Raw genomic sequence first — 72,089 nt, 5'->3', positions numbered from 1 at the left:
GCCAAACAAGTTATAAGAGCTTCTAAAGCACAGGCAGAAGAGAAATTAGCTCAGTCAGGGAAAAAAGGCGATAAGGCATTCTTCAGATACATAAATGAAAAAAGGAAACTAAAACAAGGAATTACCAAATTAAAAAGTAAAGAAGGAAGGTATATGGAAGAAGATAAAGAACTAGCTGACTGCCTCAATGAATACTTCTGTTCAGTTTTTACAAAGGAAAATGAAGGAGAAGGACCTCAGTTGGGAAAGAAGACTAATGAATCTTTTGACGCATGTGTCTTTACAGAGGAAGAGGTTCTAAGTCAACTGTCTAAAATTAATACAAATAAGTCACAGGGGCCTGATGGGATACACCCAAAGCTATTAAAAGAGCTCAGCGGTGAACTAGCAAAACCATTAACAGATTTATTTAACCAATCACTGGCAACAGGAGTCGTCCCAGAAGATTGGAAATTAGCAAATGTTGTGCCCATTCACAAGAAAGGTAGTAGGGAGGAATCGGGCAACTATAGGCCAGTAAGCCTAACATCAATAGTGGGGAAATTAATGGAAACCATACTTAAGGAGAGGATTGTGGACCATCTAAAATCCCATGGATTGAAAGATGAAAAACAGCATGGGTTTACTTCAGGGACATCATGTCAAACTAATCTTATTGATTTTTTTGACTGGGTGACTAAAATAATAGACGGTGGAGGTGCAGTAGACATCGCTTATCTAGACTTTAGTAAGGCTTTTGATACTGTCCCACAGGCTTATCAATAAAGTGCAGTCATTGGGCTTGGACTCCCATATTGTTGAATGGATTAGGCAGTGGCTGAGGGACAGGCAACAGAGGGTTGTAGTCAATGGAGTATATTCAGACCATGGTCTTGTTACCAGTGGGGTACCTCAGGGATCTGTTCTGGGACCCATATTGTTTAATATCTTTATCAGCGAAATTGCAGAAGGCCTCAATGGTAAGGTGTGTCTTTTTGCTGATGAAACAAAGATTTGTAACAGGGTTGATGTTCCTGGAGGAATACACCAAATGGAAAAGGACTTAGGAAAACTAGAGGAATGGTCAAAAATCTGGCAGTTAAAATTTAATGTTGATAAGTGCAAGATAATGCACCTGGGACGTAAAAACCCAAGAGCAGAATATAAAATCAGTGATACAGTCCTAACCTCAGTATCTGAGGAAAGGGATTTAGGGGTCATTATTTCAGAAGACTTAAAGGTAGGCAGACAATGTCACAGAGCAGCAGGAAATGCTAGCAGAATGCTTGGGTGTATAGCAAGAGGAATTACCAGTAGAAAGAGGGAGGCGCTCATGCCGCTCTACAGAGCACTAGTGAGACCTCATTTGGAGTATTGTGCTCAGTACTGGAGACCATATCTCCAGAAGGATATTGATTCTTTGGAGAGAGTTCAGAGAAGAGCTACTAAACTGGTACATGGATTGCAGGATAAAACTTACCAGGAAAGATTAAAGGACCTTAACATGTATAGCTTGGAAGAAAGACGAGACAGAGGGGATATGATAGAAACTTTTAAATACATAAAGGGAATCAACAAGGTAAAAGAGGAGAGAATATTTAAAAGAAGAAAAACTGCTACAAGAGGACATAGTTTTAAATTAGAGGGGCAAAGGTTTAAAAGTAATATCAGGAAGTATTACTTTACTGAGAGAGTAGTGGATGCCTGGAATAGCCTTCCTGCAGAAGTGGTAGCTGCAAATACAGTGAAGGGGTTTAAGCATGCATGGGATAGGCATAAGGCCATCCTTCATATAAGATAGGGCCAGGGGCTATTCATAGTATTTAGTATATTGGGCAGACTAAATGGGCCAAATGGTTCTTATCTGCCGACACATTCTATGTTTAGAGCTTACAATCTACAAGGGAAGGAGAAGGACACAGTAGGTGAGGGTAAAGCTGCTCATCTGGCTGTGTGGAGGCAGCGTGCTCATTGTAGGTGGTAGGCCTTTCTAAAGAGGTGGTTTTCAGGTTGCTTTTAAAGATTTGGATGTTTGGGGGGTGGGGGGGGGTGGTCTGATGTACTGGGGTTTTGAGTTCCAGAGTATGGAGGATGCAGGTGAGAAATCTTGTAGACGATTGTGTGAAGAACAGACAAGAGGAGAAAAAAGAAGGCGGTCTTGTGAGGATCGGGGATTATGTGTGAAGGTTGCATAAAACAATCCAGCACTGCCGTTTTTCAAACCAGACACTTTATATTGCGATACACAGGCAGATAAAAACACAAGTGTATTGTGAAATGAAGTATCCGATTTGAGGAGCGGCAGTGCTGGACGTTTTATACTATATTGAAAAAGTTCCAACTCACCATGACACACCGCTCTAAAGAAACGTTGATTTCACTCTGGACTGTTGGAGCTGGTAAGGGGGGAGTACCCCTATTCATTTTGTCTTCACATGTGGAGATGTATTAGCAAAGCAGGTGAGAGATGTAAGGAGGGGACCGATTGTTCACGGCCTTATATGTAGTGGTTAGTATTATAAACTGAATTTGCTGGACAATGTGGTAAACCTCATTTTCCACTTCTCTGCCCAAGCCTCCAATCTAGCCAGATCCATCTGAGGCAGTATAAGTGAGCTGGATACAGTACCTACAGAATTCAGCATCTGACTCCATTCATGTTCTGCAGGTAATAAAGATGGAGGGAGGATACATATGAAACACATATATGAGCATCACTTGGTCACTGAAGTCATGTTGGCATTATTCAGGGGTTAATTGTGACATCACAAGCGATTTCCACCACTGCTATATCACTCAGCAACAGTATCTAGATAGGTTTACCATTAAACTGCAGGAATGTACATATGGGGTTAATTATCACAGATCACATGGTCAGATAAATCAGTGATGTAGTCATCATGCCACCAATATCACTGTCTCCGCACAGGAGGGTTAGTCTGTAGGAGCAATGAAGGTCACAGCGCTAGGAGAAAGTATAATATGAGCCTAGAAAGACAACGTCTGTCAGTGACAAGGGTGACGCTGTCGTGGAGCAAATAGAAAAGTTTATTATTGGCTTTTAAGCTGGAGATGCACGGTGACATCAGATGATATTGTCCATCCCTCTAATCTCTCCTTCTAAATCCTGGTAGGTCTTGTCTGAACTATTAAGGTCTCTTTCCCTGCTGGATTTATTGAGTATGTGTTTACATTGACTATTTCACCCCTGTATCTGGTCCTCCTTGATTAGGCCAAATGTACCCCCTCCCCTCTTGGTCACACCTGATTGAACACTGAGTGGTATAAGTCTAAGGTCCTAGGTCTTTTGAGACCTTGGTCTTTCCAAATGTAACTCTTAACTGCACAGACTGAATTATACCAGAATTGGACCAGAAAAGGACCACAGGTAATTACAGACATAGTTAATGCAAACAATGTTTCAATTTTTCATCTTACTGTAACCACTTGTCAACAACCTCCTGAAATACCCCCACGTTCATTCACCCAGCAAGGAACTATTCATCTCTCCCTCCATCTTACCTTCTCATCTGACCGCTTGCACAAACCTGCTTGGCAACATAAAACACTTCCTTCCCAAACACACACAGATACCTCCTGTTCTCACCTATTAACACTTTCTCTGCTTCTCCTTACAGCTGGTGATATCTCTCCAAATCCAGGCCCCCCTCAGCAAATCCCCACTATCACCTCTACATCCCAATACAAATCTCCTACAAATTTCTGCAACTCCTTAAACCTAATAACCATTCCTGTGACCCCTGCTCCTTTGGTTCCGCTTGCAGGAGCATTATGGAACGCACGCTCTGTCTGTAACAAACTGTCGTACATTCATGAACTTTTCATCTCTCAAAACCTTTCCTTTCTGGGTCTCACAGAAACATGGCTGACATCCTCTGACACCTCCTCCCCTGCTGCACTCTCATATAGTGGATTTCAATTCACTCACACCCCCCGCCCCGGCTGCAAACATGGTGGAGGAGTTGGTTTTCTCCTATCAGACACCTGCTCCTACAGCCCAACTCCACTGCCACCCTCCATTACGCTCACCTCATTTGAAGTACACTCTGTTTGCATCTACTCTCCCTCCAACCTCCAAGTAGCCGTCATTTACCGCCCCCCAGGCCCAGCCACCATCTTTCTTGACCACTTTAACACCTGGCTACTACACTTTCTTTCTGCCGACATCCCCACTATCATCATGGGTGACTTCAACATCCCTATTGACACCTGCCACTCAGCCGCCTCTAAACTCCTATCGCTCTCTTCCTCCTTCGACCTATCACAGTGGTCTTCAGTTCCCACCCACAGGGATGGTCACACTTTGGATCTTATCTTTACCCGCCTCTGCTCCCTATCTAACCTTTCTAATTCGCCTCTCCCCTTATCCGACCACAACCTACTCACCTTCTCTTCATTGGTCTCTTCTGCTGCTCCCCCGGTCCACACACTAGCACACCCCCACAGGAACCTTAAACATCTAGACTTTCGCTTGCTTTCTGACTCTCTTCTCCCACTCTCTACCATCTGTTCCCTCCAAGACCCAGATGCTGCTACCACCCTATATAACACCACAATAAGTACAGCTCTGGACACTGTTGCCCCCCTCACACACAACAAAACCAGAAAAATTAACAGACAACCCTGGCACACCAACCTGACCAAAAAACGTAGACAAGCTTCCAGGGCTGCTGAGCGGCGATGGAAGAAATCCCATTCAAAAGATCATTTCACCGCATACAAGCAATCCCTCCTCATATTCAAATCCTCACTCGCTGATGCAAAACAGGCCTACTTCTCATCTCTCATATCTTCCCTGGCCCAAAGCCCTAAACAACTTTTTAGCACTTTTAACTCCCTTCTCCACCCCCCCAGCGCCCCCACCCTCTCCTCTCTTCTCAGCTTAGGACTTTGCCAAATATTTAAAACAAAAGATAGTCAACATCAGAGAAAGCTTCACTACACAATCCCCACAGACCCTCTACACAACTGCTCGGTCCTCTTCTCCCAAAACCCGCTTCTCCACCATTACAGAAGAAAAACTCTCCACTCTATTCTCCAGATCACATCTCACCACCTGTGCACTTGACCCAATCCCATCCCACCTCATCCCTAACATCACCACAGTATTTATCCCAGCCCTATCTCATCTCTTCAACCTATCACTAACCTCTGGTGTCTTCCCCTCTGCTTTTAAACATGCTACCATTACACCCATCCTCAAAAAGCCTTCACTTGACCCATCTTCTTTGTCCAGTTATCGCCCCATATCACTGCTTCCGTATGCCTCAAAGCTACTTGAACAACATGTCCATTCTGAACTGTCCTCTCACCTTTCCTCCTGCTCCCTCTTTGACCGCCTACAATCTGGCTTCCGACCCAGCCATTCGACTGAGACTGCCCTCACCAAACTCACCAATGACCTACTGACAGCCAAAACCAAGAAACAATACTCTGTCCTCCTTCTCCTTGACCTGTCCTCTGCCTTCAACACTGTTGACCACTCCCTTCTGTTGCAAACTCTCTCATCTCTTGGCATCACTGACCTGGCCCTCTCCTGGATCACATCATACCTCACAGACCAGACGTTTAGCATCTCCCACCACCTTCTCGTCTCATTCCCTCTCTGTTGGTGTCCCGCAAGGCTCTGTCCTAGGACCCCTGCTCTTCTCTATCTACACTTTTGGCCTGGGACAGCTCATAGAGTCCCATGGCTTTCAGTATCACTCCTACGCTGACGACACACAAATCTACCTCTCTGGTCCAGACATCACCACCTTACTATCCAGAATCCCACAATGTCTATCTTCTATATCATCCTTCTTCTCCTCTCGCTTTCTAAAACTTAACATGGATAAAACAGAATTCATCCTCTTTCCCCCATCTTGCTCAACCCCCTTAACAGACCTATCTATCACGATCAATGGCTGCACACTCTCCCCGGTCAACCAAGTCCGCTGCCTTGGAGTGACCTTGGATTCTGCCCTCTCCTTCAGACCGCACATCCACGCACTTTCCACCACCTGCCGCCTCCAACTCAAAAACATCTCCCGCATCCGTGCTTTCCTTAACTTTGAATCAGCGAAAATGCTTGTACATGCCCTCATCATCTCCCGCCTAGACTACTGCAACACTCTCCTCTGTGGTCTTCCATATAGCACTCTCGCACCCCTCCAATCTATCCTCAACTCTGCTGCCCGACTAATCCACCTCTCACCCTATTACTCCTCTGCCTCTCCCCTCTGCCAATCCCTTCACTGGCTCCCCATTGCCCAGCGAATTCACTTCAAAGTACTAACAAATACATACAAGGCCGTCCATAACCTGTCCCCTCCCTATGTAACAGTCCTACAGGCTCACCTGAGTCAGAGGACCGCTGGCTGGAGGTAGGAGTGGAGCCCAGTGGCAAGGACCGCAGGCAGGTAGTAAGCGTGGTCAGACAATCCGGATGGCAACGGTGGTAGCAGTTCAGTAGGTAGGGATAAGGCAGAAGAGTAGTCGGTAGGCAGGCGGTGAGTCAGGGCAGGCGGCAGTAAGCGTGGTCAGACAATCCGGATGGCAACGGTGGTAGCAGTTCAGTAGGTAGGGATAAGGCAGAAGAGTAGTCGGTAGGCAATTCCTGGTCAGCAGTGGACTTCCAGCAGTAGCAGGAGCAACAGATGAGGAGAAGCTTGATCAAGGCTCAGGAGCTCAATAATCAGCAAACTGGAGTGCAAGGGGCTGGACTATATAGGGAAGTACCAGGTGTGGGGAATCAAGGGTAATGAGCAAGGCTAGGCAAGACTGAGGTTAACTAATAGACTTCAGGGAGGAATGTCCAGAGAGGATGGTAGCCTAGTAAGCAGGGCTACTGCCTGGGATGTGGCTGGTCACGGGTTCGAATCCCGACAGTACTCCCCCCCTTCCAAGGTGACCTCCGGGCACCGCAGGGGCAGGCTTACCGGGGTGCTGTTGGTGGAACTCTTTTACCAGTCTGGGGGCGTGGACATTTTCTTCTCGCTCCCAGGAGTTATCCTCGGGAGGGTAACCCTCCCACCCAATTAGGTATTGTAGTCTTCCTCCGTGGATCCTGGAGTCGAGAATCTTTGCGACAACGTATTCTTCTTCACCCTGTACCCTCACAGGTGGTGGAGGGGGCGAGTGGCGGCCTGTGAAGGTGTTCTCCACGTATGGCTTGAGGAGAGAGCAATGGAAGACAGGGTGCACCCTAATGGAGTCCGGGAGGTCGAGCCGGAACGTGACCTCGTTGATTTGTGCGGTGATCCGGAACGGACCCATGTATCTTTGGGCAAATTTTTTGGAGGGGACCTTCAATCTGAGGTTCCTGGTGGACAGCCACACCTTGTCTCCCACATGGAAGCCCGGGGTGGGTTTGCGACGTCTGTCTGCTCCCTGTTTAAAGCGCCTCTGGGCAAGCTGGAGGTTGTCTATAATGTTCTCTTGTGCCTCCGGTAGGGTTGTTAGGCGTTCGGCCACTGCTGGGAGGGTGGAGGCAACGGGTAGGTGGGGAATGAACACCGGGTGCGAGCCTGTGTTAGCAAAGAAGGGGCTGTGCTTGGTTGAGCTGTGCTCAGCATTGTTGTAGGCGAACTCGGCCGTGGGGAGATGATCAAGCCAGTCATCCTGCAGGTGGGAGCTGAAACAGCGTAGGTATTGCTCTAGGGTCTGATTAGTTCTCTCCGTCTGCCCGTTTGACTGAGGGTGGAAAGCAGAGGACAGGTTCACTTTAACCCCGAGCGCCAGGCAGAAGTTCTTCCAGAACTTTGAGGCAAATTGTACGCCTCGGTCGGAGACCACGTCGTCCGGGATCCCATGCAGCCTGAAGACCTCTCTGAGAATAAGATCGGCCGTCTGTTTGGCTGTGGGTAGGCCTTTGTAGGGGATGAAATGGGCCATCTTGGTGAGACGGTCGACCACGACCAGGATGGCGTTCATCCCTTTTGAAGGAGGAAGGTCTACCACAAAGTCCATGGAGATCGAGCCCCAGGGGCGGGAGGGAATCGGGAGGGGTTGTAACAGACCCACTGGAGAGGAACGAGGAGTCTTATTGCGGGCACAGACCGTGCACGAGGAGATGTACCTCTTGATGTCCTCCTTGTATGTTGGCCACCAGAAGGAGCGGGAGAGAAGCTCCTGAGTCTTTCTTGTGCCAAAATGGCCGGCCACCTTGGAGTCATGGTTGAGTTTGAGCACTTCGAGCCGTGCGATTTCTGGTACATATAGTTGTAGGTCCTGATGAAACCAATGACCGTTCTTAAACGTAAGGCTGACATTGCCTGTGGGGTGGGAGAGGAAGGGGTCATTTTCATATCCTTCTTTGATTGTGCCCATGAGTTCTTTAGAGTAGGTGGCCCCTACGACCCTTCTCTCGGGTAAGATGTTATTTTGGCCCTTGTTACTCTGTGAGGGCTCGGAAAACATTCTGGAGAGGGCGTCAGCCTTGCCGTTTTTTGATCCAGGGCGATAGGTGATGAGATAGTTGAAGCGGGAAAAGAATAGGCGTCTCTTAGCGCTGCGGATGAACTCGAGGTTCTTGTGGTCAGTTAGTACGATTATGGGGTTGGTGGCTCCCTCCAGCAGGTGTCTCCACTCGGAGAAGGCATCCTTGATCGCCAGTAGTTCTTTGTTCCCGATGTCATAGTTCTTCTCGGAGGGGGACATCTGGCGGGAGAAATATGCGCACGGGTGTAATAGCATCCTCTCCCCTGTCCGTTGTGACAAAACTGCCCCCACCGCAGAGTCTGATGCATCCACTTCGACTGTAAATGGGAGCTCAGGGTTCGGGTGGATTAGGATTGGGGCAGAAGTGAAGAGGAGTTTCAACTTGGTGAAGGCCTCCTGGGCCTCGGGTGTCCAGGAGAAGGGGACTGCCTTCTTGGTGAGTTGGGTGATTGGTGCTATGACCTTGGAGAAGTTCCGGATAAACTTCCGATAGAAGTTGGCGAAGCCAATGAATCTTTGTATCTCCTTCTCGTTTTTCGGAACGGGCCAGTTCATCACAGCTTGGACCTTCCCCGGGTCCATACTTAGGCCCGCTGGGGAGATGATGTATCCGAGGAACTGAGTGGTGGTTCGCTCAAACTCGCATTTCTCTAGCTTAATATAGAGAGAGTTCTGTCTGAGCCTCTGCAGTACCCTGCGGACGTGTTCGCGGTGCTGCTCGAGGTCTTCAGAGAAGATCAAGATGTCGTCCAGGTAAACGACTACAAACAGATCCAGCATGTCCCTGAGGACGTCGTTAATGAAGTGCTGGAAGGTGGCGGGAGCATTGCAGAGTCCGAAAGGCATGACCAGGTACTCGAAATGACCATAACGTGTCCGGAAGGCGGTCTTCCATTCGTCCCCAGGGCGGATTCGGACGAGGTTGTAGGCCCCTCGAAGGTCGAGTTTGGTGAAGATCTTCGCTTCCCGGAGTCTCTCAAGGAGTTCGGAAATCAGTGGGAGCGGGTACCGGTTTTTTACGGTTATGTCATTAAGCTTTCTGTAGTCTATGCAGGGACGCAGGGAGGAGTCTTTTTTCTCTACGAAGAAAAAGGGGGCTCCCGCGGGGGAGGTGGAGGGCCGGATGAACCCCTTCCTCAGGTCCTCGTCCAGGTACTCTTTCAGAGCCTTGAGTTCAGGCTCTGAGAGGGAGTAGATACTGCCAAAGGGTATTTCGGCCCCGGGCAACAGTTCTATAGGGCAGTCGTAGGGTCGGTGTGGTGGCAGCTTGTCTGCGTTTTTCTTGTCGCAGACATCCTGGAACTCGCTGTATTGAGGGGGTAGCAGATCCTTGACGGATAGCTTTGAGATGGTGGTGTCTTCGGGTGGAAGGATGGGTCTGTGGGAGCAATTTAGCGAGCAGAACTCGGACGGGAATCGTATGCAGCGGGTTTCCCAGTCTACCGAGGGGTTATGGGTGGCCAACCAAGGGATGCCCAAGATCACCGGGAACTTCGGGGAAGCGATCAGCGAGAAGTGGATCTTTTCGCGGTGATCGGGTTCTATGAGGAGTTGTAGTTCGGTGGTCTCGTGAGTGGCCGGCCCCGAGGAGAGTGGGGATCCGTCGACGGTTTCCAGGTCAACGGGGGCTGCCTTGATTGTCAGTGGAATGTTCTTTTCGCGGGCGAAGGTTAAGTCCATGAAGTTGCCTCCCGCCCCGGAGTCTAACATCGCTGAACAGGGGAGTTGTCGCCCCTCAATGTCGATGAGGATGGGAATGATGAAATGGGATCCAGGAGCCGCCGTATTGTTATTTTCCGGGGCTGCTGACGGGGTTGGAGTCTGTGGTTGCTCCTTTAGTTCCGTGACGGCAATAGTCTTTCGGATCTTATGAGGACATTTGATGGCAAAATGACCCGGCTCCCCACAGTAGAGGCAGAGGTTTTCGGCCAGCCGTCTCTCCTTCTCAGCTGTAGATAGAGACCTACGTAGAGCGTCGACCTGCATAGGTTCAGTTGCTGATTGGGGGTCGCGCTGGGCGTTGGAAGAGAAGGAGTAAGTGGGTCTGTGGTCCGAGGACCAGAGTCTTTCTCTCTTCCTCTCGGAGAGTCTTTGATCTATCCGGATGCATAACTGAATGAAGTCATCCAGATCGTCCGGGGCCTCAACTCTGGTGAGTTCGTCCTTTATTAATTCTGACAGGCCTCGCCGGAATTGGCTCCTCTGTGCCGCTGGGTTCCAGGTGGTGTCCGTGACCCAACGGCGAAACTCGGCAGTGTATTCGGCGACGGAGCGTCTCCCTTGCCGCAGACCATGTAGTCGCGCCTCAGCTGTCGCACAGTGGTTGGGGTCGTCGAAGACTTGGCTCATGGCGGTGATGAAGTTGTTTAGGTCGTCCAGGAGCTGACTGTTAGTCTCCACGTAAGGTGATGCCCATGCTAATGCTTCTTCCGTCAGGAGATTGACCATGAATAGCACCTTCTTTTTCTCGGTGGTGAAGGGGGCCGGGTACATCTGAAAATAGATGCGGCATTGGTTTAGAAACCCCCGATACTGGCGTCTGTCACCGCCGAATCTTGATGGGAGTGGCATGCGGGTGTCTGCGGCCGCGCCGCGGACGTCCAGGTGTTGCCTCTGTAGTTCAATAATCTCCCTTTGCTGGCTTTGGACTACGCCTTGGAGCTGGGCAAATTTCTCCTGATATGTAGTACCAAATTCTTGAAGTTCGGAGACCTGCTTACGCAGAGTGGCCATTGCGGACTCCATAGTGTGGCTGATTATTCTGTAACAGTCCTACAGGCTCACCTGAGTCAGAGGACCGCTGGCTGGAGGTAGGAGTGGAGCCCAGTGGCAAGGACCGCAGGCAGGTAGTAAGCGTGGTCAGACAATCCGGATGGCAACGGTGGTAGCAGTTCAGTAGGTAGGGATAAGGCAGAAGAGTAGTCGGTAGGCAGGCGGTGAGTCAGGGCAGGCGGCAGTAAGCGTGGTCAGACAATCCGGATGGCAACGGTGGTAGCAGTTCAGTAGGTAGGGATAAGGCAGAAGAGTAGTCGGTAGGCAATTCCTGGTCAGCAGTGGACTTCCAGCAGTAGCAGGAGCAACAGATGAGGAGAAGCTTGATCAAGGCTCAGGAGCTCAATAATCAGCAAACTGGAGTGCAAGGGGCTGGACTATATAGGGAAGTACCAGGTGTGGGGAATCAAGGGTAATGAGCAAGGCTAGGCAAGACTGAGGTTAACTAATAGGCTTCAGGGAGGAATGTCCAGAGAGGACGGTAGCCTAGTAAGCAGGGCTACCGCCTGGGATGTGGCTGGTCACGGGTTCGAATCCCGACACCCTACATCTCTGAGCTACTTTCCCGATACACCCCTACACGCACTCTCCGATCCTCACAAGACCTCCTTCTCTCCTCTTCCCACAATCGCCTCCAAGATTTCTCCTGTGCATCCCCCATACTCTGGAACTCGCTACCACAACATATCAGACTCTCACCTACAGTGGAATCCTTCAAAAGAAACCTGAAAACCCACCTCTTCAGACAAGCCTACAACCAGTGACCCTGCTGCCTCCATACCGCCATGACCAACTTCACCCACACCTACTGTGTCCTTCTCCCATACCATGTAGATTGTAAGCCCTCACGGGCAGGGCCCTCTCTCCTTCTGTACCAGTTTGTAACTCGTCTTGTTTATGATTAGTGCAATTGTCTGTATTATGTATGTATACCTTTTCTCATATGTACAGCGCTATGGAATGAATGGTGCTTTAATAATAAATAATAATAATATGTTGAATTGTGACACTACATATAATGACTGTCATTCTGAACATTGATACGGCTTCTCTCCTGTGTGACTTCTCTCATGTGTTACAAGACTGGATTTATCTGCAAAACATTTCCCACACTCTGAACACTACATATAATGACTGTCAATGGGTTCACAACACGGCATGCTATACGTCATGACAGTCGAATAAAATCCAACACTTTTGGTCGCAGGTCATATGTGACTTTCCCATGATAGAACCCAATTCAAGTGTCACAACATCCAGTGTCAGAGGTTAGAAGATCTGAGAGACTTGCTGCTTGTGAGGCTAACTGAGTCTCTCGATTCTCAGTATTGTTGTTTGGTAACGACCACACCTCTTGTCAGGTGTAGCTTGTGGTCATTGCTGCATTCCCTATTTAGTTTGATCTCACACTTCTTACCATGCGGTTGATATTTTCTGCTTGGATTTGGAAGAGTTGGTGTGTGGACCTTTCCTGTGTTCCTGCTCATCCATTTTCTATAAGATAAGTTGTACTGCTCTTTATATTTGGTTGTTCCCTTGTGCTTGTTGTTACTAGGCCTCAGGGAGATGCTGGTTCATTCACCTGGGAAGGAACCAGTTGTCTCATTCCCTGTCAGTATCTTTAGGGCTCCTAGGGTTTAGGTTCTGGCGTATGTATTTTCCCACCTTCAGGGTCTATACATGCTGATAGGAAACCCCTAAATCTGGCCCTGACTCCTAGGAGGTGACCGTTCCCCTCTCCCTAGCCTTGAGGCCTAGTTCTTTGTGTTTCCCCTTCTGTTGTTATTCTGGCGTCCCTCCCCTCCCCATTATTCGTGACAGCAAATCATGGTCAACTACGACTTCTGCAGTTTGGCAGATATTTTTTGCCGCCAAATCTCAGCTCTAAAATACCTACAAGACATAAGTTACAGACAAGTTGTGAGACTGTTCTGAGACTTGCAGTAATGTGACACATGGTGCCCAAAATTTAATGTCTGTGAATAAGATTTGTTTAAAATAATTTTTTGCTCCTATCACATTTCCCATATCTATGTGTGAATTATCTGATGTCTAACAAGAGATGATTTATGTGTAAAACATTTCCCACATTCTGAACATGAATATGGCTTCTCTTTTGTATGAATTCTCTCATGCATAACCAGATTTGATTTATGTGTAAAACATTTCCCACATTCTGAACATGAATATGGCTTCTCTTTTGTATGAATTCTCTCATGCATAACCAGATTTGATTTTTGTGTAAAACATTTCCCACATTCTGAACATGAATACGGCTTCGCTCCTGTGTGAATTATCCTATGTTTAGCAAGATATGAATATTCTGTAAAACATTTCCCACATTCTGAACATGAATATGGCTTCTCTCCTGTGTGACTTCTCTCATGTGTTACAAGACTTGATTTCTGTGTAAAACAGTTCCCACATTCTGAACATGAATATGGCTTCTCTCCTGTGTGAATTCTCTCATGTTTAGCAAGATCCGATTTCTGTCTAAAGCATTTCCCACATTCTGTACATGAATATGGCTTCTCTCCTGTGTGACTTCTCTCATGTTTTACAAGACTTGATTTCTGTGTAAAACAGTTCCCACATTCTGAACATGAATATGGCTTCTCTCCTGTGTGAATTCTCTCATGTTTAGCAAGATCCGATTTCTGTCTAAAGCATTTCCCACATTCTGAACATGAATATGGCTTCTCTCCTGTATGAATTCTTTCATGTCTAATAAGAGAGATTTTTTCTATAAAACATTTCCCACACCGTGAACATGAATATGGCTTCTCTCCTGTGTGAATTGTCTTATGTTTAGCAAGATCTGTTTTACTTGTAAAGCATTTCCCACATTCCTGCTCTGCTGTCTGAATTATTCTGTGTGTAGAAAGTCTTGATTGATCTGTACACTCTTTACCACCTTGAAACCTTTTATCCCCTTTCTGACCTGTATTTGTGGTAACAATCTGTAATTTGTCAGGAGAAGGTTCCTCATGATGAGGGGGATTATATAATAGATCTGTACTGTGAAATCCTGGGTGTACATTAAGTGTAATAAGATTTTCTTCTGAGGAGAGCTGCAGGAGATCTTTATCTTCTTCTTTATAATTTAGTGATAATATAGCTTTGCTCTTAATATTTTTACTGGAACTCTCTGTGAAAATAAAAATTGGAATTTGTGATTATTTTTCAAACTACGGCGAGGACAAACCTATAACATTCCTATTAGGCCTCATGCACACGACCGTTGTTTTGGTCCGCATCCGAGCTGCAGTTTTTGCGGCTTGGATGCGGACCCATTCACTTCAATGGGGCCGCAAAAGATGCAGACAGCACTCCGTGTGCGGTCCGCATCCGTTGATCCGTTCCGTGGTCACCAAAAAAAAATATAACCTCTCCTATTCTTGTCTGTTTTGCGGACAAGAATAGGCAGTTATATCAATGGCTGTCCGTGCCGTTCCGCAAATTTCGGAACGCACACGACGCCATCCGTGTTTTGTGGATCCGCAATTTGCGGACTGCAAAACACACAATGGTCGTGTGCATGAGGCCTTAGGCTGTAAATGGATATATGGTATAAACCAGCTCTGCCTCTAATGCCACCAGATGTAAGGTAGCTATCGTATAAGTCAGTGTCCGACCTTTTAAACTGGTCTCGAGACATGACTTGGATAATGATTAAGTTATTACCTGCTGCTGGAAAACTCACACTGGTCAGTACATGATGAGAGATCTCCTTCCTCCAGCAGCAGGTTCAGTGTGTAATTACAGCTTCTAATTCCTTCTGCTGTTATTTTACTGCAGCCTGGACTAAGCTTGTGTGAGACAGCAGCAGCGGGGGAGGAGGTACACTGAGAGGAGCACGTCACTTAGGCCCCTTTCACACGAGTTAGTATTCCGCGCGGGTGCAATGCGTGATGCGAACGCATTGCACCCGCACGGAATCCGGACCCATTCATTTCAATGAGGCTGTGTACATGTGCGTTGGTTTTCACGCATCACTTGAGTGTTGTGTGAAAATCGTAGCATGTTCTATATTCTGCGTTTTTCACGCAACGCTGGCCCCATAGAAGTGATTGGAGCTGCGTGAAAATCGCATCGCATCCGCAAGCAAGTGTTGCTTGTATACATTCAGTTTCTTATCACGCGCATGAAAAACGCATCAAAAAACGCAATAAAAACTGAACAATTGAACGCGATCGCAGGCAAAACTGAAATCGTGCAGTTTTCACTGAATGCAATCGCAATACATCCGGACCTAATCCGGACACGCTCGTCGGCTGTTTCACACGAGTGGATCCCGCGCGTGTCATCCGCAGCGTGAAAGACAGCCAAGCAGCGCTGCAGACTGCAGAGACACGGAGCAGTAACATGATTGATGATGCTCCGTGCCTCTCTGTGACCTTTTTACTACAAAATCACAATGAGATAAAGTTGTCACCGTGATTTTGTAGTAAAAAGATCACAGAGAGGCACGGAGCATCATCAGTCATGTTACTACTCCGTGTCTCTGCAGTCCACAACGCGGCTAGGTAGTCTTTCACGCTGCGGATGACACACGTGGGATCCGCTCGTGTGAAACAGCCCTTAAGGAACAGATGTACACTGGGAAGGCACTGAGTGAGAAACGAAAATGGAAAATCACTTTGACCTCAAAGGGTTAAGACTCTGAAGTCTGTATAGCCGCCTAAGGGCCGCACAGTCCCCAGATCTCAGGTTTATAGACATCTGTAGGATGCAGTGGAATAGACAGAGTGAGGTCATCAATCAGAACCTGTAATAAAGGTCTCCAGCACCTTGTTGGGTCCATTACACTAAGAATTCAGGATGTTCTAAGGCTACTTTCACACTCGCATTTTGGCTTTCCGTTTCTGAGATCCGTCATGGGCTCTCACCAGAGGTCCAAAACGGATCAGTTTTGCCCTAATGCATTCTGAATAGAAAAGGATCCGCTCATAATGCATCAGTTTGCCCTCCGATCAATCTCCATTCAGCTCTGGAGGCGGACACCAAAATGTTGCCTGCAGCTTTTTTCTCTCCGCTTGACGAAACTGAGCCAATCAGTAACATAGCCAAGACGGGTCCGTCATGAACTCCATTGAAAGTCAATTGGAGACGGATCCGTTTTCTATTGTGCCAGATAAAACGGATCCGTCCCCATTGACTTGCATTGTGTGCCAGGACGGATCCGTTTTCTCTGACACAATTTGGCCCAATAGAAAACGGATCCGTCTCCCATTGACTTTCAATGGAGTTCATGACGGATCCGTCTTGGCTATGTTACAGATAATACAAACGGATTCGTTCATGACGGATGCATGCGGTTGTATTATGGTAACGAATCAGTTTTTGAAGATCCATGACGGATCCGCCTAAAAAGGAGTGTGAAAGTAGCCCAAGGCTGTGATGGCGAACCTCCGGCACACCGGCTGTGGTAAAACTACAAGTCCCAAGATGCACACTTGCTTGGCTGTTCTCAGAGCTCCATAGAAAATAATGGAGCATGCTGGGAGTTGTAGTTTCACCACAGCTGGAGTACCGGAGGTTAGCCACAACTGTTCTAAGGGGAACGAGGGTCCTATCAAGAATTAAGAAGGTGGAGCTAATGACGTGTCCTGTGAGTGCAGGTGACCATCACTGAGACGTCTGTGTCTGTACAAAAATCACATGTGACATCAGAGCTTCCTGATCATCATGGAGCGGAGGACAGGAGTGCACCGAAAGGAAGGAAAAAACACAACAACCAAACAGCTTTAACCCCTTAATGACTAGGCTAGTTGTCATTTAACGACCAATTTTTTCTTTCTTGCAATGGAACCATTTACATGTAATTTATGGTTTAGCTTTTATAAGCCCCAGCAATTGTATTGTGTTTTGCTGTTCTCTTTGGCGTTCTGTCATAAAGGGAGTTTAAAGAAATGCCGAGCACTAAGATCTACCTGAAAATTTAGGTCAGAAGCAGATAGTAAAACAGCTGGCTTTTGTTCCAGGAGATGAGCTAGCATGTGAAGCTGAGTTCCATCTACAGTCGTGGCCAAAAGTTTTAAGAATTACATAAATATTGGAAATTGGAAAAGTTGCTGCTTAAGTTTTTATAATAGCAATTTGCATATACTCCAGAATGTTATGAAGAGTGATCAGATGAATTGCATAGTCCTTCTTTGCCATGAAAATTAACTTAATCCCAAAAAAACCTTTCCACTGCATTTCATTGCTGTCATTAAAGGACCTGCTGAGATCATTTCAGTAATCGTCTTGTTAACTCAGGTGAGAATGTTGACGAGCACAAGGCTGGAGATCATTATGTCAGGCTGATTGGGTTAAAATGGCAGACTTGACATGTTAAAAGGAGGGTGATGCTTGAAATCATTGTTCTTCCATTGTTAACCATGGTGACCTGCAAAGAAACGCGTGCAGCCATCATTGCGTTGCATAAAAATGGCTTCACAGGCAAGGATATTGTGGCTACTAAGATTGCACCTCAATCAACAATTTATAGGATCATCAAGAACATCAAGGAAAGAGGTTCAATTCTTGTTAAGAAGGCTTCAGGGCGTCCAAGAAAGTCCAGCAAGCGCCAGGATCGTCTCCTAAAGAGGATTCAGCTGCGGGATCGGAGTGCCACCAGTGCAGAGCTTGCTCAGGAATGGCAGCAGGCAGGTGTGAGCGCATCTGCACGCACAGTGAGGCGAAGACTTTTGGAAGATGGCCTGGTGTCAAGAAGGGCAGCAAAGAAGCCACTTCTCTCCAAAAAAACATCAGGGACAGATTGATCTTCTGCAGAAAGTTTGGTGAATGGACTGCTGAGGACTGGGGCAAAGTCATATTCTCCGATGAAGCCTCTTTCCGATTGTTTGGGACATCTGGAAAAAGGCTTGTCCGGAGAAGAAAAGGTGAGCGCTACCATCAGTCCTGTGTCATGCCAACAGTAAAGCATCCTGAGACCATTCATGTATGGGGTTGCTTCTCATCCAAGGGAGTGGGCTCACTCACAATTTTGCCCAAAAACACAGCCATGAATAAAGAATGGTACCAAAACACCCTCCAACAGCAACTTCTTCCAACAATCCAACAACAGTTTGGTGAAGAACAATGCATTTTCCAGCACGATGGAGCACCGTGCCATAATGCAAAAGTGATAACTAAGTGGCTCGGGGACCAATACGTTGACATTTTGGGTCCATGGCCTGGAAACTCCCAAGATCTTAATCCCATTGAGAACTTGTGGTCAATCCTCAAGAGGCGGGTGGACAAACAAAAACCCACTAATTCTGACAAACTCCAAGAAGTGATTATGAAAGAATGGGTTGCTATCAGTCAGGAATTGGCCCAGAAGTTGATTGAGAGCATGCCCAGTCGGATTGCAGAGGTCCTGAAAAAGAAGGGCCAACACTGCAAATACTGACTCTTTGCATAAATGTCATGTAATTGTCAATAAAAGCCTTTGAAACGTATGAAGTGCGTGTAATTATATTTCACTACATCACAGAAACAACTGAAACAAATATCTAAAAGCAGTTTAGCAGCAAACTTTGTGAAAACTAATATTTGTGTCATTCTCAAAACTTTTGGCCACGACTGTATACACTGCACATGACGGCTCTTACCCTGTGATATAAGAGGCTGGTGTTCCTCCATTACATGTCACTGCACACACGTGTATACACTGCACATGACGGCTCTTACCTTGTGATATAAGAGGCTGGTGCTCCTCCATCATGGCCTCCTTGTACAGATCCTTGTGTCCTTCTATATACTCCCACTCCTCCATGGAGAAATAGACAGTGACGTCCTGACACCTTATAGGAACCTGACAACACAATGACACCGTCATCACCCAGACCCCTCCAGTGCTGTTACTGGAGAATTTCCCAGCATTCCCAGCAGTGTCACCTCTCCAGTCAGCAGCTCCATCATCTTGTGGGTGAGCTCTAGGATCTTCTGCTCATGTATCAGGGGGTGAGGGGGAGGCTCTATGATGGGGGGAGGGGTCCTGCTCCACCCTCCTGACTCCTGGAGATGGATGATGGGAGTCACACAGTCCCCCGATGTCTTCTTCAGTATTGTGTACTCCTGTGGATGGAGAGACACTTAGGGAATAAACCCTTCAGGGGCCATGTGCTCTCCTCCGGCCCTCTCCTCCTGGTACACCGTGCCTACTTACCTTCTCATGGGTCCTACAACATGACTATTGGTCACTGGTCACATGACACATCACTCACCATACTGGGGGCTGATCTTCAGGTTCTCCGTCACTTGGAAGGTCTGGAGGCCATTCTCCAGGACCCTGGACTCTTCCTATCACTTCCTATGATGGATTCTCCTTCCCGATGTCTGACTTGTTACAGAATACAATACAGAGGAGAGAAATCTAGAAAAGTTTACCTCTCCGCTCAGCAGGGAGATAATCTCCAAGGTGAGGTCTAATATTCTTCTGCTGATCTCCTTCCTGTCCATCCTTGGTGGTCATTCAGGAGAAGAGGAGAGAACTGGAGGAGCTGGAGGCTTCTAGTACTGCAGGCGCCTTTATGAGAAGAGGAGAGGAAATCATCCAGGGGACAAGACCAGATGTCACCTCCAGAACCGCACTTCCTGAGCCTGGAGGGGCCCCGCTTCTCAGAGCCCCCACCACATGGATTCCAGGGCCCCCAACATGGAGATTTCTGGTGGCTCCACAGGAGATAAATGTCTGATAGATGCAGGTGCTCAGCTGTGTCCACAACTCCTAGAGAAGAGACTGGAGAGAGCTGAGCTCAGGCCGGGCCCCGCTCCATTCATTCTCCTCCTGGTGGCAGGGGCCCCTCACCAGGACAGTCAGGGGCCAGAGAATGATGACAACCCCCACTATGCCCACTACTCCTCCCCCCATCATACTAAGCTGAGGAACGGAGAAGGATTCCTTGTGTGTAATGGAGGAGAATCTCCAGAGGTGACATGTCTGAGCTCTCCACCACACTGTCTCCTCACAGCTCATCTTACCTGCAGGCTGGAGGAATGGCTGATACCAGAGAGAACAAGAGCCCTGACTACCGACCAGGACCTGCCCAGTATCTGCTGCACTGCAAGAGCTGAAGGACCTGGGGTGACGTCATCGTCATGTGATCAGTGCAGGGGGCGGAGCTCAGGAAAGGAGGTTGTGAAGGACCTGGGGTGACGTCACCGTCATGTGATCAGTGCAGTGGGCGGGGCTAATCAGTGGTGAGGAGAAGTAGTGGTGAAGGACCTGGGGTGATGTCACCATCATGTGATCCGTGTAGGGGGCGTGGCTCTGCAGTTGTGAGTATAACAGGTGGTGAAGGACCTGCCCAGTATCTGCTGCGGTAGATGCTAGAGTGGAGTTGTTAGAAGGAGGTCTGTGACGTCACTGGTCACATGCTCCTTCATGGTCACATGACAAACCGGCAGCAGCTTGTGGAAGGAGGAGGGGCTGTGTGTAAGGAGCCCAGTGAGGGGGGATGTGCTGCAGTCCTGGAGGACACAGAGCTTCATGAGGGGCGGCATATGGAGCTCATATATGAGGGGCAGGTGGAGGAGCACTCAGGGGCCGTGGGGTTAATGGAGTGGAACCTGGTGCCATTACGGGGTTTATAGTACAGATCCGGGTGTATTCTGGGGACATGAGGGTGCAGAACCGAGGCCGGGGACCTTTATGGGGTGTAAATCTGTGAGGGGGGGGGGGATGTGGTGTATTCTGGGGATATGAAGGTGCAGATCTTTGGTGAGGGTCTTCATTGGAAGTAAGGTGTGATGTCAGTGGTCATGTGACTTTGCTGCTACTTATGTTGGGGAGAGCTATGGGTAGCGGGCACAGATGGCGATCTGTGTGCTGGAGGGGGGGGTGGCAGAGATGGCCACCTGTGTGCTGGGGGGGGCGGGCAGAGATGGCCACCTGTGTGCTGGGGGGGGCGGGCAGAGATGGCCACCTGTGTGCTGGGGGGGGGCGGGCAGAGATGGCCACCTGTGTGCTGGGGGGGGGCGGGCAGAGATGGCCACCTGTGTGCTGGGGGGGGCGGGCAGAGATGGCCACCTGTGTGCTGGGGGGGGCGGGCAGAGATGGCCACCTGTGTGCTGGGGGGGGGCGGGCAGAGATGGCCACCTGTGTGCTGGGGGGGGGCGGGCAGAGATGGCCACCTGTGTGCTGGGGGGCAGTGATGATGACCTGTTCGGGGGGGCAGTACTGTCTGTACCTTGGGAACAGTTCGCCGGAGAGGCCTGAGCAGCGGTCGGTGGGTGTGGGGTGCAGACAATGGTGTATATCTTATGTCAGGTCTGTGTGAGAGAAGGGGCACATGGTGAGGATTGTGTGTTTTGTAGGACACCTGATCAGACAGTAGGACTTGGGGGAGCCGTGTAGCTAGATGGGGTGACCTGGGGGTGCAGTACCTGGTCTCGGGGCATATGGGGTCAGCGGGGAGTATTGTGTGGGAGCAATTAAGATCAGACGAGGAGATCAGGAGTCACGAGTGCGGTGACACGTGGGGAGTCCAGGCTCTGTGGGGGCAGTGTGTTTGTGTGGGAAGAAAAAAGTCAGTGGGGACTGTGAGGGATGTGACTCCATCTTTGTGTCTGCAGCGGCCATTTTACATTGTACGACCTTTTTTGAAATTAATAGATCAGTGACTTTTTGCATGTTAATTTCTGCAGATGCTGGAAGGAGTAACTTAGCCCCCACTTTTGCTATTCTTGAGAAAAGTAAACTGCTTGGTGTGACATATATCTACTTCCTGTATTCTGAAAGGTATGTCTCTGCGGTTAACTGACACTTACATCTTCTGTTTCATAAGCATTTTTATATATGTCTAGATGTTTTGTGATAAGTGTGGGGGTGTATAACCGAAACTGGCCCTAATGATGAGTATTTGCCTTCCATAAAAATAAAATAAACAGAGACTTGTTTGAATACAGCCTTGATGATTGTATTATTTAATTCCTCTGAGTACTCTACCTATTTGCCATAATAATTTGAAACTCGGCATAAATCAGAGTAGGGGTCTTTGCCCTGACAATTCTTTGGCGCCTAACATGGGGCTTGACCAGTGGACTCTTGACCCTGCAATTCCGGCCACGACGGGAGGAGAACTGGACTCACAGATAAAATATACAGCGCTGTAAGGTAAGAACTTTATTCTTACACAATATATCTGTGTTTCCCGTATCTTCAACCGGGTCCGAGGCAGCAGGTCTATTGAAGTCTTACTGACGGTGAAGCCTATTATGGTAAGAACCTATTTATGCTGAGATATGGAATTTGATTGGTTTTGGTCTTGGGAAACATATGGATTGGTCATTGGTGGTGTTATGTGTATTGGTTGGATTTTGTATCGTATCACAGAAAATGCCCGTAGAGGAAATGGTTAACCGTGGAGTCCTCTATATTGTCTTAACACTTTCTCAGAGATTTCCTATCTGTAATATAGTTGATACACTAACAGGAGATTAGTGAGGATGTCGCTATAAGGAAGCAGATAGATGGTTGTTGAAATTTCAACTAAATATTTCAGATGTCTGGTAGAGAAATTCTTAACACATAGACATGGGCAATACACAGAGTATACCGGAGGGGTACAAATTAGCCAAACACATAGTCGAAGATGTAGAAGGAAAACAAGACAAGAAAAAGACAGAGAAGGTGTTACAGAGGACGGCTATGAAACATGGTCATTTAGGTTCTGAAGTTTGGGAAAGATTCAAAAGAACACATAGTGGTTGGATGAAGGATCAGGAATGTGTGGAATGTTGGTGTCGGGCAGCAGAGAAAGTTGGTGTCGGGCAGCATTTGGAGGAAATATGTATTATGACACCAATGTGAAAAAGGATGACGTGGATGAACTGAAAGACAAAAAGTGTCCAGTACCCTGTGCTCCACCGCCCTCTTATCCGATGGTCACGGGTGGCCTGGGATACTGGACATGCAGTGTTTGTGGAAATCAGGATGGACTGTACCCACTGACTATCAGAACACGTTTTATTCCACGACTACCAGCACCACCACCAGTTGACGGGGCCTCAGACCGAGTAGACGGGACAGACAATCAGGCTCCCCAAGCCCCACCAGTGAGAGGTCAGTATGAACAATACATACTGTCATATTTACCTTGGAGTCCTAAGGATCAGATGGGACTTTTAGGTAGAATTCCTGACCCATTGACAAGACCTATGTCTGCCCACCGTATGTTACAACAGCTATAAGCCACATATAGGGCAACATGGGCTGACTTAAATGACTTAGTGGCCTAAAAAATGGGAGTATCACCATATAACCCTCTAAAAGAACAGTTACTGGCTGAAAGGGTAAAACCTGACCAGTCCTCATGGTCTGACTGGGAAAAGGCTGACGCATTGGGCATAGAATATTTTGGCAGATGGGCCAGGACAAAGGAAGATGACAGCGCCCGTAGTTTAAAATGCGTAATATAGGAGACTAAAGAAGACGTAATGGCATTTGAGTCTAGACTATGGACAATGTGGACAGACATGGGTTGGGATACCACTGGACCTATGGGACAGAAGTTATTGACATCTGCTTTCATGGAGGGACTGAGACCTGCCCTCCAGACAAAACTGAAGGCATGTAAGCCTGAATGGAGGGTGAAGGCACTACCTCAGTTAGTTGCTGCTGCTAAGGGTTTAGAACTAGACATGTCCACTACCAAATCCTCAAAAATCAATATGGTACAAGGACAACAGAGACCATGTTCTGGTCAACAGGGACAGACCAGACACAGGAGGGGTGACTTCAGATGTTACAATTGTGGAAAAACCTGGTCTCATACGCAGACATTGCCGGTTACCCCCTCAAGAACAACAGTTGAACCCACAGAACCAGAGTTCAGTGCACACCCCTGGTCCGGTGACCTCACAATAGGAAGTTGGCAACCCCGTGTCCTTATCTGCCATGACCACGGCGACCGAAGGTTGCCGGATCAAAATACCAGTTCAGGTGGGCAATCGGCAGGTTCCCTTTTTAGTTGACACGGGGGCAGCCAAAACCGTAATAAATCCAGATTATGTGAAACCATGGCAGATAAGTGGACAACGTGTACCCGCCTCAGGGTTCATGGGGGTAGTTGTTTTTGTTCCTGAAACTATACCGATGAAGTTGAAAATCAAAAATAGTACAGTGGTGACTCAGGGCTCTTTCAGACTTGCGTTCTTTTGTTCCGGCATAGAGTTCCGTCGTCGGGGCTCTATGCCGGAAGAATCCTGATCAGGATTATCCCCATGCATTCTGAATGGAGAGAAATCCGTTCAGGATGCATCAGGATGTCTTCAGTTCCGGAACGGAACGTTTTTTGGCCGGAGAAAATACCGCAGCATGCTGCGCTTTTTGCTCCGGTCAAAATTCCTGAACACTTGCCGCATCGACTGATCCGGAATAATAGCCCATTAAAATGTATTATTCCGGATCCGTCCTAACATCTTCAGTTGTTACGACGCAACGACGGATCCGGAAGTTGCGTCTGCGCCAGGAAGTAGGAAGGTCTTGGCTGGCGCGATAACTTCCACAGACAACCCGCGCGGGAGAATACAGGTCGTGAAAGCAGCTCCTGGAGGTGAGTATTGTGTGTGTTTGTCCCTGGGAAAAAACATTAACTACATGCATCTATTATGTCCTAGACATAGTAGATGCATGTAGGAGGCAGAAAAAGAATGTTGGGGGTAGTAGTCCCCTTGGGAATGCTGCCCCCAGTACCCACCGTGCAGTTACCCCAGCTGCAGTCCCAAGTGCTTTTGCTTTGGGAATGCAGCTGGGGTGACTGCATGGAGGATGTTGGGGGTAGTAGTCCCCTGGGGAATGCTGCCCCCAGCACCCACCGTGCAGTCACCCCAGCTGAAGTCCCAGACTGCATGGAGAACGTTGGAGGTAGTAGTCCCCTGGGGAATGCTGCCCCCAGCACCCACCGTGCAGTTACCCCAGCTGCAGTCCCAAGTGCTTTTGCTTTGGGAATGCAGCTGGGGTGACTGCATGGAGGATGTTGGGGGTAGTAGTCCCCCGGTTACGGTGTTACTGTTGTTTAATATTAATTTTCATATTTTTGGTCTCATTGTTTAGGTTATATTTTTTGCGAGAGAGACCTGATAGTGTCCGAAAATATGTCCAGTGAGTATCATTTTCGAGGGATTTTTTTTTCAATGATTCAAAATAAATTGTTTAATTATTTTAAATTGTTTCAATAGGCTATTCAAGCGAGTCCGGGAACTCTCCTCCAAGCCAACGAGTTCGCTTGGATACGGTATGTCATGTTTAAAAGCTTTATTTTATTATCCCATGTCCAAAATATTAATGTTTTTTTTTTCTTTCACAGCAATCGTCAACGGAGGAGAGGTGTTCCGGACCTGCTCCGCCAACGGGAGAGGAGGAAGTCGGGGGTGGACACCATGAAGCGGTAAATTTTATTAAACATTTTTGGTTTTTTTTTAAATTATTTTAAAAAAAAATTGAGTATTAAGTTTGATATTCTTTTATTTTAGTCTAATCCTACTGTTGCCTCAAGAGGTCGTCAGCAACCATCCACAATGCGCCGGGGAGCACGCGGCGGTCGGGGACGTGTGAGTATATCTCAGTATTGAATCTTGTTATCATATGTGTATATTATTTTTTATTTTTTTATTTATTAATTTATTTTCTCATTTATTTAGGGTTCAAGGGCCTCTGCCAGAACGGATGAGGAGGAATTATCCGGATTCTATATTGATAATAAACTCCTCATCCATCTGGTGGAGGAACGCGTCCCACTCTGGGACCATACCGACCGCCGCCATGCAGATCATCGCCTGACCCGGAGTCTGTGGATGGAGATTTGTTGCAAAATACTTCCGGATTGGGACGACCTCAGTGAAGGCCAACAAGAAGATTGCAGTAAGTAGCCTTAAATTTTTTTAATTGATTAGTTATCAGTCAAACTGCGGCCCTCCAGCTGTTGCTAAACTACAACTCCCAGCATGCCCTATCCAGGCATGTCAGGGGTAGTAGTTTTGCAACAGCTGTAGGGCTGCAGTTTGGTAATGCCTGTAATTTGAGAGTAATGTTTATTTTTATATTTTTCAGAGACGTCAGTCATGGTGCGATGGCGCTCAATAAGGGACCGCTATAAGAAAGATTATAACGAGGAGGTCAATCGCCCGAGTGGGTCTGGCGGAACCCGCCGGCAGTCGTACCGCTATGCGGCTGCCCTAGGGTTCCTACGTAGAACCCTAGAGCTGCGAAGGTAAGTAAAAAATCCATCTAAGGGCTCTTTCACACTTGCGTTGTCCGGATCCGGCATGTACTCCATTTGCCGGAATTACACGCCGGATCCGGAAAAACGCAAGTGAACTGAAAGCATTTGAAGACGGATCCGTCTTCAAAATGCGTTCAGTGTTACTATGGCAGCCAGGACGCTATTAAAGTCCTGGTTGCCATAGTAGTAGGGGGGGAGCAGTATACTTACCGTCCGTGCGGCTCCCGGGGCGCTCCAGAGTGACGTCAGAGTGCCCCATGCGCATGGATGACGTGTCCATGCGATCACGTCATCCATACGCGTGGGGCGCCCTGACGTCACTCTGAAGCGCCTGGGGAGCCGCACGGACGGTAAGTATACTGCTCCCCCGCTCCCCACTACACTTTACCATGGCTGCCAGGGCTTTAGCGTCTTGGCAGCCATGGTAACCATTCAGAAAAAGCTAAACGTCGGATCCGGCAATGCGCCGAAACGACGTTTAGCTTAAGGCCGGATTAATGCCTTTCAATGGGCATTAATTCCGGATCCGGCCTTGCGGCAAGTGTTCAGGATTTTTGGCTGAAGCAAAAAGCGCAGAATGCTGCTGTATTTTCTCCGGCCAAAAAACGTTGCGGTCCGGAACTGAAGACATCCTGATGCATCCTGAACGGATTTCTCTCCATTCAGAATGCATTAGGATGAAACTTATCAGGATTCTTCCGGCATAGAGCCCCGACGACGGAACTCTATGCCGGAAGAAAAGAACGCAAGTGTGAAAGAGCCCAAAATGGTAAAATGTAGAAGTAGATTTTAAAAACATGCTAATTTTTTTTTTTTTTTAAACAGAACAACTAGCAGTACTCGGGCGCCAGAACCTCCTCGTGAAAGTGATCAAGAGGCGGTCCCTGCTGAGCTGCCACCCGCGGATCCCTCTCCACCTCGTCCAGCACCTGGTCAGGATCCAAATCGTCCTCTACTGGTACCCTCTGGTGACGCAACAATGGCTGTTATGGCGCCACTTTTTGAGGCGTTGATGCGTCGCCAGAGGGCCGGTAGAAGCCACCAAGCTGATTATGAAGACCTCACAAGGCTCTTGTATGAGACCTTGTGTGGTTACAGCCATAGGATTGTAGCCATGGAGGCCGAGCTGAGAAGTCTGCGGGAGTGTGTGGCGCAGTTTTCTCAGCCGGGCCCGCTACAAACCTATTGGCCATCAGTTAATCAGCTGGTGGCGGACTTCACGACCGACCAGGTGCTGGAGTTCAGACGTAGGGTGGAGGATGCGGTGTGGGATTTGAGACACCGCACAACTTCCGTCCCCCACCCACCGACCTATCCCACGTCCCATTCCTATCCCCCATCCCAACCTCCTCACCCCTTCCAACCTCCAACCCGTCCACCTCAACCACCTCCCCATTCTCCAAACCCCAAGCCTTTTCACCACTGTTCTCTCTCCTCCTAACTATTTTCAACCATCAACTTTCACCACTCCTTCTTCGCTGGCTCGGGCAACTCCTTCACCCAATTCCCCATCCCGGTTGCATACTCCCGCTGTCTCTCCTCCCACATCGCACATTTCTATGTCCACCAGAACATACGAAGGTCGAGAGGGATCAAGCCATGCACCTTCTTCCACCCCCCAACCTCCTCCTCAAAATCCTCAATACCGGGATTTGTGATTTTGTTGATTTTATTTTTATATATATATATATTTTTTTTTTTTTTTTTTTTAAACAGTAAAAATCTGTTAAACGTTTTTATGTGTCCTTGTGTTTATTTACTAAAATAAAAATATACCTGACATGCTCTCCCACCGCTTGGTGAGCAACACTGGAACCGTGTCGCTCTCCGGTCGGGGGGAGAGTGTGTGTTGGATAAAGGCCTGACATGCTCTCCCACCGCTTGGAGAGCGACACTGCAACTGTGTTGCTCTAAAGGCGGGGGGAGAGGGTGTGTTGGATAAAGACCTGACATGCTCTCCCACCGCTTGGGGAGCCAGCCAATGATGGTGTCTACTCATGCGGTGATAAGAGTTTTTTTTTAAAATAATTTAAATTATTTATAAAGAAACACCATACTACTATATTAATTTGAAAAAGTTAATAAACTTTATTATTGAACAATTTTTGTCAAACAAACAGGAAAATATTTCAATATTATACATTCTGGTCCTGCCACTGTAAACGTCCAGCATCTGAGCTAAAGTAGGCAGCAAATGAATCGTGCATGGCGGACACCGCCACAGTACCACGTGGTCCAAAAGTTGCAATACTTGGCATTTGGCTGCCATTGATTATTCGCTCAATGGCGGGTTCTTTAGTCCGTAGGAAATTGTGAAGTACAACCCCACACTTTACCACTTCGTCTACAGTGTCGATCTTCAACTGAATAGGTTTTGCAAACACTCTCCATTTAGAAACAAGGATCCCAAAGGTGCACTCGACCATTCTTCGTGCCCTTGTTAATCGATAATTGAAAATTTGTTTGGTGGCATCCAATCCAAGGCTTGAGTAAGGTTTTATCAGGTTTCCAGAAATTTGGAAAGCTTCATCACCCACCAATACGTATGGCAGTGGTGGACTGTTGGTTCCAGGCATAGGTTCAGGAAGTGGAAAGTCAAATTGCCTATTGTACACGCTCCGTCCCATGAAAGAGTTTTTGAAAATCATGGAATCATTGGTGCGGCCATATGCACCAATATCAACTGCTGCAAACCGGTACTCCGCATCAGCTATGGCCATTAAAACAATTGAAAAATATTTTTTATAATTATATTCTGATCTGGTACCTGGCGGCTTTATAATACGGATATGTTTTCCGTCCACTGCGCCGACACAATGCGGAAATTGACACACCTCGTAAAAAAAATTTTCAATTTGTAGCCATCTCTGCTGATTGGGAGTAGGTATAAACTCCTCATGCAGTTGCTCCCATAAAACTTGACACGTTTCTTTTACAATTGTTGAAATTCCAAGCCGGAAATTATAGTGTAGCAAGGTGAAACTGTCACCTGTAGCCAGAAAGCTGATGAAAAAAAATAAAATATTGATTATTAATTTTAAATACATAAAAATTATATATTATGGATTTGTCAAATTTGATCTGGCCTGAATGACTATAATTATCAAAAATATCCTTTTGAGTAAAATTTTTCTATACTTGAAAGGATCAATATATATTTACTCCAAGTAATATTTTTATAAAATACGGACAGATTAGTATAGCTGCTATAAAAATTATAACTGAAATATAAATACTAAACAACACATATAAATAATTAAAATTAATATATCTATATGTCATTATCTTACCGGATGGTCAACATGAGTCGTTCTGTTGGTGACACACTCCTGCGGAAAAACTTATCCATTCTTGCCAGTCTCGGTGATACTCGGTCTAGGAGGTCATCAAAGGTAGCCATATTCATACGGAAATAGTTATTAAATTTTTCGGGATAATGACGTAATTCCGGGTACAGGACTTCAAATGCTCCTTCAGTAATCCGTGCTGATGATATTGGATGAACCCAATACCGACGAAGACGACGGCGACGTCTATCTCGCTCTTGTTTCCTCCATCTTGAAACCAAGATCAGGGCTTTGAAAGCAAACTCTTGTTCAGGCATCATCCTGGCGACAATCCTAAGCAGAATCTGAGCTAGTCACCTAGGTTAACTTTTTATAGACCAAAATATTTGCATATTTTATTGTTTGTACAACTTTAAATTTAATTTCTGATAAGAATTATTTTACATACCGGATCCGCTCATCAGTACACGACGGATCCGCTGTTTCGACGGATTCGGCCCCATACCGGATCCGTACAAAAAACGGTAATGTTGCATTCAGGATTTCCGGATCAGTATCTTAGAAAAAAAGCCGGAAGTCCGCACGGAAAGAAAAAATGATGCGTTCTCACTCGTTTTTCCGGATCCGGCGTGTAATTCCGGCAAATGTAGTACACGACGGATCCGGCCAACGCAAGTGTGAAAGAGCCCTTAGTTGTGTAAAATAAAATATCCCATTCAATTTGCTGGGTACTGATGTCCTGCAGGCACTGGGAGCTCATATTTACTTTAATGAGGATGGTACCACACATGTAGATATTGACACCACTGATGATGTTTTAACCCGGGTTCTAGCTTTACACCTGGAGCCGGACCAAACATCCTGTGTGGTACAATTGGAGCAGGACATGCAACCAGTCCCCGACAAATTGTGGGCAAAGGGTAAAACTGATATTGGTAGATTGGATGTCACTCCTTTCATGGTTCATTTGAAACCAGGGTGCAGTCCACCTCGGGTCCGCCATTATCCTCTGAGTCACGCACAAGAACAGTCTGTCACTGAGCAGATTGAACAATATGTTCAAATGGGGGTCCTGGTGGTTACCAACTCACCCGCCAATACTTCCCTGTTTCCGTTCAAGAAAAAGGCCACTTTTAGGATGGTAAATTACCTAAGGGAAATCAACAAGGTCACTGTCCTACAGACCCCGATTGTCCCCAATCCACATACCTTGTTGATGCAATTGCCTTCAAAGGCTTCATGTTATACTGTGATTGATCTTGCAAATGCATTTTTCAGTGTTCCTCTCCACAAGGACTGTCAATATCTGTTTGCATTCAACTTAAGGGTACACAGTATACCTGCACAGTACTGCCACAGGGTGCCCAGAATTCCCCCACCCACCATGTATACTCAAGCCCTTCAGTCCGTGTTGACAGGGTGGTCTGTCTCAGATGGTATAGTCCTTTTGCAATATGCTGATGATCTGTTGCTTTGTGCCCCCAGTTATGAAACATGTAAAAATGCATCATTGTCATTGTTGATTTTTCTGGCAGAAAGTGGTTGTAAATCTTCAAAGAACAAACTGCAATTTTTCCAATTCCGTGTTACTTTTTCTCGGTCACTGTCAGAAGGCTCCCGTCACCTCACCGAGGAAAGAAAACAGGCTGTAAAAGACATCACACTCCCTCGGGGGCCAAAACCCCTCAGAATGTTTTTGGGACTGGTGTCTTATTGCACACCCTGAATTTGAAATGCATCCATGTTGATGTAGCCTTTGTACGACTGCCTGAGTACTGAACCTTTTTCTCTCAGTGACCAGGCAGAAGAGTCTTTTTACACTCTCAAATTGGCAATTTTGTCAGCACCTGCACTGGGCATACCCAACTATGACCAGCCTTTTAATCTATTCTGCTCAGAACTAAGTGGCCATAGCACCTCAGTCCTGACACAGAAACATGGAGACAGGCAGCGTCTGGTTGCATACTTTTCTGCCAGATTAGATCCTGTAGCGCACAGCGCCCCTTCCTGTGACAGGGCAGTTGCGGCAGTGCAACTCATGGTGGAAAAGGCATCAGAAATTGTGCTTGATTACCCCCTGGTGGTACAGACCCCTCAAGACATTCAAGGAATCCTCAGTCAAGTACAGCCAAAGCACACATCAATGGCCCGTCAACTTAGATTGCAGTGCTACCTCCTTATGCCTGACTAAATTACATTCAAAAGATGTATGATTCAGAATCCTGCAACGTTGCTGCCCATTACAGATTCAGAAATGGGGGAGGGAGGTACAGGGTCTCTTTTAAATGATGTAAATGAAAATGATTCACAATTAATGCAACAAGAAACATCTGGATATTCTCATGTACATGATCAACCTTTGTCTAATCCAGATCTTTGAGTTTTTTTGTAGATGGCAGCAGATACATGGGTGAGGATGGCCGATTTCATACTGGATATGCAGTGGTCACGCAACATGAGGTAGTATTGGCTGAACCACTTCCTCCTCACATGTCAGCACAGGAGGCTGAGTTGAAGGCACTAGCTGAAGCGTGTAAAATGGCAGATGGTAAAAGAGCAAATATCTTTACAGATTCCAGGTATGGCTTCGGTATTGCACATGACTACGGCCCCACCTCGAGGGCCAGAGACTTCCTCACTTCAGAAGAGCAACCAATTAAAAACAAAGATGCTGTGTTTGAACTAATGAACTCACTATTGCTTCCAGAGGAAGTAGCCATTGTAAAGGTAAAAGCACATACCTGGCAGGAAACTGGTGAGGCTAGGGGCAATGACAGGGCAGATCAAGCTGCCAAACAGGCGGCATTGAAGCCTTGGAACTCCGAGGTCATCCCTGTCAGCATCCTGAAGTCGCACCACATGTCTGAAGACGTGCTGGTTAAACTGTCTGCACAGGCAGATGAAAGAGACTCTTGGGTACAGAAAGAAGCAGCCCTGAATGAGCAAGGTCTCTGGGAGGTCTCAGGTAAAATCTGCCTCCCCAGGGCTCTCTACCCTATAATGGCACAAGAGGCCCACGGGCCCACACACCTCGCCAAAGGGCCAATGATGGTCACTGTGCTGAAGAAATGGATTGCACCAGGTTTTTCCACAACTGCCAGCAGGTTTGTACAGGGTTGCATGATCTGTGCTCTGAATAACCCAGGACAGGTAGTAAAAACACCCAAGAAACACACACCCAGGTCATTTTACCCGTTTCAGATATTGCAGATAGATTATATACAACTACCAAAAGTGGGAGTATACGAATATGTGCTTGCGTGCGTTGATCTCTTTTCAGGATGGCCGGAAGCCTACCCAGTATCTGCTGCAAATGCTAAGAATACAGCAAAGAAATTGATCAGTGAACTTGTCTGCCGGTATGGGGTTCCGGAGGTCATAGAATCAGACAGAGGAAGCCATTTCACTGGGGAGGTGATGAGGGAGATAATGGGAACTCTGGGAGTTACTCAGGCTTTCCACATGGCCTATCACCCCCAAAGCAGCGGCCTTGTCGAAAGATTGAATAGAACGATAAAACAATAAATCCAGAGAGACTGGAAGGCCCTGGACAGAGTACCTCCCTCTGGCCCTGTACTCCATCAGAATCACCCCTGGAAAAAGGTCTGGTTTATCCCCTTTTGAGATATTATTTGGATCTGTGCCCAGACTGGGACTGTATTTTCCTCAACAATTGCAGGTCCAGACTTATAGTTTGGTCAGTTACATGAAGGCCATCACCCGCAGGTTGGAGCACAATCATAAACAAGTGTTTTCTTCCATTCCAGATCCAGACTCCGTGGAAGGGACACACCCCCTGGTGATTGGGTTGTCATAAAAAGGCATGTCAGAAAGAGATTTGAGTCCAGATTTGATGGTCTTTTCAAGTTTTACTAAAGACTGAGACTGCTGTAAAAGTTGAAGGAAGGACGAATTGGGTCCACGCTTCTCACTGCAAGAAAGTTTTGGAACCACAGGATGAGGGTCCTTCTGTTGGCAGTGGCTCTGAGCGTGTCAGCAGTGTTTCGTCCACTGGATGATGAATGGGACAATGCTTTGATACAGCACCATCAATTGCTGTTTGAGGGACTGAATGACATAGAAAAAATTGAGAGACTGTTGGATTTGTACTCACAGTCCTGTGAGTTCAGCCCGTATGCTCTATTTCGCCGTGCCCCTCAGTTTTTCTGAATTGACTGAACTGGCCATCTCTACTATCTTTTTCACAGGCATGAAGCAGGTTAAGTCCAAAACTAAAAACAAGGAGGTACCCTTACCCATTGCAGGATGGGCTGAGCCCCCCTGGCTCATGGTAAACAGATAAGGGCCACTAGTTGATTATAGCTCTACCCCCTGGAATGAGAACATGTGGTGCAATGTGTCATGTTTACCAAGTTGGTCGCACTGTTATTGTTTGCAGATACAGTCGAAAGGTATGTTTTTTTTTTTAGTCCTCATGACAAATTCGGCTACAATGACTCTAACCCGAACAGCCTGGTGCAGTGTGTTGGAATAGAGCCTGTAAAGCAGCGGTCCCCAACCGCCGGGCCCAGGACCGGGCCGTGGAGGATTGTTAGCCGGGCCGCGGCGATCAGGGCAGTCTTTAACTCTGTACTAATGAAGCGCTTCCATTATGGAAGCGCTTCATTAGTACAGAAGGACCAGGGAGCGGTGAAGGATCTGTACTCACCGCTTCTTGGTCCTCGGCTCGGCTATCGGCTGTGCATGGCTGCGCACAGCGTGAGGTCTCTCTGTGACCTCACGCTGTGTGCCGCTATATACAGCCAGCCGACAGCAGAATGAAGAGGATAGCGATGGTGACCAGGAGCAGGAGAGGTAAGTGGTTTTTTTATTTTATTTTATTTGCACTGGGGGCTGATGGCTGACATGGGGCTGACATAAAGGGGCTAATGGGGGGCTTATGGCTGACATGAGGGTCTAACGGCTGACATGAGGGGCTAATCATGGCTGACATGGGGGGCTTATGGCTGACATGGGGGGCTTATGGCTGACATGGGGGGCTTATGGCTGACATGAGGGGCTAATGGGGGGCTTATGGCTGACATGAAGGGCTAATGGGGGGCTTATGGCTGACATGAGGGGCTAATGGGGGCTTATGGCTGACATGAGGGGCTAATGGGGGCTTATGGCTGACATGAGGGGCTAATGGGGGGCTTATGGCTGACATGAGGGGCTAATGGGGGGCTTATGGCTGACATGAGGGGCTAATGGGGGCTTATGGCTGACATGAGGGGCTAATGGGGGGCTTATGGCTGACATGAGGGGCTAATGGGGGGCTTATGGCTGACATGAGGGGCTAATGGGGGGCTTATGGCTGACATTGGGGGGGTTTATGGCTGACATTGGGGGGTTTATGGCTGACATTGTGGGGGGTTTATGGCTGACATTGGGGGGGGTTTGGCTGACATTGGGGGCTGATAGATGGCTAAAGGTTTGGGGGTTGAGCTGAGCCATTGGGGGTCTGATCTGAGGTCTGATTAACATTGGGGGTCTGATTGCTGGTCTGACCTGAGGTGTAATGAAAAATATTTTTTTCTTATTGTTCTCCTCTAAAACCTAGGTGCATCTTATAGGGCGAAAAATACGGTACAGTGCAGCAGAGACCAGTGCAGCAGAGACCAGTGTCAGTTTATATAGTCATTATATAGTGTTATATATTTTAATATGCACCTTGTGTTTTGTTATGCGCGTGAATCAGTCAGCCCCGCCCACCCCATAAGCCCCGCCCCAGAACCCCCCACCCGGTCCCTGGGAAAATTGTCTTGCATGAAACCGGTCCTTGGTGCAAAAAAGGTTGGGGACCACTGCTGTAAAGGGTACAAATCTGGCCTGCAGCAACCGTACCTTAGGTGATTTAATTTCTGGAATGACCTTCAACTCCTCAGAGAATCAGCAAAAGGGATCAAAACTGGCAGCAGGTGTCCTACTGGCCAAATTGATAACTCAGTTGTTTAATAGTACAGTGGTTTCAGTCCCAGAAAGTATATACCTAGTCTGTGGGCATAAGGCATACAAGTGGTTGCCCAGAAATGTCACTGGTTTATATGCTATTGCCCGACTTACTCCTGCAACCTTTTATAATACCCCATTTCGACATAGATATAAACTCTGTACCTAAACATACTCTATCGAAGAGCCAAGGACAATACACCCAGACCAAATGGTAAACCTCACGTAGTAGAGATGAGCATCTCCAATAAGATTTTCAGTACCCTCTTCTTGTACCCCATGGTAATGCAGATGTGGGACAAGCTAGTGATGGCAACTGATTATTTGGATGATCAGATATGGGAGGTGTTAAATCTCATGAACGCCTCTAACATTGTCCAGAATCAGATAATTATTGTCACCAATCAACACACCTTGGTTTTAGACTACCTGACAGCAAAGGAGGGAGGTATGTGTCAGGTTGTAGGACCTGTTTGGTGCCATTATATAGATCCCCAAAGTAACCTACAGGTAAAAGCTGGAATAGGAAAGGTGAAAACCATGAGAGACAAATAATTACAGGAAAATAGTGCAAACAAAGACTGTGTGTGTGGAACCTATGCAGAGCAAACAAGGGGTTCTCGTGCTGCTGTCTGTGGGAGAGGAGTGGCATGAAGTGGCCCTGGCAATGTGGGTGTATGGGATCCATGCAGGGGTACTTGTCCTGCTGTCTGGTAGAGTGGGGTGGCATGAGGAGTGGTCCTAGGAGTTTTTAGTGGAATCTGTAAAGGCAGGGGCCGTCGGTTGTAATATGTGTATGGGGTATAGGAACTACACTGTCTGGAGTAGGGGGTGTTGCTGTGAATTCGCTCATGGCAGGTCTGTCTGGAATGTGGCTCCTAGGTTTGGGCTTCATGTGGTGGTTTGGAGTTTAATGCCTCATCTTAAATGTTCTACTTATGTGGCTGTGTTCCTGGGAGCTGAATGGCACAGGAGAGGGGTGTCCAGTCATGAAACCTAGGGGAGAGGATCGCTCCAGCGCTGGATCATGGGGAATACTTTGCTAAGACGCTCCGGAGTGTAATACCACCGCAAGACTGTCTTCATGTATGATTCATAATGAAGTGCTCACTTAACCTCTTGGGGACACAGGGCGTACAGGTACGCCCTGATGTCCCAGTACTTAAGGACACAGGGCGTACAGGTACATCCTGTGTATTTCCTATCATTCGCCCGCTTCCTCTCTCATTTCCAGGATGGATGAGCGGTTAGCAGAGTATCAGCACATTGCTGACACTCTGCTTGAAACGGCTGACATCAAATCGGCACCTCATCCCGCAAAAAATGAGCCCCTACATGAGACAATCGCCCAAAAAGCAAAAAAAATGTCTCTCAGACTATGGAGACACTAAAATATGATTATAATTTTTTTTTAAAATGCTGTTATTGTGTTAAAGTAAAATAAATAAAAAAACTATACATATTGGGTATCGCTGCGTCCGTAAGAACCTGCTCTATAAAATATCGCATGACCTAAGCCCTCAGGTAAATACCGTAACATTTTTTTAATAAAAACAGTGTCAAAAAAGCCATTTTTGTCACCTTACATCACAAAAAGTGTAATAGCAAGCGATAAAAAAGTTATATGCCTCCCAAAATAGTACCAATCAAACCGCTATCTCATCCTGCAAAAAATGAGCCCCTACATAGGACAATCGCCCAAAAAAAATTAAAAATATGGCTTTCAGAATGTTTTTTTTGTTTCAAAAATGATATTATTGTGTAAAACTTAAAAACGATTATACATATTGTTGCGGAGCTTCACGGTATACCCTCAATATCTTCACTTAAATCCCCTTGAAGCTGAAGAAGCAGGTCAATATGCAAGAGACAATTTCCCCAGTGACTGGACGACACACAGTTTGGGAGTCAACTGACTTTACTAGGCATGCGCACCTGGTTTCAAACCTCCAACAGCCTCATTTACATACAATACATAGATTACTATGGTACAAGGAAAGGTGGGGTCAGACAATAGCAAGGACTGATGGGAGGTTGAGGGGGGACACTGCAGCTGGTTTAAACTGGTCTCCCAGTGTCCCTGAGACAACACCCTGCTGGGGAAACAATGGGACAGGAAAAGGGGGAGGGGAAGAGGTACAGACAAGAAAGACATTCTATAAGTGGCTAGGTTTGCCACACATATTAGGTATCGTCACGTCCGTAAAAACCTGCTCTATAAAAATAACACCTGATCTAACCCCTCAGGTGAACACAGCAAAAAATATATATATAAATACAGTGTCAAAAGCCATTTTTGTCACCTTTACATCACAAAAAGTGTAAAAGCAAACAACCAAAATTTCATATGCACCCCAAGATAGTGCCAATCAAACCGACATTTCATCCCGCAAAAAATGAGCCCCTACATAAATGCTTTATTTACTGAAACGAAAACCCCCCAAAAAGTAGTCATATTTGGTATTGTCACATACGTAACAACCTGGTCTATAGAAATAGCACACGATCTAACCTGTCAGATTAACGATGTAAATAACAAAAAATAAAAACGGTCCCAAAACAGCTATTTTTATTTTGCAAATTTTTCCATTTTTCCAGTAACAAAACAGCCAAACAAAACTCAATATTTATTGCCCTGATTCTGTAGTTTGCAGAAACACCCCATATGCTGTCGTAAACTGCTGTATGGCCAAACGGTAGGGCACAGAAGGAAGGGAACACTATATGGTTTTTGGAAGACAGATTTTGCTGGACTGGTTTTTTGACACCATGTCCCATTTGAAGTCCCCCTGATGTACCTCCATCTAATAAACGACACCCCTAAAGGTATTCAAAACTGATTTTACAAACTTTGTTAACCCTTTAGGTGTTCCACAAGTTATTGGCAAATGGAGATGAAATTTCAAAATTTCTATTTTTTGTTAGCTTGCCTCAAAAAAAGTGTAATATAGAGCAACCAAAAATCATATTTACCCTAAAATAGTACCAAAAAAACTGCCACCTTCTCCCGTAGTTTCTAAAATGGGGTCAATTTTTGGGAGTTTCTACTGTAGGGGTGCATCAGGGGGGCTTCAAATGGGACATGGTGTAAATAAACCAGTCCAGCAAAATCTGCCTTCCAAAAACCATATGGCGTTCCCTTCCTTCTGTGCCCTGCCGTGTGCCCGTACAGCAGTTTACGACCACATATGGGGTGTTTCTGCAAACTACAGAATCAGGGCAATAAATATTGAGTTTTGTTTGGCTCTTAACTCTTGCTTTGTTACTGGAAAAAATTGATTAAAATGGAAAATTTGCAAAAAAAAATAGAAATTCTGAAATGTTATCTCCATTTGCCATTAACTCTTGTGGAACACCTAAAGGGTTAACAAAGTTTGTAAAATCAGTTTTGAATACCTTGAGGGGTGCAGTTTCTAGAATGGGGTCATTTTGGGTGGTTTCTATTATGTAAGCCTCACAGAGTGACTTCAGACCTGAACTGGTCCTTAAAAAGTGGGTTTTAGAAAATTTCTGAAAAATTTCAAGATTTGCTTCTAAACTTCTAAGCCTTGTAACGTCCCCAAAAAATAAAATGGCATTTCCAAAATGATCCAAACATGAAGTAGACATATGAGGAATGTAAATTAATAACTATTTTTTGAGGTATTACTATGTATTATAGAAGTAGAGAAATTGAAACTTGGAAATTTGCTAATTTTTCAAAATTTGATACATTTTAAATTTTTTATTTATAAATAAAAAAGGAATTTTTTTTACTCCATTTTACCAGTGTCATGAAGTACAATATGTAACGAAAAAACAATCTCAGAATGGCCTGGATAAGTAAAAGCGTTTTAAAGTTATCACCACTTAAAGTGACACTGGTCAGATTTGCAAAAAATTGCCTGGTCCTTAAGGTGAAAATGAGCCCGGTCCTCAAAGGGTTAAATCTTTTGGTACCGAAAGAGAGGGCCTGTGACTAGTGATGGACTAACATCTGCCAGCACGGTTCGCGAACGCGATCAAATGTTCGTGAACCACAAGTTCGCTGCGGGTCCCATTCATTTTAATGGCAGTCGAACCTGAAAAACCTTCAGCTCATATTTGTAGCCAAGAAATAATTGTTAGAAGTGCACAAATAGTCCCACAACATGGACAGTGACATACCAGATGTATTATTCGAATTTGCGATCTCCATTCAAATGCACTATACAGTACCCAAATGCACTATAAATAAAGTGGTATATAACACCCCGCTTCAGTTTTTTTTTTTTGGTGGGGGGGGCGACTGGTATATCACACCAGTAGAAATTATGTGTTCCAATATTGCTTGTCCCTATACCTTCTGTATCGCAGCAGAACCGCACACAACTGCCGCACAATACAAATGCACTATAATATGCTTTCTAACATAGAATATTGGAACATTAACACAATTCTAACATTTTTGGCTCTATACACCACCACAATGGATTTGAAATGAAACGAACAAGATGTGCTTTAACTGCAGACTGTCAGCTTTAATTTGAGGGTATTTAAATCCAAATCAGGTGAACGGTGCAGGAATTACAACAGTTTGCATATGTGCCTCCCACTTGTTAAGGGACCAAAAGTAATGGGACTTAATAATAATCATAACTCAAACTTTCACTTTTTAATACTTGGTTGCAAATTCTTTGCAGTCAATTACAGCCTGAAGTCTGGAACGCATAGACATCACCAGACGCTGGGTTTCATCCCTGGTGATACTCTGCCAGGCCTCTACTGCAACTGTCTTCAGTTCCTGTTTGTTCTTGGGGCATTTTCCCTTCAGTTTTGTCTTCAGCAAGTGAAATGCATGCTCAATTGGATTCAGGTCAGGTGATTGCCTTGGCCATTGCATAACATTCCACAAACTCTTGCTTCTGCAGTATGCTTTGGGTCATTGTCCATCTGCACAGTGAAGCGCCGTCCAATGAGTTCTGAAGCATTTGGCTGAATATAAGCAGATAATATTGCCCGAAACACTTCAGAATTCATCCTGCTGCTTTTGTCAGCAGTGACATCATCAATAAATACAAGAGAACCAGTTCCATTGGCAGCCATACATGCCCATGCCATGACACTACCACCACCATGCTTCACTGATGAGGTGGTATGCTTAGGATCATGAGCAGTTCCTTTCCTTCTCCATACTCTTCTCTTCCCATCACTCTGGTACAAGTTGATCTTGGTCTCATCTGTCAATAGGATGTTGTTCCAGAACTGTGAAGGCTTTTTTAGATGCTGTTTGGCAAACTCTTATCTGGCCTTCCTGTTTTTGAGGCTCACCAATGGTTTACATCTTGTGGTGAACCCTCTGTATTCACTCTGGTGAAGTCTTATCTTGATTGTTGACTTTGACACACATACACCTACCTCCTGGAGAGTGTTCTTGATCTGGCCAACTGTTTTGAAGGGTGTTTTCTTCACCAGGGAAAGAATTCTTCGGTCAGCCACCACAGTTGTTTTCCATGGTCTTCCGGGTCTTTTGGTGTTGCTGAGCTCACCGGTGCGTTCCTTCTTTTTAAGAATGTTCCAAACAGTTGTTTTGGCCACGCCTAATGTTTTTGCTATCTCTCTGATGGTTTGTTTTTGTTTTTTCAGCCTAATAATGGCTTGCTTCACTGATGGTGACAGCTCTTTGGATCTCATCTTGAGAGTTGACAGCAACAGATTCCAAATATCACACTTGAAATGAACTCTGGACCTTTTATCTGCTCATTGTAATTGGGATAATGAGGGAATAACACACACCTGGCCATGGAACAGCTGAGAAGCCAATTGTCCCATTACTTTTGGTCCCTTAACAAGTGGGAGGCACATATGCAAACTGTTGTAATTCCTACACCGTTCACCTGATTTGGATGTAAATACCCTCAAATTAAAGCTGACATTCTGCAGTTAAAGAACATCTTGTTTGTTTCATTTCAAATCCATTGTGGTGGTGTTTAGAGCCAAAAATGTTAGAATTGTCGATGTCCCAATATTTATGGACCTGACTGTACATAAAGAGAAAACGTAACCTTTAATAATGTTACTATGAGGGTCCATTCACACGTTCGTAAGTGTTTTGCGGATCCGCAAAACACGGACACCGGCAATGTGCATTCCGCAATTTGCGGACCGCACATCGCCGGCACTATAATAGAAAATGCCTAATCTTGTCTGCAATTGCGGACAAGAATAGGACATGTTCTATTTTTTTTGCGGAAACGGAAGTACAGATGCGGAAGTGCGGATCCGCGGATACGGACAGCACATTCCGGCCCCATTGAAAATGAATGGGTCTGCACCCGTTCTGCAAAATTGCGGAACAGATGCGGACCCATTTTGCGGACGTGTGAATAGCAAAGATATTCCTCAAAATGAAAATAAATTAAATTATTAAAGTTAAGCAAAAAGCATAGATGTGGTAGGCAATAACAAGTGCTCGGCGGCACCAAATCAGAAACCATATGTCCTACCACAATCCGGGGGGTTCCAGGGCACATCCATGAATCCCGGAGGGAAAGCAAAAAACATCTATCCCTGGGCTAGATGATGATGTGGTATTGACGGACAGGGTGGGAAAAGAACTGTCCCTGATATTGCCCTACAGGGGGGTGCTATTCTGGCCCTGATAGCCTAACCACAGACCACCCGCCCTGATAAGAGCGACCCCATCCGGAACCTTACCCTATATAAAAATGGCCCTAGTAAGCCCCTAGGCCCCTGACTTCCAGGTGATCACTGTATAGATCTATGTGTTTTTGACTCATTATAAAAGTATATTTGTGCTCGGATCAGCTCATGTAAGAACACACCCTACCTAACTCTACCTAATAGCAGCAGGATTATGCCGGAACTGCTGTAGAAGGGCAGCCTAAAGGGGGCAACCCTAATATGGAGTGCCTGATGAAAAGGGGGGGTTTTGGGAGGGCTGTAACACCGACAAACCGCTCCTGTGGCTGTGCGCCTGCAGGTATAAATAGGCATTAGGGCCCCGCCTCCCATCTCACAAATACGGTAATCATATTGCCCAACACTTCTGCTCGGATCGGCTCATGTAAGAACACACCCTACCTAACTCTACCTAATAGCAGCAGGATTATGCCGGAACTGCTGTAGAAGGACAGCCTAAAGGGGCCAAAAATAACAGACCATAGATATAGCAAAAGGTATCTTTATGACATATAATTACATAATCAAATCTCGAAAGGCAAGTGACAATTCACGATGCGGATCGGGAATATAACGAGTATAGCAAGCAGAATTCCATCGACCCATTTTTTAATGATATGAACCGGTACATTATGCTCAGAAGCAGCTGAAGCTGCGCCAATACGAAAAGAGTGACCAGTAATAGACAAAGGGTTAACCCCTGAATTGGCCAACAATATGCGGATGAAATTGAGGAACGTATTAATATTCAAGGGAGCATCTCCCAACTTGAGCAAAGAGGAATCAGCTGGCTCAGCTTTGATAAACTGCAACCATTGATGTAATACACTCACCGGGCACTATTCATTACCGGTGGCAAAGTACTTGACCGCTACCGGTTCTCCCGGCCGGGTCGTCTTGGAAGCTACTAAGGTAAGGATATAGCAAGAGCTACTCCAGCACAACTGACTCTTGCGTAAGTAATTTAAAGATGTGTTGGCACAGCAAAACTCACCTGGCCTGAGGAACCCATAGAATGCCAAGTACAAGGCTGTTTTAATTAGTAGGCTGATGTGCAGACCAAACGGTTCTGAAACATGTCTGATAAAAACCTAAACATGCTGCCAGGAAAAGGCTGGCGAGTGGGTCGTTTCTTAACGGACACCTTCTGAATACCCTTTAATAAGGCCTTAACGGGATGGGCTGAGAACAGAGACGGTTGATCGGGATACTGGCAATACCAATAATGTTGAATACCAGCTGGGTATAGTTTAATAGTGCTATGGGCCAAGTGTAGATGAGAGTGGCAAAAGCAACAAATGCAAGTATGTAAGTTATAGGCCCCTCTCCCGCAGGGGGGTAGGTATGTTTAAACCTACTAAACAAGTGTCAGGCCGTCTTATATGTCCTAAGAGTATTAGTGGACAATAATTTGGCCATAAGGCTTCTGGCTACAGCGAGATATGCCACTAGTCCATCAGCAATTGAAAATGATGAGGAGTTGGTGTCGGCAAACAATCTGCGCCCGGAAAAACCTGAAAAAAAGTTGAAGATTAAACTGGGACAGAGCATCCGCTGCGACATTACACTGCCCACTGATATGTGTGCAAATGAAGTGAAAATTATGTTGTAAAGACAGCCAAACGAACCTCCTCACAAATGACATTATCTGTTTTGACCCAGATCTACCCTTCATAAGGATGTCAGCCACTGCCGCATTATCAGTCAGAAATAACACTGTATGGTTCCTCCACTGTTTACACCAAACTAGCCGCCCCCACTATAGGATAAATTTCAAATACGGGGAACACTGAGAGAAGCCTGGGATAATCGCAATCTCTGGGGGCCAAGAACCAGCAAACCAATGCTTATCATAGATGGCGGCAAAACCTACTGCCGGAGATGAATCGGTGTACGCCACCGGAGATTGATTAGAGACCACCGGAATAAAGAGCGAGACTCCATTCCATTGTGACAGAAACCTATCCCACATTAATAAATCAGCAAGGGCATCTTGATCCAAATAAACTGGACTGTCCTGACTTGGGGCACAAGGGAGCAATACCAGGAGTCTAGAAACAAAGGACCTTCCTTGGGGAATGATGCGCAGAGCGAAATTGAGCATACCTAAAAGAGACTGGAGATCCGCCTTGGTAGTAACCCAAACCTGTGCCAATCTATGTACATCCTCCCTGATCCTATCTAATTCGTCTAGTGGGAGACTATCTTGCATCTGAACAGTATGTAAACAAATACCCAGAAATGTAATTAAGGTACTAGGACCTTCGACCTTGTGCGGAGCTACCGGAACCCTAAGATCTTCAAACAGCGTGCGCAATACCTGCAAGTCTTGAGGCTCTTGTAACGGGGGCTCAATCAAGAGAAAGTCATCTAGGTAATGAATGACATGATTAACACGAAAGGTGTTCGACAAAACCCAATGCAGGGCGCTAGTAAACTGGCAGAATAACCATTGGCTAGATTTTGACCCAAACGTTAATTTACTAGAAAATAAATACTGCCCTTGCCACTTGATACCATGCCACCGCCATAAATCTAGTTGAATGGGGAGTAGCTTAAAAGCATCTGTAATGTCTGCCTTAGATAACCAGGCACCTTTACCCAATCTAAGTATGACCTGAATAGCTCCATCGATAGACGCATACTTCATGGAAAACTCTTATTAGAAAATTTGCCGGACACCACCCCAACCGGATTAATCCTCCAACAATCAAACGGGGGCTGCTTCAAAGGGCCAATTAAATATCCCCTATCTAACTCCGTCTGGATTAACTGTGAAATAGCATGCACTCATATGGGGACTGAGGGAGGGCAAGCATACCCGTATGGAAACCGTTGACTAAGCCGTTGAGCACAAACTGTACCCAAGCTGGGTCTGGATGAGCGGCTAATAGACAAGTAAGGAGTTCCACATTCACCACGCTTAGTCACGCAGGATTATTGCCCTTTTGAGGGCATGAAACTCGGGGGTGGGCCCTAAAGCAAATAGCACATAAATGCAACAATCTGCACTGGCTGTAGTGGCACGCATAAAAGTGGAAATTGTTACAAATTTGCGATTTGCCTAGATATTTAATTGGCCGGCCCAACTTATCCACTCCGGAGACTACCCTGCTAACTGATGGGCCCGGAACAGCAGTAGACTGGGAATGTTCCGTTGTGTGGTTAATATTGGAACACCAGTCAGCAGTATGGGCGTAGGAGTTACAAACCGTACAGGTTGGGGCTTTAAGACCCGCAAAATGGCGACAAAATAGCTCTGTATCAATGACTGACCAATCAACCGTATGCTGACACTGTGCAAAAGCGGCTGCTGCCTTAGCCGAAAATAAGTGGTGAAAGTCGTAAAATGCAGTACCACCATATTTGTACCCCAAGTCTACTACTTTATACATATATAGGTATAACTCCTCCCTCCTAAGTGGGCTAAGCGTACAAACCACGTCCCGAAACAAGCTAAATGCCAACACAAACTCTGCAATATTGAGCTTTCTATTCAATCTAGCGTCCCTAGACTTTATTATCACCGAGATCTCACCGCAGGTTATGGTTTTGTTATCTGGGACCTCATGAGTAGCTATGAGAAGAGATGCCAGATTAACATCTCTCCCTGCAAGGATGTCTTATCGTATGTTAGCGGGTATGAAATGAGAAGGTGCAATAGTAGGAGTAGGACTCGACCCACCAGGAACATTAAACTGTGAAACAGTGGCCACCGCCGGTGTCTGCCCTATCAAGCCAGAAGCAGCAGTACTGTCTTCGACTGTGTCCAGTCTAGCCTGAATGTCAGACATTGAAGAAGCCATCGTATTAATGACAGCGTGTAGCTGAGTTAGTGACGTCTGGATGGTATTCATGGAAACCACTTCCTGGCTTGGTGAAGCCGAATCTGTAGAGAGAAGACGGTAAAGTTCTGCCTTTAAAGCTGAGGCTGAGAACGGAATTCCTCTTTTTGACAATTCTGCCGTCAATTTCGGGATGGTCCATGACCTCAACGATGGTACAGTGTCTCGTACTGATTGCAGATCACCACTGTCGCGAGAGGAGGACAAGCCCTCGGCGAGAAACTCTTGAGACATCTCCCTACTAAAAGAGATAGCTAAATCAAGAGACCGACTACCACCCTAAACGACAAACATCATGCCAAACCTGAATAACCGTATACCAACACCTTATTATTAATGAAAACCGCACCTACAAGTGTGAGTAACACTTGAACCTATAGTCGGACAACACTATACCCCGATCCTGTAGTCTTGACAGGACTAGTAATCGAGTCTGTGACAGACATAGCCCCGTTGCCTGTAGTCGTGACAGGACTTGAAATAGTCTGTAGTCGTGACAGACATTGGCCCGTTGCCTGCAGTCGTGACAGGACTTGAAATCGAGTCTGTAGTCGTGACAGACATTGCCCCGTTGCCTGTAGTCGTGACAGGACTTGAAATCGAGTCTATAGTCGTGACAGACCTTGCTTTGCCAAAAAAGATATATATTTTTTCTTTCTTATTTTTTTTTTGTTTCTTGTAACCGTGGCAGGCCTCCAAGCTGCTCCCTGACTACCGCGCAATCGTGGACCTGTATGTGCAAGGACGACACACTGGACTCTGCAGTGACCTGAAAAACATGCCTGTAACCGTGACAGGACCGGGGTTTATATACAGTTGCAAGAAAAAGTATGTGAACCCTTTGGAATTATATGGATTTCTGCACAAATTGATCTTTAAATGTGATCTGATCTTCATCTAAGTCACAACAATAGACAATCACAGTCTGCTTAAACTAATAACACACAAAGAATTAAATGTTACCATGTTTTTATTGAACACACCATGTAAACATTCACAGTGCAGGTGGAAAAAGTATGTGAACCCCTAGACTAATGACATCTCCAAGAGCTAATTGGAGTGAGGTGTCAGCCAACTGGAGTCCAATCAATGAGATGAGATTGGAGGTGTTGGTTACAGCTGCCCTGCCCTATAAAAAACACACCAGTTCTGGGTTTGCTTTTCACAAGAAGCATTGCCTGATGTGAATGATGCCTCGCACAAAAGAGCTCTCAGAAGACCTACGATTAAGAATTGTTGACTTGCATAAAGCTGGAAAAGGTTATAAAAGTATCTCCAAAAGCCTTGCTGTTCATCAGTCCATGGTAATACAAATTGTCTATAAATGGAGAAAGTTCAGCACTGCTGCCACTCTCCCTAGGAGTGGCCGTCCTGTAAAGATGACTGCAAGAGCACAGCGCAGACTGCTCAATGAGGTGAAGAAGAATCCTAGAGTGTCAGCTAAAGACTTACAAAAGCCTCTGGCATATGCTAACATCCCTGTTAGAGTATCTACGATACGTAAAACACTAAACAAGATTGGATTTCATGGGAGGATACCAGAGAGGAGGCCACTGCTGTCCAAAAATTACATTGCTGCACATTTACAGTTTGCACAAGAGCAACTGGATGTTCCACAGCAGTACTGGCAAAATATTCTGTGGACAGATGAAACCAAAGTTGAGTTGTTTGGAAGAAACACAAAACACTATGTGTGGAGAAAAAGAGGCACAGCACGCCAACATCAAAACCTCATCCCAACTGGGAAGTATGGTGGTGGGGGCATCATGGTTTGGGTCTGCTTTGCTACGTCAGGGCCTGGACGGATTGCTATCATCGAAGGAAAAATGAATTCCCAAGTTTATCAAGACATTTTGCAGGAGAACTTAAGGCATCTGTCCACCAGCTGAAGCTCAACAGAAGATGGGTGTTGCAACAGGACAACGACCCAAAGCATAGAAGTAAATCAACAACAGAATGGCTTAAACAGAAGAAAATCCGCCTTCTGGAGTGGCCCAGTCAGAGTCCTAACCTCAACCCGATTGAGATGCTGTGGCATGACCTCAAGAAAGCGATTCACACCAGACATCCCAAGAATATTGCTGAACTGAAACAGTTCTGTAAAGAGGAATGGTCAAGAATTACTCCTGACCGTTGTGCACGTCTGATCTGCAACTACAGGAAACGTTTGGTTGAAGTTATTGCTGCCAAAGGAGGTTCAACCAGTTATTAAATCCAAGGGTTCACATACTTTTTCCACCTACACTGTGAATGTTTACATGGTGTGTTCAATAAAAACATAGTAACATTTAATTCTTTGTATGTTATTAGTTTAAGCAGACTGTGATTGTCTATTGTTGTGACTTAGATGAAGATCAGATCACATTTTATGACCAATTTGTGCAGAAATCCATATCATTCTAAAGGGTTCACATACTTTTTCTTGTAACTGTATATTATTATTATTTTTTTCTTTTTTTTTTTTCTTAGCACTATACCCTATACCTTAATGGTAATGCCATAACAGTGGGCCCGACTGCAGGTCCAATGACCCCGATACGTGAAATGTTGAACTACTAGTAGTGCTAACAGGAAGTCTAGTGCCTGTGGATGAGGTGGAAAAATGGCACACCCGTGACGAGAAATCCTAGCCTTACCCCCTGCCCAGCAGCACGCGTAATAGTATGGCAAGCAAAGCCCCTACCATACCTACCTTTGATTACACGTAGACAAGATAGCGATAGAACTGCAGCGCACACCTAGTGTAGCCGACTATACTACGGAATTGAAGTAAAAAAGGCAACTTACTATCCAATAAATAGCACCCAACTAACACCCCCATTCAGGGCCGTCTTTAATGTTGATTGGACCCTGGGCAAGAATTTACTTGGGCCCCCTGGATCCCCCCCCCCCACTTTGCTGTACTTGCTATACAGCAGCACTTACCTGTCACGTCCAGGGTCTCCAGGTGACGTCTCCTCTCTGTCATCATCTTCTCTGTAGATCTTCTCTCTCATCATCTTCTCCACTCGGTCTGGACAACTTCTCTCAGCCACCTCGTCTCTGCAGAGTGTGACACACAGACATCTTAGCTTCCTCACATTCTATCATTATCCCCCAACTGGAGTCCCCACAGTGTTATCCTGCTGCTTGCTGTGCCCCCCCCAGGGGTGTAGCTATAGGGGGTGCAGAGGTAGCAGCCGCTACCGGGCCCAGGAGCATGAAGGGGCCCAAAGACACTTGTGCCGCATAAGAAGACACACAAAGCACTGAGGGAAGGGGCGCCCAAGCTGAACTCTTGCACCGAAGCCCATGATCCTTTAGTTACGCCCCTGCCCCCCCCCCCTCCCAATACCCCCAAATACTATCCTGAAGAAACATAGTAATAGTGCTCCTCATAGTCCCACCTATAGTAATTCCCTTCTAGAGTGTACTCATTAGTAATGAGGACATTTTGGGGCCTCGTGCTGCATATGGGCCTGGTCAAGAAACCTAGTGTCAGGCATTACTGGAGTGGGGACGTCCTCTACCAGGCCCCACTTTACAGTACGGCCATGACACGCTCCCGGTTTGAGGCCATCCGGAAATGTCTGCATTATTCAGATAATGCAGCATGTCCACCCCAAGGTGATCCTGCCTATGAATGTCTGTATAAGATACGGCCGGTCATCGATCATTTTGGGGACAAATTTGTACAGGCCTATGTACCTGGAAGGGAGGTCGCGGTTGATGAGTCTCTCATTGCGCTCAAAGGAAGACTCATTTTCCGCCAGTATGTGCCCTCCAAGCGGGCGAGGTATGGCGTGAAGCTATACAAACTTTGTGAGAGTACCTCAGGGTACACTTACAAGTTTTGTGTATACGAGGGGCCAGATTCCCGTATTCAACCCCCAGAATGTCCCTCCACTCTGGGTGTTAGTGGGAAACTTGTGTGGTACCTTATGTACCCACTGCTAGATAAGGGTTACCACCTTTACGTGGATAACTTTTATACTAGTATCCCCTTGTTCCAGTCCCTTGGCGCCAGATCCACGTCCGCTTGTGGGACCGTGCGGAAAAATCAACGCGGCCTCCCTGCCCACCCCCTCCAGGTACCTATCCCCAGGGGTGCGACCCGTGCCCTTACCAGTGAAAACCTGTTGCTGGTCAGATATAAGGACAAGAGGGATGTCCTTGTACTGTCCACAATTCATGGTAACGGCATCACCCCTGTCCCTGTGCGAGGTACCGCGGCAACGGTCCTCAAGCCTGATTGTATCGTCGACTACAATCGGTATATGGGAGGAGTTGATCTCTCTGATCAAGTCCTCAAGCCATATAATGTCATGCGCAAAACCCGGGCATGGTACAAAAAAGTTGCGGTCTACTTGGTGCAGGTTGCCTTGTACAACTCTTTTGTACTATCCCGAAGCGCTGGCAACACAGGGACATTCCTCCAATTCTATGAGGCAGTCCTCAAGGTCCTGATATTTTCGGACCGGGAAAGAGCAGGCCGGAGTACCTCGGGAACTGGAGGCGCCCGGATCGTCCCTGGCCAACACTTTCCAGGTGTGGTCCCCCATACTGGAAAGAAGGGACGAATCCAAAAAAAGTGCAGAGTGTGTCGCAGGAGGGGATACGGAAGGACACCACTACTCAGTGTGACACGTGCCCCGATCATCCGGGCCTCTGCATTGACGGTTGCTTCAGGGAGTATCACACTTCCATGGAGTCCTAAATTTATATCCCAATTTAGCCACTGACATCGGATAAAAAAAAACTGGTTCTCAGACTTGAGACACCCAAAAAAACTAAAATAATTTAAAAAAAAGTATACAAATTAGGTATCGCTGCGTCGGTAATAATCTCCTCTATAAAAATACCCCATGACCTAACCCCCCAGATTAACACGCTCCAAAAAAAAAAAACGGTGCAAAAGAAAACTTTTTTTGTCACCTTACACAACAAAAATTTTAATAGCAATCGATCAAAAAGTCCTATAGTCCCCAAAATAGTGCCAATAAAACCATCCTCTCATCCCACAAAAAATGAGCCCCTACATAAGATAATCGGCTAAAAAAAATAAAAATAAATGACTCTTAAGACTTTAGAGATAATATAGTCTAAAACCTAAATAATTGTAAAAAAAGTAGACTTATTAGGCATCGCAGCGTCCGTAAGAATCTCCTCTATAAAAATACCCCATGACCTAACCCCCCAGATTAACACGGTAAAAACAAAATTCCCACCTTCTATGCACTTCCAATGGTGCACAAGGACAAAATACCAATCCCAGGAAGGCCCATTGTATCTGGGAATGACAATCTGACAAAAGGCATCAGCGAGTATGTAGATCAGATACTGAGACCTTTTTTCACCACCTTACCGTCTTAAGTTAAGGACATGCAAGATCTCCTCTTGAAAATTAATGATATGGTATTAACACCAAATACAATCCTGGCAAGCTTGGATGTCAAATCATTATATAGTAACATACAACACGCACTAGGTATCAAGGCCACCCAAAAAGATTTGAGCACTAAAAGTAGTAATTTTGCACAGCACAACCACTTGGCACTTTCTATGTTAGAATTTATTTTAGAGCACAACTATTTTGTTTTTCAGGGTAAATTTTACCAACAAATAAACGGGACCGCTATGGGTACATCCTGTGCCCCCACATATGCAAACCTTTTTTTATGGTGGTGGGAGGATAATCTAGTATTCACAGATGGGATGTCGTCATATACCTGCCACATCATATTTTGGGGCAGGTATATTGACGACATACTCATCTTTTGGCATGGGGGTAAATCACTATTTCACAAATTCACCCAAGCTCTCAATGACAACTGCATAGGTATGAAATATACATACGAAATTCAGGAGAAAGAAATAGTGTCCCTAGATTTAAAAATCAAAATCACTGAAGACGGTCATCTGAACACTGAGATACATAGGAAACCGACCTCTACCAATAGCTATCTGCATTGGACCAGCTGGCACCCCTCACCTCTGAAGAGAATTTAACAGAGCTAAGATCACTGACAGAGATGACCTACTTAAAACAACTCCTATAAAAAGGAATGAGACCATCAGATGCATAGGGACTTTTGACGGATATAACAAAGAAATTTATCATATACTGGAAAAATACTGGCATATCATCCAGACAGACAGAGATCTCAAGTCAGTACTTACCGTAAATCCTAGTGTCACCTATAGGAGAGGCCCAAATTTGAAGGACCAACTAGTACACAGCCACCTAAAGGAAATGGAAATGGAGAATACATCAGTAGGAGAAAAATATAGAGGCTCAACTCCATGTGGAGACTGCTCATTTTGTAAATATATCCCCCGCATAAATTTTTTTTATAAATCCTGGAGACACGAAGGAATACAATATCAGACAACTGATCACATGCAAAACAACAGGGGTTGTATATATAGCGTCGTGTCCGTGCCCCATGTTATATGTGGGCAAGACTACACAAGAGCTAAGACGTCGCATCTCGGGCCACCTGAGCTCCATAGAGACGGGTAAAGATACCCTGATCGCAAGACATATTAAATATGTACATAATAATAAAACATCAGTCTTGCATTTCTGGGGCATCGAAAAATTAAGTCTAGGCCCAAGAGGAGGTAATCTAGATAGGAAACTCCTGCAGTGTGAAGCACGGTGGATAGACAGGCTTAACACCATGAGCCCTAATGGTCTGAATGAAGGCTTCTCCTTCACAGCATTCATATAAAGAAGGCAGAAAAATAATTTTTCCTAAGCCTCAATTATGGCAATTATAGCTTTATAAATGTAGCTCTCTCGTCCTTTATGATGCACCGAATAGCAATGAAGAATCTGATGAACAGTAATAAAAATCAAAAGAGAGACGGTTGAGAAATAATAGGGCAAAAATATCCGTAAATTGATGATAGATGTACGATACAGATAATCCGATTTAAAGTCACTAAGCCTATGCGTTAATGGCATATATGCAAACTGGGTGAATTTGAAGATAAGGATGGAATCCAAATATGATTTATGCGATCAGCAAGAATGATGTGAAATCTTCCTCTCTAGTGAATATTGGACTAGAAGCATTCTTAAAAATATGAGCCTAATAGCAATTCGAACTCCTATGCAAAATTCCTGGGATAGTAATTAGTCCCCAATAAGGATGGAACAATCCAAAAAAGAGTGAAGATAGACCTCAGATCTGCAGCATTGTTGTTGTAGAATCTGACAATCTGCATAACAATCTAAGTGCCAGCGCCTGCGCAAAGGCTTGGATAGGCAATTATTTCCTGAGTCCCCGCGCATGCGCTGTTGAGCCTTTCAAGCTGGAAATTATCTAAACCCGCTATATATGTGAAGAAATTAGAGAAATGACTCTCGGGTATTATAAGTTCCTGAGCATGGGTAGATATGAATCGGGCCAGAAACCTCAAAGTCCCTGCGCATGCTCTTTATAACAGCCACAAAATATATCTAAGTCTACACGCATGCGCATTGAGCATGTCAATCTTAAATGTTCAAGTTCTTGCGCATGTCTTTTTGCAGGAGTAAAGTTTTAGCGCATGCCCATGGGTAACCTGGAAATGGGCTAACTTGGAGTCTAATGGAAAACGCAAGTGCATAGACACCTATCGGATTGGTGTGGCAAAGTGACATCACGATCAGAGACGGAGCTGTGATTTGCCCTAAGGGACGATTACAACACGAGTGTCGATACTCTCATAGGTCAAGATGCGGTATGATCCGCCCTGTGAGTATAAAGTACATCCCAAAACTAAACACTCGTGTTGTCTGTAGCTCCATTCCCCTGAAGACGCCGCCTTGAGCGGTGAAACATGTCGGGGGAGCTGCGTCTCATAGCATTTTAAAGATTATGGCAGGGATAGTTTGAGCTGCAGCACCGCGATCTGCAGACGCAGTGCGCACCAGCTTATAATGACAGGGGTAGTAAAGATATAGTTAGCAGCAATCGACAGAGAATATAGCATTTCCCTGAATAGGATCAATCACTTCAGATAGTGATTAGTACATTATACAGGTCGATCTGCTCACCGAGTTAGTGTTAGTTTAAATAGTTTTACCGGTTTGGTGCCAGATGACACCAGCAGATAATTGAGTTTATCACTCAACGCCAAGTCTAATAAATCAGTCAGCACTTTCACTAGACCACTATACACCACTCACAGAAGGATACAATCATATCCCCCACTCTGATAGCATATGGTGACAGAGTGTCACATACTCTCACCTCCTGTCAAGTATCCCTCCATATATATTTTTAAACTCTCAACAGAGTCTTTTAGTTTTATCTTTTGTGTAAGTTTATAATAAATAAAAGTTATGTTTTAATAAAAAGACCACAAACAGGAATTTTTAGTCCTAGGACTATTAAACTATATCTTTTTGCTGATGAGACAAAGATTTGTAACAGGATTGATGTTCCTGGAGGGATACACCAAATGGAAAAGGACTTAGGAAAACTAGAGGAATGGCCAAAAATCCGGCAACTAAAATTTAATGTTGATAAGTGCAAGATAATGCACCTGGGACATAAAAACCCAAGAGCAGAATATAAAATCAGTGATACAGTCCTAACCTCAGTATCTGAGGAAAGGGATTTAGGGGTCATTATTTCAGAAGACTTAAAGGTAGGCAGACCATGTCATAGAGCAGCAGGAAATGCTAGCAGAATGCTTGGGTGTATAGGGAGAGGCATTACCAGTAGAAAGAGGGAGGCGCTCATGCCGCTCTACAGAGCACTAGTGAGACCTCATTTGGAGTATTGTGTTCAGTACTGGAGACCATATCTCCAGAAGGATATTGATACTTTGGAGAGAGTTCAGAGAAGAGCTACTAAACTGGTACATGGATTGCAGGATAAAACTTACCAGGAAAGATTAAAGGACCTTAACATGTATAGCTTGGAAGAAAGACGAGACAGAGAGGATATGATAGAAACTGCTAAATACATAAAGGGAATCAACAAGGTAAAAGAGGAGAGAATATTTAAAAGAAGAAAAACTGCTACAAGAGGACATAGTTTTAAATTAGAGGGGCAAAGGTTTAAAAGTAATATCAGGAAGTATTACTTTACTGAGAGAGTAGTGGATGCATGGAATAGCCTTCCTGCAGAAGTGGTAGCTGCAAATACAGTGAAGGAGTTTAAGCATGCATGGGATAGGCACAAGGCCATCCTTCATATAAGATAGGGCCAGGGGCCATTCATAGTATTCAGTATATTGGGCAGACTAGATGGGCCAAATGGTTCTTATCTGCCGACACATTCTACAGGGAGTGCAGAATTATTAGGCAAGTTGTATTTTTGAGGATTAATTTTATTATTGAACAACAACCATGTTCTCAATGAACCCAAAATACTCATTAACCGCCTCACGTCCGCCCATAGGATATAAACGTCCTATGGGTGGACGTCTATTTCTGACAGCACGTTTTAAAACGTCCTGTCAGAAATAGCAGCTGCACGCTAATCGTGCAGCTGCTGATCGGGTTGCCTGCTGTCAGTGACAGCAGGGCAACCCTAAGACAAGGCAGGGACAGTTCCCAGGTGTCCCTGCCTTCCCGATCGCTGCAGACACAGCGCTCTCCGAGCGCTGTGTCTGCAGAGCAGGAAGCGCTGTGCACTTCCTGTTCCGGCCCGGCGGTCATGTGACCGCCGTGACCGGAGAGTGCAGGGGCTGTGTGAGGTCTCTCAGAGACCTCGATCAGCCCTGCTGTGAGGCTGTACAGCGCAGGATTGCTGCTGTACAGCCTCTATAGGGGTGCATTTCTTCTGTAACTGGGGCTACTATGTCAGCCCCAGTTACAGGAGAAATCAACAGTGTAAAAAAAAATAAAAAGTGAAGTAAATGTCCCCCAGAGGTCTTGTATGACCTTATGGGGGACGAAAAGTGTAAAATAAAATAAAAATAAAATAAAGGGTTGAAAAAATAAACTAAAATAAAATTTCACATGTAAAAAAAATAAAAAATCCCAAGTAAGGAATAAAAAAAAAAATTAAAAATAGAAAAAATTAAATAAAATAGACATATTTAGTATTGCCGCGTCCGTAAAAACCAGCTCTATAAAAATATCACATGACCTAACCCCTCGGGTGAACACCGTAAAAAAAAAAAAAAAAAAAACTGTGTCAAAACAAGCAATTTTTGTCACCTTGCATCACAAAAGGTGCAACACCAAGTGATCAAAAACGCGTATGTCCCACAAAATGGTACCAATAAAACCGTCACCTCATCCCGCAAAAAATGAGCCCCTACATAAGAAAATCTCTCAAAAAAAAAAAAACTATAGCTCTTAGAACATGGAGACACTAAAACATCATTTTTTTGGTTTCAAAAATGCTATTATTGTGTTAAAGTGAAACAAATAAAAAAAGTATACATATTAGGTATTGCCGCGTCCGTAAAAACCAGCTCTATAAAAATATCACATGACCTAACCCCTCGGGTGAACACCGTAAAAAAAAAAAAAAAAAATACTGTGTCAAAACAAGCAATTTTTGTCACCTTGCATCACAAAAGGTGCAACACCAAGTGATCAAAAAACGCGTATGTCCCACAAAATGGTACCAATAAAACCGTCACCTCATCCCGCAAAAAATGAGCCCCTACATAAGAAAATCTCTCAAAAAATAAAAAAACTATAGCTCTCAGAACATGGACACATTAAAACATAATTTTTTGGTTTCAAAAATGCTATTATTGTGTAAAACTTTAATAAATGAGAAAAAGTATACATATTAGGTATCGCCACGTCCGTAACAATCTGCTCTATAAAAATGTCACTTGACTGAACCCCTCAGGTGAACGCTGTAAAAATAAATAAATAGAAACTGTGCTAAAACAACCAATTTTTTGGTCACCTTGCCCCATAAAGTGTTATAATGAATGATCAAAAAATCATATGTACCCAAAAATAGTACTAATAAAACTGGCACCCTATCCCCTAGTTTCCAAAATGGGGTCACTTCTTGGGAGTTTCTACTGTAAGGGTGCATCAGGGGGCTTCAAATGGGACATGGCATCTAAAAACCATGTGGAGTTCCTTTCCTTCTGCGCCCTGCCGTGTGCCCATACAGCAGTTTACGACCACATGTGGGGTGTTTCTGTAAACCGCAGAATCTGGGTAATAAATATTGAGTTTTGTTTGTCTGTTAACCATCGATGTGTTAAAGAAAAAAATTGATTAAAATGGAAAATCTGCCAAAAAAGTGAAATTTAAAAATTTGATCTCCATTTTCCTTTAATTCTTGTGGAACGCCTAAAGGGTTAACAAAGTTTGTAAAATCGGTTTTGAATACCTTGAGGGGTGTAGTTTCTACAATGGGGTCATTTATGGGGGTATCCACTATGTAAGCCCCACAAAGTGACTTCAGACCTGAACTGGTCCTTATAAAGTGGGTTTTGGCAATTTTCTTAAAAATTTGAAGAATTGCTTCTAAACTTCTAAGCCTTCTAACGTCCTAAAAAAATAAAATGACATTTCCAAAATGATGCCAACATAAATTAGACATATGGGGAATGTTAAGTAATAAATATTTTATGAGGTATCACTTTCTGTTTTAAAAGCAGAGAAATTGAAATTTTGAAAATTGCAAATTTTTCAAATTTTTGGGTAAATTTGGGATTTTTTCATAAATAAAGGTGAAATATTTTGACTCAAATTTATGACTATCATGAAGTACAATGTGTCACGAGAAAACAATCTCTGAATGACTTGGATAAATAAAGGCGTTCCAAAGTTATTACCACATAAAGTGAGATATGTCAGTTTTGCAAAATTTGGCCTGGTCAGGAAGGGGGCAAAGGGCCCAGTAGGGAAGTGGTTAATATCAAAGCTGAATATTTTTGGAAGTAGTTTTTAGTTTGTTTTTAGTTTTAGCTATTTTAGGGGGATATCTGTATGTGCAGGTGACTATTACTGTGCATAATTATTAGGCAACTTAACAAAAAACAAATATATACCCATTTCAATTATTTATTTTTACCAGTGAAACCAATATAACATCTCAACATTCACAAATATACATTTCTGACATTCAAAAACAAAACAAAAACAAATCAGTGACCAATATAGCCTCCTTTCTTTGCAAGGACACTCAAAAGCCTGCCACCCATGGATTCTGTCAGTGTTTTGATCTGTTCACCATCAACATTGCGTGCAGCAGCAACCACAGCCTCCCAGACACTGTTCAGAGAGGTGTACTGTTTTCCCTCCTTGTAAATCTCACATTTGATGATGGAGCACAGGTTCTCAATGGGGTTCAGATCAGGTGAACAAGGAGGCCATGTCATTAGATTTTCTTCTTTTATACCCTTTCTTGCCAGCCACGCTGTGGAGTACTTGGACGCGTGTGATGGAGCATTGTCCTGCATGAAAATCATGTTTTTCTTGAAGGATGCAGACTTCTTCCTGTACCACTGCTTGAAGAAGGTGTCTTCCAGAAACTGGCAGTAGGACTGGGAGTTGAGCTTGACTCCATCCTCAACCCGAAAAGGCCCCACAAGCTCATCTTTGATGATACCAGCCCAAACCAGTACCCCATTTTGCCAAAGGAAAGGAAGTTGCCTAATAATTATGCACACCTAATATAGGGTGTTGATGTCATTAGACCACACCCCTTCTCATTACAGAGATGCACATCACCTAATATGCTTAATTGGTAGTAGGCTTTCGAGCCTATACAGCTTGGAGTAAGACAACATGCATAAAGAGGATGATGTGGTCAAAATACTCATTTGCCTAATAATTCTGCACTCCCTGTATGTTTCTATGTTTCTAACCCACGCAATTTAGTCTCGGCCTGGGAGACCCGATCTGGGTCATCGTAGATAAGCCCCAGAGCTCTTAAAAATTCATCTAACGACTGGAGGGATTGTGATCCGGTTGGCAAAGAAAAAGCCCAAGACTGAGCATCACCTTTCAGTAATGAAATTATAATCCCCACTCTTTGACTTTCATCCCCAGAAGAGTTAGGACGTAGACGAAAATATAATTTCCACGACTCCCTGAACCAAACAAAGTTGTCACTTCCCCCGGAAAACCTATTCGGGAGAGCAACCTTAGGTTCCGGGCAGGCCTGGTTCCTGCTGCTGGAAGCTGCTGCCTGAGGTCTCTGAAACTGCAAGACGGCCGTGCGGAGGTTAGCCACCTCCAAAGACAGTCCCTGCATACGATCGACCAGTGCAGAAACAGTATAAATCGTTGCTCTGACACAAACAAAATGATGTTGTTTGGGCGATTGATAATGACATGGGTAATGGGGAGGGGATAACACCAGATAACACACAGGAGGAATAGACCAGAGTCTAGGCTTCAAAGCTAAGGGAGAGGGATGGTGACCTCCTAGGAATCCCTAGACCTCTCCCTGACTCCTGCCAATATGAGTATACCCTGAAGGTGGAAATACTCATACACCGGAACCTTAGCTCTGGAGACCCTGGAAATCCCTAGGAGTGGTGGCAGGGAATCAGACTACTGGTTCCTTCCCAGATGAAGGAACCAGCGTCTCTCTGAGGCCTAGAAAACAACAAACACAGGTGAACAACAAAATGCAAAACAAAATGCACTTAGTTTAAAGAAGAATGGAGGAGCAGGAGATCCAAAGGAACAACACTCCAGCTCAACCAACTCCAGCAGGAAATATCAACCGCATGGTAATCAGTGTGAGTCAGAACTAAATAGAGCCTCAGTAATGATCACAAGCTGCTCCTGACAAGAGGTGTGATCATTAACAAACAACAATACTGCAAGATGAAAACAGAGAGACTGTCAGATACCCTCATGTGTCGTCAGTCTCTCAGATCTTCTCACCTCTGTGACATCCATCACCATGGAGTTTCATAGTAAAAAAAAAAAAAAGTCACTGATCGTGACAGCAGGTCTATTAGCATGTTAAAATCTGCAGTACTTTTGCAATATGATCACATCCTATGTGTCAGTGAAATTTGTGAGTAATGAGTGCAGCACTTAGATGTGGGACTGGTAAGAGCATGACCATATGTGGCATAAATGGTATTCAATGGACATTTAGTATGACAACTAGGTAAATTATAATCAACTGCCTAAACTAACAAACTGCGGGTGTATCACCTAATCTGGAGTAGGTGACGGCTGACCAGGCAAAATAGAGTCTATAAAACAAGTCTCAAAGGGTCAGGCAGGAGCAGTGTCTGAATATAGGCCAAGGAAGTCAGACATCTAGTCAGGGCCGGTAGCATAGGTGCAGGTCAGGTCAGGAACGGGGATATCAGAACAGGAACACAAGCTGGGGTCAGATACTCGGGCAGACACTGTGGCCTCAGTTGAAGCATGTTTATCCCAGCATGGAGGAGCAGTGAACAGACAGCATGAATGGACATTAACAGGGTTACTGTGTCTGCTGGGAGAAGTAGTACGCTGGCTGGCACAGACTGCCGGCATTACATAAATATATCTGTCTTTGAATAGATGATAAGTTAATTTTGCAAATCCATTTTTAGAAGGATACGCACTCTGCCTAATTTGTTTGCATTGGACACTTGGAAATAGTAAATTTAAAAGGGGTTTTCCAGTTTATACAAGTGTGCCGTGTACAGTCGCGGCCAAAAGTTTTGAGAACGACACAAATATTAGTTTTCACAAAGTTTGCTGCTAAACTGCTTTTAGATCTTTGTTTCAGTTGTTTCTGTGATGTAGTGAAATATAATTACACGCACTTCATACGTTTCAAAGGCTTTTATCGACAATTACATGACATTTATGCAAAGAGTCAGTATTTGCAGTGTTGGCCCTTCTTTTTCAGGACCTCTGCAATTCAACTGGGCATGCTCTCAATCAACTTTTGGGCCAATTCCTGACTGATAGCAACCCATTCTTTCATAATCACTTCTTGGAGTTTGTTAGAATTAGTGGGTTTTTGTTTGTCCACCCGCCTCTTGAGGATTGACCACAAGTTCTCAATGGGATTAAGATCTGGGGAGTTTCCAGGCCATGGACCCAAAATGTCAATGTTTTGGTCCCCGAGCCACTTAGTTATCACTTTTGCCTTATGGCACGGTGCTCCATCGTGCTGGAAAATGCATTGTTCTTCACCAAACTGTTGTTGGATTGTTGGAAGAAGTTGCTGTTGGAGGGTGTTTTGGTACCATTCTTTATTCATGGCTGTGTTTTTGGGCAAAATTGTGAGTGAGCCCACTCCCTTGGATGAGAAGCAACCCCACACATGAATGGTTTCAGGATGCTTAACTGTTGGCATGACACAGGACTGATGGTAGCGCTCACCTTTTCTTCTCCGGAGAAGCCTTTTTCCAGATGCCCCAAACAATCGGAAAGAGGCTTCATCGGAGAATATGACTTTGCCCCAGTCCTCAGCAGTCCATTCACCATACTTTCTGCAGAAGATCAATCTGTCCCTGATGTTTTTTTTGGAGAGAAGTGGCTTCTTTGCTGGCCTTCTTGACACCAGGCCATCTTCCAAAAGTCTTCGCCTCACTGTGCGTGCAGATGCGCTCACACCTGCCTGCTGCCATTCCTGAGCAAGCTCTGCACTGGTGGCACTCCGATCCCGCAGCTGAATCCTCTTTAGGAGACGATCCTGGCGCTTGCTGGACTTTCTTGGACGCCCTGAAGCCTTCTTAACAAGAATTGAACCTCTTTCCTTGAAGTTCTTGATGATCCTATAAATTGTTGATTGAGGTGCAATCTTAGTAGCCACAATATCCTTGCCTGTGAAGCCATTTTTATGCAACGCAATGATAGCTGCACGCGTTTCTTTGCAGGTCACCATGGTTAACAATGGAAGAACAATGATTTCAAGCATCACCCTCCTTTTAACATGTCAAGTCTGCCATTTTAACCCAATCAGCCTGACATAATGATCTCCAGCCTTGTGCTCGTCAACATTCTCACCTGAGTTAACAAGACGATTACTGAAATGATCTCAGCAGGTCCTTTAATGACAGCAATGAAATGCAGTGGAAAGGTTTTTTTGAGATTAAGTTAATTTTCATGGCAAAGAAGGACTATGCAATTCATCTGATCACTCTTCATAACATTCTGGAGTATATGCAAATTGCTATTATAAAAACTTAAGCAGCAACTTTTCCAATTTCCAATATTTATCTAATTCTCAAAACTTTTGGCCACGACTGTACTATGGAGTCACTCTACCATAGACTTCTATAGGAGAGCAATCTATCCCATAGAAGTCTATTAAAGAGCGGCTGCAGTACACAGCCACGCCACAGCATCGTAGATGCGGCCTATTCTAAGAATACTTATAAGGATACTCACTTGTGAAAGCTGGAAAACATCTTTAATGATGTACAAGGTTGACCACATATCAATGGTATGTCCTGCGGAAGCTCAGATTGGTTTTGAAATATTTGTTAGAAGAAACAAAGACCAAGTTCATAAAGTGTATCATTGGTGAATATGCGTGGTGGTCAGAGGAATCCCGGCTTAAACACCAGTAAAACAATGAAAAAAAGCAAAAGGTCCTATAACTATAAAACTATAAAATAACTATAAAGACTTTATTATCCACCGTTCACTTGTGTTACTTTAGTCAATGCTATAAAGTGAAACAAATACAAATAATAATGTCACTGAAGCTTCACCAGAATGGTTCTTGTGCAGAGAATAGGATTTAGCTAATTCACTGTGAAGCTAAATACTATGATACGGTAGATCAGGTCAAGGACAATAGGGGAATAAATTCTTATTATATTATTAGTGAGGACCAGGTCCTTCTGAGTCACGGGAAATAGCCAATTCACTGGGACAAGGCTAAATACTGTATCTATGCAGGACCTCACCACTAGGGGGCAAAAAGGTCCTTACCAGTTAAGGGAAATAGACATCTGCTGTTGGCTATTTCCCATGACTGGGGAGGACCAGGTCCCTCTGAGTCATGGGATTTAATCACAACCGTATCTGCTGCGGTAGATGCTAGAATGGAGTTGTTAGAAGGAGATCTGTGACATCACTGGTCACATGCTCCTTTATGGTCACATGACAAACCCCGACGGCAGCAGCTTGTGGAAGGAGGAGGGGCTGTGTGCTGGGCAGTGATGGCGACCTGTGTGCTGGGGGGTCAGAGATGGCGACCTGTGTGCTGGGGGGGGCAGAGATGGCGACCTGTGTGCTGGGGGGGGGGGGGCAGAGATGGCGACCTGAGTGCTGGGGGAACTTTGATGGCGACCTGTGTGCTGGGGGAGGCAGTGATGGCGACCTGTGTGCTAAAGGGGGCAGTGATGGTGACCTGTGTGCTAAAGGGGGCAGTGATGGCTACCTGTGTGCTGGGGGAGCAGTGATGGCGACCTGTGTGCTAGGGTGGGCAGAGATGGCAACCTATTCGGGGGGGGGGAGTACTGTCTGTACCTTGGGAACAGTTCGCCGGAGCAGCGGTCGGTGGGTGTGGGGTGCAGACAATGGTGTATATCTTATGTCAGGTCTGTGTGAGAGAAGGGGCACATGGTGAGGATTGTGTGTTTTGTAGGACACCTGATCAGACAGTAGTAGTTGGGAGAGCAGTGTAACTAGATGGGTTGACCTAGGGTGCAGTACCTGGTCTCCGGGCATATGGGGTCAGAAAGGAGTATTGTGTGGTAGCCATTAAGATCAGACAAGAAGATCATGAGTGCAAGAGTAAGGTGACGTGGGGGGAGTCCAGGCTCTGTGGGGGCAGTGTGTTTGTGTGGGAAGAAAAAGGTCAGTGAGGACTACTGTGTGTGTGGGACCCATGCAGAGCAATGGCGAGGGATGGGTGTCGTCATGAAGCAAGAAGTTTATTGGGCAAGTCATGGATCAAACACGTGTTGTGAATTTTGCTGTTAAGCTCCTTGTTAGAGAACAGCAAGTTTTGCAAAAAGTATTGAAACATTAAACCCAAATATCCCTAACCTTTTGTTGAGTAGTGTATTTATACATAGTTATTAGATCTCCTCGTAGTCATCATTTTTTCTAAACTGAATAACCCTAATTTTTATAATATGGGACAAGAAGTCCATCCATTCCAGTTATTACTTTAGTTGCCCTCCTCTGAACCCTCTCCAGCTCTGCTGTCTGTCTTCTACACAGGAGCCCAGAACTGTACACAGTCCTCCATGTGTGGTCTGACTAGTGATGTGTAAAGTGGCATGACTATGTTCTCATCACCAGCATCTAGTCCCCTTTTGATGCACCCCGGTATCTTAATGGCCTTGGCAGCAGCTGCCTGACACTGATTTCTACAGTTAAGTTTACTGTCAACTTCCTAAGTCCTTTTCCATGTCAGTATTGGGGCTCATACACAAGAACGTATATTTTTTCCGCATCTAGCAGTGTTATTATTTATTAGAAAGAGTGACTAATTCCATGGTGCTGCACATCAAGAGAGGGTTACACATACATAATATAAAAAATACAAATACCATAAACATGAAGCTATTAAGAAGCCGGTACAGAGGGGAGAGGACCCTGACCACAATAGCTTACAATCTACAAGGGAAGGAGAAGGACACAGTAGGTGAGGGTAAAGCTGCTCATCTGGCTGTGTGGTGGCAGCGTGCTCATTGTAGGTGGTAGGCCTTCCTAAAGAGGTGGTTTTCAGGTTGCTTTTAAAGGTTTGGATGTTTGGGGGGATGGGGGGTCTGATGTACTGGGGTATAGAGTTCCAGAGTATGGAGGATGCAGGTGAGAAATCTTGTAGACGATTGTGTAAAGAACAGACAAGAGGAGAACAAAGAAGGCGGTCTTGTGAGGATCGGGGATTACGTGTGAAGGTTGCATAAAATAATCCAGCACTGCCGTTCTTCTAACCAGACACTTTATATTGCGATACACAGGCAGATAAAAACGCAAGTGTATTGTGAAATGAAGTATCCGATTTGAGGAGCGGCAGTGCTGGACGTTTTATACTATATTGAAAAAGTTCCAACTCACCATGACACACCGCTCTAAAGAAACGTTGATTTCACTCTGGACTGTTGGAGCTGGTAAGGGGGGAGTACCCCTATTAATTTTGTCTTCATATATGGAGATGTATTAGCAAAGCAGGTGAGAGATGTAAGGAGGGGACCGATTGTTCACGGCCTTATATGTAGTGGTTAGTATTATAAACTGAATTTGCTGGGCAATGTGGTAAACCTCATTTTTCTCTGCCCAAGCCTCCAATCTCGCCAGATCCATCTGAGGCAGTATAAGTGAGCTGGATACAGTACCTACAGAATTCAGCATCTGACTCCATTCATGTTCTGCAGGTAATAAAGATGGAGGGAGGATACATATGAAACACATATATGAGCATCACTTGGTCACTGAAGTCATGTTGGCATTACTCAGGGGTTAATTGTGACATCACAAGCGATTTCCACCACTGCTATATCACTCAGCAACAGTATCTAGATAGGTTTACCATTAAACCGCGGGAATGTACATATGGGGTTAATTATCACAGATCACCCGGTCAGATAAATCAGTGATGTAGTCATCATGCCACCAATATCACTGTCTCCGCACAGGAGGGTTAGTCTGTAGGAGCAATGAAGGTCACAGCGCTAGGAGAAAGTATAATATGAGCCAAAAAGACAACGTCTGTCAGTGACAAGGGTGACGCTGTCGTGGAGCAAATAGAAAAGTTTATTATTGGCTTTTAAGCTGGAGATGCACGGTGACATCAGATGATATTGTCCATCCCTCTCATCTCTCCTTCTAAATCCTGGTATGTCTTGTCTGAACTATTAATGTCTCTTTCCCTGCTGGATTTATTGAGTATTTGTTTACATTGACTATTTCACCCCTGTATCTGGTCCTCCTTGATTAGGCCAAATGTACCCCCTCCCCTCTTGGTCACACCTGATTGAACACTGAGTGGTATAAGTCTAAGGTCCTAGGTCTTTTCAAATGCAACTCTTAACTGCACAGACTGAATTATACCAGAATTGGACCAGAAGGGGACCACAGGTAATTACAGACATAGTTAATGCAAACAATGTTTCAATTTTTCATCTTACTGTTCCCACTTGTCAACAACCTCCTGAAATACCCCCACGTTCATTCACCCAGCAAGGAACTATTCATCTCTCCCTCCATCTTACCTTCTCATCTGACCGCTTGCACAAACCTGCTTGGCAACATAAAACACTTCCTTCCCAAACACACACAGATACCTCCTGTTCTCACCTATTAACACTTTCTCTGCTTCTCCTTACAGCTGGTGATATCTCTCCAAATCCAGGCCCCCCTCAGCAAATCCCCACTATCACCTCTACGTCCCAATACAAATCTCCTTCTACAAATTTCTGCAACTCCTTAAACCTAATAACCATTCCTGTGACCCCTGCTCCTTTGGTTCCTCTTGCAGGAGCATTATGGAACGCACGCTCTGTCTGTAACAAACTGTCGTACATTCATGAACTTTTCATCTCTCAAAACTTTTCCTTTCTGGGTCTCACAGAAACATGGCTCATATAGTGGATTTCAATTCACTCACACCCCCCGCCCCGGCTGCAAACATGGTGGAGGAGTTGGTTTTTATCCTATCAGACACCTGCTCCTACAGCCCAACTCCACTGCCACCCTCCATTACGCTCACCTCATTTGAAGTACACTCTGTTTGCATCTACTCTCCCTCCAACCTCCAAGTAGCCGTCATTTACCGCCCCCCAGGCCCAGCCACCATCTTTCTTGACCACTTTAACACCTGGCTGCTACACTTTCTTTCTGCCGACATCCCCACTATCATCATGGGTGACTTCAACATCCCTATTGACACCTGCCACTCAGCCGCCTCTAAACTCCTATCGCTCTCTTCCTCCTTCAAACTATCACAGTGGTCTTCAGTTCCCACCCACAGGGATGGTCACACTTTGGATCTTATCTTTACCCGCCTCTGCTCCCTATCTAACCTTTCTAATTCGCCTCTCCCCTTATCCGACCACAACCTACTCACCTTCTCTTCATTGGTCTCTTCTGCTGCTCCCCCGGTCCACACACTAGCACACCCCCACAGGAACCTTAAACATCTAGACTTTTGCTTGCTTTCTGACTCTCTTCACCCACTCTCTACCATCTGTTCCCTCCAAGACCCAGATGCTGCTACCACCCTATATAACACCACAATAAGTACAGCTCTGGACACTGTTGCCCCCCTCACACACAACAAAACCCGAAAAATTAACAGACAACCCTGGCACACCAACCTGACCAAAAAACTCAGACAAGCTTCCAGGGCTGCTGAGCGGCGATGGAAGAAATCCCATTCAAAAGATCATTTCACCGCATACAAGCAATCCCTCCTCATATTCAAATCCTCACTCGCTGATGCAAAACAGGCCTACTTCTCATCTCTCATATCTTCCCTGGCCCACAGCCCTAAACAACTTTTTAGCACTTTTAACTCCCTTCTCCGTCCCCCAGCGCCCCCACCCTCTCCTCTCTTCTCAGCTTAGGACTTTGCCAAATATTTTAAACAAAAGATAGTCAACATCAGAGAAAGCTTCACTACACAGTCCCCACAGACCCTCTACACAACTGCTCGGTCCTCTTCTCCCAAAACCCACTTCTCCCCCATTACAGAAGAAAAACTCTCCACTCTACTCTCCAGATCACATCTCACCACCTGTGCACTTGACCCAATCCCATCCCACCTCATCCCTAACCTCACCACAGTATTTATCCCAGCCCTAACTCATCTCTTCAACCTATCACTAACCTCTGGTGTCTTCCCCTCTGCTTTTAAACATGCTACCATTACACCCATCCTGAAAAAGCCTTCACTTGACCCATCTTCTTTGTCCAGTTATCGCCCCATATCACTGCTTCCGTATGCCTCAAAGCTACTTGAACATGTCCATTCTGAACTGTCCTCTCACCTTTCCTCCTGCTCCCTCTTTGACCGCCTACAATCTGGCTTCCGACCCCGCCATTCGACTGAGACTGCCCTCACCAAAGTCACCAATGACCTACTGACAGCCAAAACCAAGAAACAATACTCTGTCCTCCTTCTCCTTGACCTGTCCTCTGCCTTCAACACTGTTGACCACTCCCTTCTGTTGCAAACTCTCTCATCTCTTGGCATCACTGACCTGGCCCTCTCCTGGATCACATCATACCTCACAGACCGGACGTTTAGCATCTCCCACCACCTTCTCGTCTCATTCCCTCTCTGTTGGTGTCCCGCAAGGCTCTGTCCTAGGACCCCTGCTCTTCTCTATCTACACTTTTGGCCTGGGAAAGCTCATAGAGTCCCATGGTTTTCAGTATCACTCCTACGCTGACGACACACAAATCTACCTCTCTGGTCCAGACATCACCACCTTACTATCCAGAATCCCACAATGTCTATCTTCTATATCATCCTTCTTCTCCTCTCGCTTTCTAAAACTTAACATGGATAAAACAGAATTCATCCTCTTTCCCCCATCTTGCTCAACCCCCTTAACAGACCTATCTATCACGATCAATGGCTGCACACTCTCCCCGGTCAACCAAGTCCGCTGCCTTGGAGTGACCTTGGATTCTGCCCTCTCCTTCAGACCGCACATCCACGCACTTTCCACCAACTGCCGCCTCCAACTCAAAAACATCTCCCGCATCCGTGCTTTCCTTAACTTTGAATCAGCGAAAATGCTTGTAATGCACTCATCATCTCCCGCCTAGACTACTGCAACACTCTCCTCTGTGGCCTTCCATATAGCACTCTCGCACCCCTCCAATCTATCCTCAACTCTGCTGCCCGACTAATCCACCTCTCACCCTATTACTCCTCTGCCTCTCCCCTCTGCCAATCCCTTCACTGGCTCCCCATTGCCCAACAAATTCACTTCAAAGTACTAACAAATACATACAAGGCCGTCCATAACCTGTCCCCTCCCTACATCTCTGAGCTACTTTCCCGATACACCCCCACACGCACTCTCCGATCCTCACAAGACCTCCTTCTCTCCTCTTTTCGCCTCCTCCCACAATCGCCTCCAAGATTTCTCCTGTGCATCCCCCATACTCTGGAACTCGCTACCACAACATATCAGACTCTCACCTACAGTGTAATCCTTCAAAAGAAACCTGAAAACCCACCTCTTCAGACAAGCCTACAACCAGTGACCCTGCTGCCTCTATACCGCCATGACCAACTTCACCCACACCTACTGTGTCCTTCTCCCATACCATGTAGATTGTAAGCCCTCACGGGCAGGGCCCTCTCTCCTTCTGTACCAGTTTGTAACTCGTCTTGTTTATGATTAGTGCAATTGTCTGTATTAGGTATGTATACCTTTTCTCATATGTACAGCGCTATGGAATGAATGGCGCTTTAATAATAAATAATAATAATAATATGTTGAATTGTGACACTACATATAATGACTGTCATTCTGAACATGGATATGGCTTCTCTCCTGTGTGACTTCTCTCATGTGTTACAAGACTGGATTTATCTGCAAAACATTTCCCACACTCTGAACACTACATATAATGACTGTCAATGGGTTCACAACACGACATGCTATACGTCATGACAGTCAAATAAAATCCAACACTTGGATTCTTGGTCGCAGGTCATATGTGACTTTCCCATGATAGAACCCAATTCAAGTCTCACGGTACATCCAATGTCAGAGGTTAGAAGATCTGAGAGACTTGCTGCTTGTGAGGCTAACTGAGTCTCTCGATTCTCAGTATTGTTGTTTGGTAACGACCACACCTCTTGTCAGGTGTAGCTTGTGGTCATTACTGCATTCCCTATTTAGTTTGTTCTCACACTTCTTACCATGCGGTTGATATTTTCTGCTTGGATTTGGAAGAGTTGGTGTGTGGACCTTTCCTGTGTTCCTGCTCATCCATTTTCTATAAGATAAGTTGTACTGCTCTTTATATTTGGTTGTTCCCTTGTGCTTGTTGTTACTAGGCCTCAGGGAGATGCTGGTTCATTCACCTGGGAAGGAACCAGTTGTCTCATTCCCTGTCAGTATCTTTAGGGCTCCTAGTGTTTAGGTTCTGGCGTATGTATTTTCCCACCTTCAGGGTCTATACATGCTGACAGGAAACCCCTAAACCTGGCCCTGACTCCTAGGAGGTGACCGTTCCCCTCTCCCTAGCCTTGAGGACTAGTTCTTTGTGTTTCCCCTTCTGTTGTTATTCTGGCGTCCCTCCCCTCCCCATTATTCGTGACAGCAAATCATGGTCAACTACGACTTCTGCAGATTGGCAGATATTTTTTGCCGCCAAATCTCAGCTCTAAAATAGCTACAAGACATAAGTTACAGACAAGTTGTGAGACTGTTCTGAGACTTGCAGTAATGTGACACATGTTGCCCAAAATTTAATGTCTGTGAATAAGATGGGTTTAAAATAATTTTTTGCTCTTATCACATTTCCCATATCTATGTGTGAATTATCTGATGTCTAACAAGAGATGATTTATGTGTAAAACATTTCCCACATTCTGAACATGAATATGGCTTCGCTCCTGTGTGAATTAACCTATGTTTAGCAAGATATGAATATTCTGTAAAACATTTCCCACATTCTGAACATGAATATGGCTTCTCTCCTGTGTGACTTCTCTCATGTGTTACAAGACTTGATTTCTGTGTAAAACAGTTCCCACATTCTGAACATGAATATGGCTTCTCTCCTGTGTGACTTCTCTCATGTTTAGCAAGATCCGATTTCTGTCTAAAGCATTTCCCACATTCTGTACATAAATATGGCTTCTCTCCTGTGTGACTTCTCTCATGTTTTACAAGACTTGATTTCTGTGTAAAACAGTTCCCACATTCTGAACATGAATATGGCTTCTCTCCTGTGTGAATTCTCTCATGTTTTACAAGACTTGATTTCTGTGTAAAACAGTTCCTACATTCTGAACATGAATATGGCTTCTCTCCTGTGTGACTTCTCTCATGTTTAGCAAGATCCGATTTCTGTCTAAAGCATTTCCCACATTCTGTACATAAATATGGCTTCTCTCCTGTGTGACTTCTCTCATGTTTTACAAGACTTGATTTCTGTGTAAAACAGTTCCCACATTCTGAACATGAATATGGCTTCTCTCCTGTGTGAATTCTCTCATGATTTACAAGACTTGATTTCTGTGTAAAACAGTTCCCACATTCTGAACATGAATATGGCTTCTCTCCTGTATGAATTCTTTCATGTCTAATAAGACAGATTTTTTCTATAAAACATTTCCCACACCGTGAACATGAATATGGCTTCTCTCCTGTGTGAATTGTCTTATGTTTAGCAAAATATGTTTTACTTGTAAAGCATTTCCCACATTCCTGCTCTGCTGTCTGAATTCTTCTGTGTGTAGAAAGTCTTGATTGTTCTGTACGCTCTTTACCACCTTGAAACCTTTTATCCCCTTTCAGACCTGTATTTGTGGTAACAATCTGTAATTTGTCAGGAGAAGGTTCCTCATGATGAGGGGGATTATATAATAGATCTGTACTGTGAAGTCCTGGGTGCACATTAAGTGTAATGAGGTTTTCTCCTGACGAGCGCTGCAGGAGATCTTTATCTTCTTCTTTATAATTTAGTGATAATATAGTTTTGCTCTTAATATTTTTACTGGAACTCTCTGTGAAAAAAAAAATTGGAATTTGTGATTATTTTTCAAACTACGAGGACAAACCTATAACATTCCTATTAGGCCTCATGCACACGACCGTTGTTTTGGTCCGCATCCGAGCCGTAGTTTTTGCGGCTTGGATGCGGACCCATTCACTTCAATGGGGCCGCAAAAGATGCGGACAGCACTCCGTGTGCGGTCCGCATCCGTTGCTCCGTTCCGTGGTCAGCAAAAAAAATATAACCTCTCCTATTCTTGTCTGTTTTGCGGACAAGAATAGGCAGTTATATCAATGGCTGTCCGTGCCGTTCCGCAAATTTCGCAACGCACACAACGCCATCCGTGTTTTGCGGATCCGCAATTTGCGGACTGCAAAACACACAATGGTCGTGTGCATGAGGCCTTAGGCTGTAA

The 72,089-nt window shown here is 45.3% G+C and overlaps 1 protein-coding gene across 1 annotated transcript; it reads right to left on the bottom strand.

Annotated features, from left to right (window-relative positions):
• Nucleotides 1-13,223: 13,223 nt before the first annotated feature.
• On the bottom strand, nucleotides 13,224-71,525 carry LOC120990650 (oocyte zinc finger protein XlCOF7.1-like). The gene is made up of 3 exons (XM_040419565.1): nucleotides 71,494-71,525; nucleotides 70,487-71,407; nucleotides 13,224-13,899 (listed from the first exon to the last, which is right to left on the bottom strand). The coding sequence occupies exons 1-3, from the start codon at nucleotides 71,523-71,525 to the stop codon at nucleotides 13,224-13,226; spliced, it is 1,629 nt and encodes a 542-aa protein (XP_040275499.1).
• Between the last annotated feature and the right edge of the window lie 564 nt (nucleotides 71,526-72,089).

The sequence above is a fragment of the Bufo bufo genome, chromosome 2, assembly GCF_905171765.1.
Source record: "Bufo bufo chromosome 2, aBufBuf1.1, whole genome shotgun sequence".
In the NCBI taxonomy this organism is placed as follows: Eukaryota; Metazoa; Chordata; class Amphibia; order Anura; family Bufonidae; genus Bufo; species Bufo bufo.
This window is presented reverse-complemented; position numbering and strand designations above follow the sequence as displayed.

Coding starts and splice junctions, on each gene's coding strand:
- LOC120990650 (XM_040419565.1), bottom strand. CDS start 71,525: ATGAGGAACCTTCTCCTGACAAATTACAGATT. Junction 71,408..71,493: donor CTCCTGACAAATTACAGATT/GTTACCACAAAT, acceptor TTCTACACACAG/AAGAATTCAGACAGCAGAGC. Junction 13,900..70,486: donor AGACATCAGATAATTCACAC/ATAGATATGGGA, acceptor AAGAATTCATAC/AGGAGAGAAGCCATATTCAT.